Source organism: Heterodontus francisci, chromosome 9 (genome assembly GCF_036365525.1).
Source record: "Heterodontus francisci isolate sHetFra1 chromosome 9, sHetFra1.hap1, whole genome shotgun sequence".
NCBI classification, from domain to species: Eukaryota; Metazoa; Chordata; class Chondrichthyes; order Heterodontiformes; family Heterodontidae; genus Heterodontus; species Heterodontus francisci.
The window spans coordinates 70,045,717-70,117,805 of NC_090379.1; the positions used below are offsets into that span (position 1 = coordinate 70,045,717).

Sequence of the window (72,089 nt, forward strand, 5' to 3'; positions counted from 1 at the left end):
GGCTGGGTTTGCCGTTGTCGTTTCCAGTGCCGGGTGGTCCGTCTGGTTTCATTCTGTTTTGTTGACTTTGTAGCGGTTAGATACAACTGAGTGGCTTGCTAGGCTATTTCAGAGGGCATTCAAAAGTCAACCACATTGCTGTGGGTCTGGAGTCACATGTAGGCCAGACCAGGTAAGGACAGCAGATTTCCTTCCCTAAAGGACATTAGTGAACCAGATGGGTTTTTACAACAATCGACAATGGTTTCATGGCCATTAGACTAGCTTTTCATTCCAGATTTTTTTTTATTAATTGAATTCAAATTCCACTTTCTGCTGTGGTGGGATTTGAACCCATGTCCCCAGAGAAATAGCCTGGGTCTCTGGGTTACTAGTCCAGTGACAATACCACTGCGCCACCACCTCCCCATTTTCCCTCTTCCTTCCCTGCTCCTTCCTTCCCCGCTCCTTCCTTCCCCTTCCCACTTTGGTTTCCTTCTCCTCTAATCAGCCTCCTACTCCCTTCTCCTTCATCCTGTTATGCCCCAATCTCTAAACTTGCTTGACCTGCAGTCTGCACCCAGTCTTTATTGCCCCTGTGCAATACCACAGAAGATCAACTATTTTCTACATCAATTTTTTAATCACTGTAAAATTTCCTTACTCAGAGGATTATGTATATGATTAAGCTCAGGGATGTGTAGTTCTAGACAGAGCCAGTCAGAATGTGAAGCTTTCCACTTTCCCTTATCCCACAAATTAAGAATTATGGAACTAATCCTCATCTCAGCACGGTAAAGAAATACAAATATGAGGTTTGTGGAGTTTCAAAGTTTTACTAAAACTAGAAAGTAAACCAAACCTGACCAGACCTGATCATCCGTTCCAGCAGCACTATAACTGTCGGTGCTCAGCATGCAGCCTGTAAAGCTGCAATTATACTGAAGCTGCCAATCTCAGTACAGTGTCTGTGAAACACAATCTACAGTTGGCAGAGCAAAGATATTTTGCTGAGTGTAGCTTGCACTGAGGGTAGCAACAAAGAAGCATTGTGCATATGTGCTTGGAGATGTTTTAAGAGAACTCAGATAGGAGCCTCTGCTGCTTCCTCGCAGTAAAAAGGTGCTCAATGAGACAGTTTTATAATGCGGCTTTTCAACAGCAATTATCCCATACCCAGTGAGAACCCAAACTATTGTTAGCCTATTTTGTGGGAGTGGTCTCACACCACTTAGCTTTAAATTGCTCAGGTGCTAGTTTGGGACTTGACTCTAGAATTGCACTACCATTGTCAACGTGCGTGTGAAACCACTTGGCAGCGATGTGCACTTTAAAGGTATTGGCTGCATCATGCTATTTTACTCAAAACAAAATTAAATTTAAGGTCCTTTTTCGGTAAAGTAAAATTAGGTTTTTATTCAGCAGTGGTTAGATTATTACACAAAATAATTTTGAGCAAATTTGTATTATTAACTCAATCCTAGTATGCAGTCTAACTTTGAGCCTCTGTGTAATTCAAGATTATATCACACTCATGAGAAGTGCAGCAATAAAAATACAGAACCAAACTGAAGAGTTATAAAAAATTGACTTTTCCTTTAAAAAGTGGACAGTGTGCTGCAAAATGGCCACTGAAGTTTGGCTGACTTGGCCTGTATATTCAAACTGTCTCACGGTCTGTTAAGGACAAAAGGACACATTCCAGGCTAAGAGGTGTAAATTACACCCATCCTGAAACCATCAAGAGATATTCCTGAATTGAATAGTTTCTTCTGAGACAAAGAAGGTATGAAGTAGCTACATCCTAGTCCATTGTGTGGTCACAACAGGGAAGGGGCCATGCATCTCCTAACAGAGGCTAATGTGAGAGATTTTTACCTTTAAAGGTAGCTCTCTAGAGAGAGAGGAAGATTGATCACAAAAACATCTCAGAAAGGCAGTCTAGCCAGCGGCTGTGGGAAGTCCAGCAAAAAACAAGGCAGGAGCCCTGCTGTGAATTCTATCTTTCAACTTGTTGCAGCAGAGAACTGAAAGTGACCACTGCCTCCTGTCTGAATTCTTAACCACCAGAAAACTACAAACACCCAGGCCTGCAACTTAAAGAAAACTGTCCTCCGAGAAGATTCAATAGGTTTACCGTGATCCCTGAACACCTACCTCACTTCAAACCACTTATACTTTTCTCTCTATCTATTGTGTGTGTGTGTGAATGCATGCATGGGTGTGGTTGCAACCATTTCAGAAATGAATGTTGTTCAATAAATAATTCATCTTCTGTTTTAAACCTACTACCGGTCACTGTGTTTATTTGGCATATAAAACACAAGGGGTTAAAACACAAGTAACAAAAACACTCGCTGTGGTCAGTTGGGATGTGAACAGTGGAAACAAGCCATGCCATTAGCCACCTGGCCGTAACAATTAACATATGTTCAATGGGAATTCTACCAAAGTTTTGGAAATTTAGAATGATTATGCTTTAATATTATTAAATGTATAAAGTTTTGAAAGTAAGATTAAATTTTAAAGTTTAAAGATTACATTTACTTTTTCAAATATTTTTATATTTTTCCTATCCTTTCCCAATGGTCTTTCCACATTGGACATCATTGAGAGCTCTCAAAATTACTCCGAAGAAAATGTCTTTATATGGATAGAGCTATGTTTAATGAGATTGATAAATATGACATCTCAAATCCAAATGAGTGATATGACAGCTGATCAATGACACTTGGCACACCAGCTTTAGCGACCAAAGGTGGGTCTCATATACGCCTAGCAATACACCAAGGCTGTTTGGGAGGAAGGACTAGGTCTATTCTCCTCCCTTATGGCAAAGTATTTGGCATTTAGTTGAAATCTTTTCAGGACTAAAATCTGCAGTTCATCTTCTGAGGGAACCTGAATTTGTGATGCAATGTGTGGGCACTCTTGTGTTCTGCAGAAGGATGGACCTCGCTGCTCTGGTGGACAACCAGCAACACACTGAGGGATGCTATATCCAAACAGCATAGCTTAAAAAGGGGTTTTAAAAAATCTGTTTTAATAGACCAGAATATCTTTTGGGCTGTCATTATTTGATTCACAGAATTTGTTCCCTTTGTACAATTCAAAAATACATTTGTTCTGTGCAAAGACCATGGGCTGAAATTTCCTAGCCCATTGGGATTGGGCTGGGAGGCGGGAGGACTGGCAATATGGCAGGGGAAGGCGGCCCGACGTCTTCCCATTGTCATGGCATAGTCAGCGGCAGGCACCTCAGTGGCTCAGCAGCCCACCCCCCCCCCCCCCCTTCCCAGGCAGCCAATTGAGGCTTAAGGGCCAATTAAGAGCACTTCCCACCCCATGGGCAATTTGCCCACATCAGGAGGTCCTGCCGCCGTGTTTGGAGACTGCCAGATAAACCCTCACAGCCCCCTAGCAGGTTCCCGGGGTGGGGGGGAACCATGGCCCATGGAGGTGCTCCCTGACAGCAATGGTCGCCTCTGCGGTAATGGCACCGCTAGTGCACATGACCACCTCCATCACCCCAACCCTGATACCGTTCACTGGGGCCTGCTTGCCTGGCCACAGCATCGTCTCAAGACACTACCTACTCTTCAAGGGTGCCTCACCAGGGTAGGGTCAGCAGATTTAGGCAGCAGCCACCGTCCTCAATTGGACGGCAGCCATGGCGATGGCCTGGTAATTGGCCACCACCAGCAAAATGCCGCCCCATGGTCCCACCATCCGCTGAAGCGAGATCGGCTCACGCTTTCGGCCCTGATGACAGAACTTCAACCTCCACCAAGAAGTTCAGCCCCATTTTTAACACATATAAATAAGGCAAAACTACAAAAAGTAGTAGAGAATCAATTATGGAAACTATTCCTCTCCAAGCCAGAGAGTGATGTTGGATGAATTGGATTGAAATTTATATCTAAATTTTCTAATTTATCAAACAGTCAAAGCTTGGTAAAGTAGCAAAAATAAGATTGCCATTTATTTAGATATTGAATTGAATTTTCAAATTGGAATTAAGTTCATAAAGTCTTAAGGCAAACAACTCAGAAATGCAAAAGCAAAATACTGTGGATGCTGGAAATCAGCAATTCTGTTTCTATCTCAGATATGCACTCATTAACGCAATAGACCTCACCCAAGACCAGGCTTAGTTCCATCCTGTCCTTTTCCCCTGTCCCCTTCTCACTCATCCCACAAAGGCATTCAAACATCACACACAACGTCCAAGAATTTCAACTGCACCAGCCAGCGGGCTTTGGGGTGGGATGCACATAGCTCACATCTGTTCATGTGGGCACAGGCAGTCTACTAAATTCCTGCTGGGACCTCATTCAAATTATTCAGGGGTGCAGCCCGCACCATTCATTGACTTCATTGATGAGTAAGTTTGCGGACGACACAAAGGTTGGTGGAGTTGCGGATAGTGATGAGGATTGTCAGAGGATACAGCAGGATATAGATCGGTTGGAGACATGGGTGGAGAAATGGCAGATGGAGTTTAATCCGGACAAATGTGAGGTAATGCATTTTGGAAGGTCTAATGCAGGTGGGAAGTATACAGTAAATGGCAGAACCCTTAGGAGTATTGACAGGCAGAGAGATCTGGGCGTACAGGTCCACAGGTCACTGAAAGTGGCAACGCAGGTGGATAAGGTAGTCAAGAAGGCATACGGCATGCTTGCCTTCATCGGTCGGGGCATAGAGTATAAAAATTGGCAAGTCATGCTGCAGCTGTACAGAACTTTAGTTAGGCCACACTTAGAATATTGCATGCAATTCTGGTCGCCACACTACCAGAAGGACGTGGAGGCTTTGGAGAGGGTACAGAAGAGGTTTACCAGGATGTTGCTTGGTCTGGAGGGCATTAGCTATGAGGAGAGGTTGGATAAACTCGGATTGTTTTCACTGGAACGACGGAGGTGGAGGGGCGACATGATAGAGGTTTACAAAGTTATAAGTGGCATGGACAGAGTGGATAGTCAGATGCTTTTTCCCAGGGTGGAAGAGTCAGTTACTAGGGGACATAGGTTTAAGGTGAGAGGGGCAAAGTTTAGAGGGGATGTGCGAGGCAAGTTCTTTACACAGAGGGTGGCGAGTGCCTGGAACTTGTTGCCGGGGGAGGTGGTGGAAGCAAGTACCATAGAGACGTTTAAGAGGCATCTTGACAAATACATGAATAGGATGGGAATAGAGGGATATGGACCCCGGAAGTGCAGAAGATTTTTGTTTAGGCAGGCATCAAGATCAGCGCAGGCTTGGAGGGCCGAATGGCCTGTTCCTGTGCTGTATTGTTCTTTGTTGCTCATGCCTGCTGTGGGTGGTGGGGCTGGAAATCTGGTGTCTCTGACACCATTTAAAGACAGCCTGCACCTCTTAAAAGGGAGGTGGACGTTGGATACTGACAGCAGGGAAATATTTGTGAACAGAAAAGTGGCTGCTAGACTGTCACACAGGCTCCCAAGTTCTTTGATGCTGCTTTGGAGGCGTTTGTCCATGCAGTGGACAAGAGGAGGGAGATCCTGTACCCTACAGAGGGAAGAAGACCCTCCAGACAACATCTCTGCTGCCAGTGGGAAGAGATCACAGAGGAGATCACGGTCAAGAGCTTAGTTCTAAGGACGTGGCTGCAATACCACAAAATGTTCAGTGACCTCACCCAAGTTGTCAAGGTATGAACAGCGCGCTTTTAATCTGCTCACACTTCCACCACCTCCAGGCTCACTATTCACAATTCTCAATAGTCCCCTTCCCCACTTCCCTTCATTGTCCTACAATGACTGAATTACACTTCATTCCACCTGCTCCTTCTAACACTCTGAACTTTCTAGTCTCACCACTATTCCAATCCTCACTTTCCCACACCTGACACACTATTCAAGCATGACAAGCACATTCTCTCAACACTTCACAACAACGTCACTAACAAACCGTTTCTTTCTTGTAGGAGAAGTTTGTGTACAACTCCGGATACGAGGCTGCCATCAGAGGAGGCCATATCCATTTGCACACTGTCTCATCCCTCAAAGGAAACACATTTGCCATCAAGGACTGGGCGAGAATCATAACCAGGACGACTAGCAATGCTGAAGATGATGATGTGCAGGGTTTCTTTTCACCTTAAGCTCTTTTTGCCTTTCCATTTCTATCTCACTATAAACATTCTGGAAGACAAACTCCAGATGCTTCCACTCACCACTTATTTGTTTGCACTCCATTAACACCATGAGCTAAATCTTATGCCACTCTTTCAGTTCAGGTACTGAGAGATGAGGAGATAGCTCTGCCACTTCAGGAAGAGGAGGCCAGCCGTCCTGAAGCTGCATCACCACACAATTTAACCCTCACAAGCACCAGCTCAGAGATTGGCACCCCATGTGCTTAGAGGCTATGCCAGAGGACAGGCGTTCTTTAGATTCAAAAGAGAAGAAATCATTCTAAATAAGAAGGTAACTCCTTTAACGGGAATTGTTAATAATGTAGGTCAAAGAATTGGTTTTAGAGGATTGTGCAAGTGTTATGATTTTAGCTTGAAGATATTAATTCTCATACGATCAAAAAATAACTACAGGCAAGGAAGGCCATACGGCCCCTCTTCACTTACCCAACCAAAGGTCCACTCCTCCATTACCTCCACCACCTCGTCCCCTTCCCATGGCACCTGCCCCTGCAATCGCAGGAGGTGTAATATCTGCCCAATTACCTCCTCTCTCCTCACTATCCCAGGCCCCAAACACTGCTTTCAGATGAAGCAGCGATTTACTTGTACTTCTTTCAATGTAGTATGCTGTATTCGCTGCTCACAATGTGGTCTCCTCTACATTGGGCAGACCAAACGTAGACTGGGTGACCGCTTTGCGGAACACCTCCGCTCAGTCCGCAAGCAGGACCCCGAGCTTCCGGTTGCTTTCCATTTCAACACTCCCCCCTGCTCTCATGCTCACATTTCTGTCCTGGGATTGCTGCAGTGTTCCAGTGAACATCAATGCAAGCTCGAGGAACAGCATCTCATTTACCGATTAGGCACACTACAGCCTGCCAGACTGAACATTGAGTTCAATAATTTCAGAGCATGACGGGCTCCATTTTACTTTTATTTTTAGTTATTTTTTTCTTTTTTCTTTAAAAAAAATTTTTTTGTGTTTATTTTGTTTTATTTCATCTTAGTTTGTTCAGTTTGCTTACCCACTTTTTTTCATGTTTGTACTTGCGGCTGTTCAATTTTCAGTCTGTTCACACCCTATCTGTGCTAATGCTTTGTCTTTCAACACACCATTAACATATTGTTTGCCTTTGCTCCACGACCTTCTGGTCAGCTATTCTGTGACCTTGTCCTATTTACAGCTTCCCCTTTGTTATCTCTTGCCCCACCCCCGCTTTACTTACTTATAACCTTTTACATTTCTAATATTTGCTAGTTCTGAAGAAGGGTCACTGACCTGAAACGTTAACTCTGCTTCTCTCTCCACAGATGCTGCCAGACCTGCTGAGTATTTCAAGCATTTCTTGTTTTTATTAAAGAAAACCTTGAGGTCCTTCCATATACAGGCAAGCAGGAAATAGATAGCATAGTGAATACTGGCTGGTTAGAGGAGTATTGGTTCAAGGGCACTGAATCCTCACCAGAAGGAACTTTGGGGTGACCCTTGTGGTTTCCTGACAAGGAACACTGCTTTAAAATTTAAAAAAATTGTGCCCTGCACTTCATGCCCAACCATTGGGAATCTGGACTCCCACATGGTCCACACATTTGCTGGGTTGACCAGTACACCTGACCATTAGCAGTTTCCAATGAAGGAGCAGGGTGCAGGAATTCTGACATTTGGAGCCCTGGGCCTTGGCGTTTGTAGTTTTCTGGTGGTTAAGACTTCAGATTGGCGGGGGTGGTCAAGGCTCCTGCCTTGTTTTTTGCTGGACTTCCCACAGCCACTGGCTGGACTGCCTTTCTGTGATGTTCTTGTGATCGCTCTTCCTCTCTCTCTAGAGAGCTACCTTTTAAGGTAAAAATCTCTCACATTAGCATCTGTTAGGAGATGCATGGCCCCTTCCCTGTTGTGACCACACAATGGATTAGGATGTGGCTACTTCACACCTTTTTATGACTTGACTCTAGAATTATACTACCACTGTCAATGTGCGCGTGAAACCACTTGGCAGCAATGTGCACTTTAAAGGTATTGGCTGAATTGTGCTATTTTATTCAAAACAAAATTAAATTTAAGGTCCTTTTTAGGTAAAGTAAAATTAGATTTTTATTCAGCAGTGGTTAGATTATTACACAAAATAATTTTGAGCAAATTTGTACTATTAACTATTAATCCTAGTAGGCAGTCCAACTTTGAGCCTCTGTGTAATTCAAGATCATGTCACACTCAGGAGTGTAGCAATGAAAATACAGAACCAAACTGAAGAGTTATCAATGGCAATGTCTGGGGTGGATAGAGGCTTTGGGCCCTCCAACATGTGTTATCCTGGAAACTTTGACACTAGGCTGGAACCTGAGTGTAACCATGTCCTGGCCTTGTTTCTTCTTGTTCTGCCAGAGTCTTGCTGAAGTTACAGCAAAACTATTCAAGAGCAGCTGTAAATTTTCAGGACTGAGCACTTCAGCTTTTTTTGAGAAAGTATTACTGAAAAAAACACAAATTAGTCTACTTACAAAGTGATTATTTAGTAAACACATCATTTTACATATGTGACAAATCATACGCTTCACTTTGAAATGTTGCCCTTTTTTAGCATATATTTTGCAATGCATTCTAAATGGCTATAGCAGCTGCATTTTTTAAATTTATGTATGTTTTGAGAAAGAACTGATGGCAATCAGGGAAATAAAACAACTAATATAGGCAGTAAATGCTGAAACGGCTGTACCATTAGTTTGCTTGAGGTTCTGAATAAAAATCCTGAATTTAATCACATTTAATGATGTTTATTTAAGCGGAAATATTTATTAACTAAGTATTGCTGCAAAGATATTTGATAAAGAAGAAATGGTGTAAATTAGTGTCATATTTTCTTAGCTTTTATACCTTTTGGCTCTCGCTATAAAATCCTGCCCCCGAAACAGATGGTGCGAATGGCCATTTGATATCTCAAGTAAACAGCTGCTTCACCCAAGGCATGCCCAAGGCATGCAAAGATTTGTTTATTTTTCTAATTATGGTATAAGAGGGGGAAGCAAATTTAGTTACCTGTCTATCTTCAATGAGTAAGGAAAGCACTATTTATTTTCCAGTAATCAATCAAAAACACTTCATCATCCCTGTAAAAAGCTCTTCAAAATTTATATCCAAATCCTTTCAAGAGCATAACCTGCAAGTCACTGTAAGCAACACCTAGGGATGTCTCCTAGTCTCTATAAAAGTTCTGAGATATCACACGTGAACTGCCCATAACACTGAAATCATAATTGTTTCCTGGGAAATTAAAGCGAGTCAAAGACACTTCTATAACTATCTCACTAATTTTCACCACTTATCATGTCCTTATAGTCGCCTTGTTGCTTCATTCTTCAGCTTGCACTGTTCCTTTTTATCTTTCATTCTTTCCACCTTTGACCACACTTAATCATTCTTTTCCTACTCACGCTATTATTTGTTTAAAGCCAGCCAATTATCACTGTTCCTTTTACTTATACCTTCCCAGCTAATCCCTAACTTGTTATTAATTCCTCATTACGTACTCCAGCTACATTTCGTTTTTTTTAAATTTACTGTGCACGTATTCCACACTGCACTATTTATTTCCAACAGGCCTTGTAATTATTCAGTCACTTCCAGCTGACCCGAATCCAGTATACGAAAGGCAACACTCCCAATCAATGCAACTTTATGGTCAACACATAAACGCTTACTCCATAACACTCCTTTCATTGCAAAATTGCATATCCCCCAATGTACTGTGTACATCGGACAATCGTCAATTATATACAAAACTTCACTCGGATATTCCCCTTTTTCCCCACAAGAGGTGACAAGGTTGGATAACTTCAATAGAAGATATTGGAGTCCTTGTCATCTATTATCTCTATCAAGTGGATAGGCTATCACTTTTGTCCATAATTTGCCAGAATCCGCTTACTCAGAGGATTTGTATCCAGTGTTTATTTACGTTGTGCAATGAGGAGTCCCCACTATTTAGGGGATGATACTCTTTTTTTATAATTGTGGAATGATGCATGTTCTCTCAATTCTTTCCATAACAGCATCTTAAACAAGTTCCACAATGACCTACAGCCCATCATATGCACGAGCGATAAACAACAATGAAGGTTCTTGACAACTCAGACATCAAGTGTGAATTTCAACAATTCAGCACGCTTGGAAAAGAAGTCATTCAGTAAGCAATTAATTAATGCTCGTTAGCAGTTATCATTTTGGCTCTTTCGGAAGAGCTTTAGCAGGAAATAAACAAGCCATTTGCAGGTGGCGCTTTCAGCCTTGTTGCAATCAAATAGCTGAAAGAAGCTTCAGAACCTTTAGTTGTACTTCAAGTCTCTTAGGGCAAATACTGATGGGAATAGAAGCACAGAAGGGGTCTAAAAGCTTCAGGTGTTAAACGCAGTGTTTGAGATCAGCAAGGGGTAAAATTTTATGGATTCCTCCAAACAGCTTCCCACTTACAACAGTCACTCCTTATGCTTTATTGCTGTGACAGTGACAAGTATTCTCTAAACTGGACGCTCGAGTGCAAACATGATCTGCAACTTAAACCTGGCAGAGCTATTCAGAGCTGGATGCTGTTTGAACTGAGCCATGACTGCAAATCAAAAAGCAGCTTGTGAAAGTGGTAAACACAGAGGAATGAACATTCTAGATGGCTAATGCATCATTTTTGTGACACGTTGTGACTGATGAGTGTGGTTGATGTGGGTTTTTGATAAGTGCCTCATCAGTATCCTCATCATGATCACACTACTGTGCCGTGGTATGTGCCCTGACTTGATTGTAATTGCCTGAATCTGCTCCTGCTGCTAAGAAGCACAGACCAATATGCAATAAAACAGCAAGAGTTCAAGGTTAACTCTCTGAGCACTGAGGCACCATACATCACCAAAAAAGGCCTTTCTGATGTCTCACTTCAATACCAAAATAACTTGACCAAAAGCAAAGTATGTGTTGGATATGTATTTTTCTGCTTGTTATTGTAATGTTGATGCATTTGAAATGAAATGTGTTAATTAATTTTTAATTGACACTGTGACATTGGCTCCAACACTTTGTACTTAAAACTCAAAATCCATTGCTAAGCAATCCAAACTTCAAGCACTAAATAATTGTACAAAAACACAGCAAAAGAACTCCAAGGATTCCACCTCAAAAGAATTCTCATGAATGTTTTTTCTTGAAAACAAATTCAAAGTAATCAACTGTTGTAGGTCTCCTATTAAAATCTTAAACTCTGCAATTCCAAATCACAAACCTGCAAAGCTTGAGTGTTATACTGAAGGGTGTCCAATGAGACTTTTCATGCTCTTTATTCGTTGTCCATACTGTTGAAGGAGTGGATGCTATGCTGCAAACTGAAAAAGACATTAAGAACTTCGCAAGTTAAATAAAGAAAAAAATCATTTTTTTAATGTTGTAAAGGGTTTCTTCTCATGCAGTCGCAGCAATTTAAAAAAAAAAGTTCTGCTCACTAGGTGGTCTTTTTATGTTCTTGAGCGTTAACGATCAGAAAAAGCAGGCCACCATGAATGTGTCAGAATCTAATGTTCTAAAGCACGCAAAGACTATTCACTTTCTTTTGTTAATTGTTAGTTTCTGCAATGTCAGGTATTGTTCAAATCACAAATGTGGGAACATTCTTATTTGACATTTTTCCATAAATAGATGCTGACTGAGAATGACCAGTCAGTGAGGCATCTTGTCAGAAGCAGGGAGGAACTTACTGGTGAAAAACGAGGCCATGAACCCATGTCGAATAAATGACAATTAGTAGCCAGAAAACCCAAAAGAAATTGTGAATGTTAAGTGCCAAATAATTTTCTATGTAAGATGACAGTCTGATTACCTTTAAATGGACTTAAAGCTTTTATTAAAGTTCAAACATCATTTTCCTGTGCCTATTAATGAGCTTTCTAACAGAATATAAATACTTTCAGTCCATTTAAATTTCTGACCACTTTTCATAATATTTGAAAAGATCCACTGCTAAGTTACTCCTGTAAATTTGTGTGTGCATCAGTGTCTCTAAACTTGTGAACCAACTCAAATTTTGCTGTAGGATTTTAACTTAAACAAAATATAATAAAAACAGGTTTATTTTTGCTTGTCAATTCATTTTTACAAAAGGTATTTTGGAAATAAAGAGAAAAGCTTTAATTATTTACAGGATAATAATGGTAGGAGCAACAACAGTCACTGATGTGATGTTATGACAGTGATTGAGTTAATATGCATTCTCACATTTTGGAGAGTTGATTGTACATGTTAATTTTAAAGATGCAGCAGGGATATGATGAAGAAAATGACCAAAATTGGGTACAGATGGAAATCAGAGTATGAAGCGACATGCATGGAATTACCGACAGAGAAATAGAGAAAGAGGTGCGAACAGATTAAGAGTAAAAAAGGAAGGGATGACTTCAATGTGTCTGGTGCTAGTTATTGAAATACTCTTTGTAGGTACCAGTCTACTACTGGTTTCCTTTTGAAACATCAGAATACAAACAAACAGATGTTAGTTGATTTCATATACATGAAAGGAGCCTGTAAAATGAAACGATTCCATGCAGTTTCTGACAACTGGAAATACTAAACTGTAAGATAACAGTTGCAGCTGAATCACTGGTAAACTATGATAATTCCTTAGCATTCCCTTTATCCAACAGGTTTTTCTGACACAACACCTTGCACTTTGAAATTGGTATTGCTTTGGCAGCACAGATGAAAACATATTTTTATTATACTTGTTAAATTCTCACAAAATTTGAGTTGGTTCACAAGTTTAGAGACACTGATGCAAATACAGATTTACAGGAGTAACTTAGCAGTGGATCAAACATTATGAAAAGTGGTCAAAATTTAAATGAGGCAAAAGTATTTATATTCTGTTAGAAAGCTCTCTGATAAGCACAGGCTTGAACTTTAATAAAAGCTTTAAGTCTATTTAAAGGTAATCAGACAATAGTCATACATTATCAAATTATTTGGCATGTAACATTCACAATTTCTTTTTGGTTTTCTGGCTACTTATTGTCATTCATTCATTGTTGGAAAACAGAATTCTTTGACCGTCCTACTCCATTTTAAACAATATACCAACCTCAGCAGGATTTCAGACTGAAATTCCACATTTGGCAATGGAGCATTGTTTTATTGGTTCATTTCAGGTATTTTACCTCGAGACTTGATGGGCTGAACTTTACTAATCCTTCGGCGTCAGGGGTCGTGGCCACCACCCTCGACACAGAGAAGGCCCGCCGCATTTTACTGGCGGCGGCGAGGCCTCGGTGCAGCCCCGGCAGGGTCTTCATTGTTATATAAAAATGAAGTTAAAAACATGCAAATAAACCTACCTTGTCCCAGCGGCTGTCCCACGCCGATATTCCGACCAATGGCCGGAATTCCCGTGCCTTCGGAACTCTGAGGAATGAAATTATCAGGGCTGGGGCAGGGGAGGGAAGCTGGGAAAACAATTTCTATTGGCTAAGAGGATGGTGGGAAGGGGTTGAAGGGCAAAGGTAACGAGGTTGGGGGGTGGGGTAAGTTCGGGTTGGGATAAAGTTTATTTCAGTTCAAAGGCCCAAATACAAACATTTGGGGCGTGGGAAAGGGCCTCCAGCTTTTATTTAATTTTTTAAGTACAATGTCAAATAATGTGCCTTTAAAAACTCAAATGTCTTCTAAGGGCTTGAAGCCCTTTAAAAATAGCGCTGGCGCTTGTGTGGTGACACCAATGCCGTTGCCAGGGACGGAGCAGGCACCCCCTCTCTGTCATCGGGAGCGGCCACTCTGCCCCCTCCATATAAATGAGGCCCTGCGCGAAATATCTTGGGGGCTCAGCGGCAGCCGCTCCACGCGAGCGGACGTCGACTTCAAAGTGCACCGCCACGATTTGCGGCGCTATTAAAATCCAGCCCAATGATTCTAATGCAATTCTGACCAGCCTCCTATCTTCCACTCTCTGTAAACTTGAGGTCATCCAAAACTCTGCTGCCCATGTCTTAACTCGTACCAAGTCTTGTTCATCCATCACCCCGGGCTCACTGACCTGCATTGGCTCCTGATCCACCAACAACTCAATTTTAAAATTCTTTCCTTTGTTTTCAAATCCCATCATAGCCCCACCCTTTCCTATCTCTGTAATTTCCTCCAGCTCTACAATCCTCCAAGATATCTGCGTTCCCTTTAATTCTGGTCTCTTGAGCATCCCTGGTTTTAATCGCTTCACCATTGGTAACTGGCTCTTCAGCTGTCAAGCCTCTAAGCTCTGGAACTCCCTCCCTGAACCTCTCTACTTCTCTTTTCTCCTTTAAGACTCTCCTTAAAATGGGCGGCACAGTGGTGCAGTGGTTAGCACCGCAGCCTCACAGCTCCAGGGACCCGGGTTCAATTCTGGGTACTGCTTGTGCGGAGTTTGCAAGTTCTCCCTGTGACCATGTGGGTTTTCACCGGGTGTTCCGGTTTTCTCCCACCGCCAAAGACTTGCAGGTGATAGGTAAATTGGCCATTGTAAATTGCCCCTAGTGTAGGTAGGTGGTAGGGAATTTGGGATTACTGTAGTGTTAGTATAAATGGGTGGTTGTTGGTCGGCACAGACTCGAAGGGCCTGTTTCAGTGCTGCATCTCTAAATAAATAAAAACCAATCTCTTTGACCAGGCTTTTGGTCATCTGCCCTAATACTTAATGTTGCTTGGTGTCAAATTTTGTTTGATAACACACCTGTGAAGAGATTTTGGGCATTTTACTGCATTAAAGGTGCTATATAAATACAAGTTGTTGTATTGTAGTAGTGCTAATATTCTGCAACTCACTGATACATTTTTAGACATTTACTTATTTGGGCTGGAATGATTTTAATAAATCCATGTTTAGCTTACAAAGGGTACATGACATTTTGAATGTTGATGAGGATGATTAGGTGGGACTTAAATAGAATAGCCATCAAGTTGTGTAATTTTGCATGCCATATTAGTTCTAAGGCAATAGGAAATCATTGAGCACCTTCCATAGCAGTTCTCACCCTGATAGTCAAACTGATTTTATTCATTAAGCCTGGTAGGGATAGAGTGGTAAGGGCTTAGCTAACCAGAAAATACAGGTGTTGACAGCTTCCATCCAAGGGCTGATCCACAGCACACATCTGCAACAATTTTGCTTACTCATTTAGCTTGTTTATGTCCCTTTATAACTTCCTACTCCAATATACACAACTTACTGTGCCTTCTAACTTAGTGCCATCTGCAAACTTTAATCACAACTCTTTATTCCTTCATCCAAGACATATATATAGATATAGATAGATAGAGAGAGAGTAAACAGCTGAGGCCTCCAAAGAAATCCTAGGGGAACACAACTGATCACATCCCACAAATCAGAATACATTCCCTTTATCCCAACTTTTTATCTTCTTCTTCCCAACCAATCACCCATGCGTGTCACAAGGATATAGCCAATCCCATGCATTCTCCTTTTGCTAATTATCTCTTGAAACATGACCTCCTCTTAACAAATAGATGTTGATTTTCTTTGATCAGCTCATGCTTGTCCAAGCGCTCTATCACACTGTTGCTGATGATGAATTGCAATGTTTTCCCACAATAATTAAAAGGGGAACACTTAAAATGAGCACCTATTAAGATGCATACCCTGTGCTTTCACTAAACAAAAACACTGGGGCAAAACACATCAAATACATCTGCATCATACACTGTAGTGATTTTTTTTTTAAATTGCATGAATGACAGTCTGAATGAATGTCCTGACTATTCTTTTAGTATGAGGCAGATTAAGGTTGTTGTGGGTCTTGATATATGACTTGGGCCAATGCTTTATTTGGCAAGAGTATTGGCACGTGTGGAAATGTATGCTGTATATTAGAGATATATTTAAGGGTAGGCCTGTTAAGGCTTGCCTGATCACTCTTGCTGACTTTTAAAAAAATTCAATTCATGGGATGTGGGTGTCATGGGCAATGGCAGCATTTGTTGCTCATCCCTAATTGCCTTGAGGAAGGTGGTGGTGAGCTACCTTCTTGAACTGCTGCAGTCCAGCTGGTACGGGTACACCCACAGTGCTAATAGAGAGGGAGTTCCAGGATTTCGACCCAGCGAGTGAAGGAACAGTGATATATTTCCAAGTCAGGATGGTATGCGGGTTGGAGGGGTTCCCACGCATCTGTTTCTCTTGTCCTTCTCGGTGAAAGAGGTCATGGGTTTGGAAGGTGCTGTCGAAGAAGGCGCGGTGGGCTGCTGCAGTGCATCTTGTATATGGTACACACCGCTGCCACTAAACATCGGTGGTGGAGGAAGCGAATGTTTAAGGTGGTGGATTGAGTGCCGATCATGTGGGTTGCTTTGTCCTGGATGGTGACTGAGCTGTTCTCTGAGTAGGGAAGCCTTCTGTCCCATGGTTGGGTGTGTCTCCTTGTCTTTTTCTGCTTCCTTTCTCTGCTTACTTCACAGCTGTACTCCTTGGCAAGATAAGGTTGTGTAGTACACAGCAGGAGAAAATAATGTTGGAGACTTTAGCTAGTTTTACCATAGCACTCACTATAGTTGCCAATTATCATACTTTGTGTTGATAATCTGCAATTCTTCCCTTCGTTCATGATCCTCAAGCTTAACCTCAAACACTCACTCATTCTATCACCTCCACCATGCATTATTCATTATTTCTTTTGCTTAGCCATGATGTGCAATGCATTGTGGGGCGAGTTGATCAGTTCATCGGGTTCCCACACACATGGAATTATGTAATGGGTGGGGAGTGCCATTTAAAAATTAAATTTGTTACAGACTGTAAGCACACATCACCCACTGTAATATTATAAATGTGTAAATAAAAGTTGGCAAGTTTTTTAATGTTTTTTGTCACAGTTAGAGACCTCCGTGGCTGTGTTATTTCCTCCCCCATCCCCTTCCATTTTACATGCAACTTTCAAATGTGCAGTTCAGATTTTATTTTAATCTTTCATAGTTAGCGAATTTCTCTCAAGGACTGAGAAATCAAAAGAAACTTAGCCAGATCTTGTTCTGTTTCCCATTTAATTTGAGATCCCTGAAGCTGACGTTCGCCTCCACTCATGTTCGCAGTCAATACCTGTAGAGGCAGCTGCTGTTGCTGCTGCTAGTGACAGCTCCAGAATTGCTGCTGAGCCTCATCACAGAAACATTTCTCAGGGAAGGCTGGCCCATAATGTTGCTGTGTGCAGCTGCTTTTTATACCACAACACAAAAGCAAAATACTGCAGCTGCTGGAAATCTGAAACAAAAATAGAAAATGCTGGAAACACTCAGCAGTTCAGGCAGCAGCTGTGGAGAGAAGAAGAGTTAAAACGTTATCTCTGTTTTTCTCTCCACAGATGTTGCCTGTTCTGCTTAGCATTTTCAGTTTTTACTTTTTGTACCTCTCTGGTGTGCACAAGAGTCTAAATCTGTTAGTATAGTGACGTCTGTAAGGATTAAAGATGATCAAATTATCTAGCTCCAGAGAATATCTACATATTTATTTTATATACAGATGATATCCTATACATTTGTTTGATTCTGATAAAATTGATATTTTTACCATTCTTCTTTGGTTTTCCCCAGATTGCCTGCCTATTTTGTATCCAGGCAATTCTCAAGAGTGGGCTCATAATAAGAATTTGTCTGTTATTATGTTAATTATCCATAGCTACTTTACCATTATGCTGGCATGCTGCAGCGATTAAATTCATGTCTCAATCTCCATTAATAAAAATTGTTTTTGAAAGTAAGACTTTCGTTTATACAATGCCGTTCACAACCTCAGTACATCCCAAAGAGTTTCACAGCCAAAAAAGAGCATTTTTGAAATGCCCTGTTATAATGTAGGAAAAACAGCAGCCAATATGCGCACAATAAGGCCCCACAACCAGCAATGAATTATTTTATTTTGAGATACAGCACTGAAACAGGCCCTTCGGCCCACCGAGTGTGTGCCAAACAACCACCCATTTATACTAATCCTACATTAACCCCATATTCTCTACCACATCTCCACCATTCTCCTACCACCTACCTACACTAGGAGCAATTTACAATGGCCAATTTACCTATCAACCTGCAAGTCTTTGGCTGAGAGGGGAAACCGGAGCACCCGGTGGAAACCCACACGGTCACAGGGAGAACTTGCAAACTCTGCACAGGCAGTACCCAGAACTGAACCCAGGTCGCTGGAGCTATGAGGCTGCGGTGCTAGACACTGTGCTGCCCAACAAACAGATAATATGTATTAATGATGTTGGTTGAGCAATAAATATTGGCAGGTCACCAGGGAAAACTCGCATGATCTTCATCACAATAATGCCATAGGATCTTTTACATCTGAGTGAGCAGATGGAATTTTGGTTTAATGTCTCAACCAAAAGATAGCACTTCCAACAGGGCAGCACTCCCTCAATACTGCACTGAAGTGTCATCCTTGGTTTTGTACTCAAATCTCTGGAGACTTGACCTCACAACCTTAAGAGGCAGGAGTTCCACCACCCGAGTCATGGCTGACATTTTATTAGACTGACCAATCTAATGGCTCATCTACAGCTGTCTGTGCTTGCGATTTTTATGCTCATCAGTTTCATAAATTATTGATCTGAAAAGTTGGGTAGCCTCCTGTAGAGATAGAGGGATTTGGAACCTGTCTTTTCCCCTTTGTGGATATATTAAGTGTGGTGTACAATAAATCTTTAAGGCTACATCCTTTCAGGTTAAATAAATTCTGCAAGAAGCACAATGTTAAATCATGCTTGCACACCATCCACGTTTTACATGGACCTCAGCATTTCTAAAGCATCCACTTTTACTGGGAAAGATCTGTATTATTGCTCTGGTCTATACAAAAGCTGTTTTATTCATCTATATTTTCTAAACATTTTGGAGTCTCGACTAAGGGTTATTAATATGATCTGATTTTCAATGGCAGTACCTAGCCTCCAGCTAGTGTGCCATTTCTATGGTGCAACCAAACCAGTGGTACCATTCCTGTGTATGAATTATGCTAATCAGAAGTAGGTTAGTAGCAATTGATGGTCATGATTTTGTGTTTTATTACTTCTATCACTCGGGAACCAAATGCCAAGAAATTTGACTTGCTTCCAAAACTGGCGAAACATCAATGGAGCACAATGGACTGGTTTGTGCCAGCCTGAGTCCCAATCCAAATTCAGACTCGAGACTCAGTTAAATACAGCTGGTGAGCTGAGCACACTCCATGGCAGCAGTTGGGTCCTAATCAGTTGATCTTAATGTCCATTGGTAATGGGAGGCTTCCAACAGAAGTGGACAAAATACCATGGCATTTTAAGCTAAATATTAGTAAACGGTCAGACACCATTTCTAGTAACGTTTCATCCTTTGATTTGCAAGTACTCTTCCTATCCTTTCCACTTAATGGCCAAGGTGTATCCTGTAGGGCAAAAGGTGAAGGATTTCACTAAGATGAAAATCACCTGCACAAACACATTAAATGGCTAATCAGAGGAGTAGAAGTATCACCAGACACAGATAGCGAGCCGTGTATGAGGCACATCAACACTGTAGTCAGTGATATCACATTATCAATAGTAGACTTTTAATTTTTTTTCTAACTGAAAGCATTTTGAGGCTGCAGAAAGTAAACATGTGCTGGATAAACGCTTGAGATAAATGTGTTTTAGTACGCTTGTAATGCATCTTTTCCCATAAGAAGTTTTATTAACTCTGCATATTTATCAGCATTTACAGGTTTACATTTGAATCTGATCTTCCAACACGTGAGCATAATTAGAATATTCCCAACTAGTGTATGTAAAATGATGTTAGCAATTATAAAGGTGAAAAAAGGGTGAAAAAAGGCTAATACAGTCCCTACAAATGTAAATTTGTATTGAATTATTTTAAATAATAATCATTTACTCCATTAGGATTGCCATTATATTGACCTTTTGTTATTGTCCCCTGTAAGCCAATGAGATTTTCTGCTACTATTGTAACAGTAAGATGTCCCACACCACCCTCTTGCACCCTCTTGTATTTGGCCTTGATGAAATGAGCTGAATAGCTAGTGTAAATGCAATACAGGCAGCAATGAATAGTATGTACAATAGATGATACTTCAGAAGTCAATCAGATAGTCACAAAACTAAAACAGATGTGAGTGATTCAACAGCAGGAATGAACAGGATTGCAACTCTAAAGTACATTTTCTCAATAATAACCTATGTCTTCTTCTTAGGCCTCCTTGTCTCGGGAGACAATGGGTAAGCGCCTGGAGGTGGTCAGTGGTTTGTGGAGCAGCGCCTGGAGTGGCTATAAAGGCCAATACTAGAGTGACAGACTCTTCCACAGGTGCTGCAGATAAAATTGGTTGTCGGGGCTGTTACACAGTTGGCTCTCGCCTTGCGCTTTTGTCTTTTTTCCTGCCACTGCTAAGTCTCTTCGACTCGCCAACTTTAGCCCCGCCTTTATGGCTGCCTGCCAGCTCTGGCGATCGCTGGCAACTGACTCCCACGACTTGTGATCAATGTCACAGGACTTCATGTCGCGTTTGCAGACGTCTTTAAAGCGGAGACATGGACGGCCGGTGGGTCTGATACCAGTGGCGAGCTCGCTGTACGATGTGTCCTTGGGGATCCTGCTATCTTCCATGCGGCTCACACGGCCAAGCCATCTCAAGCGCCGCTGACTCAGTAGTGTGTATAAGCTGGGGATGTTGGCCGCCTCGAGGACTTCTGTGTTGGAGATACGATCCTGCCACCTGATGCCAAGGATTCTCCGGAGGCAGCAAAGATGGAATGAATTGAGGCGTCGCTCTTGGCTGACATACGCTGTCCAGGCCTCGCTGACGTAGAGCAAGGTACTGAGGAAGAATAACCCATCTATAAGAATTAAAAATGGGCATCAACATGTAATGTTGCTTTTGAGTTATGAGTATTCAGACATATTGGCCAAACCTGTGTAAAAGATCGAGGAATACTAGGTGCAAGATATGTCCAGCGCAAATCAATTTGCCATGATCTTTCACGCTGGCTTACAAAAATTGTGCTGGAAACTGGCCACATCCAAAAAACTGGCCACACCCCAGATCGAATTAATGGGCATGACGAGTTTCCGCCAATTGCCCCCTTCAAGGAAATGCTTATTAAGCTGCTTTATTTTCGGTACAAAGGCACTAGTTGGCAGCTTTCAAAAGTTTTTAAACATTAAAAAAATTTTTACCAAGAATCTTACTGGTGTACACCAATGAAATTCGTAAATGGCTCTGTATAGTATTTTTAAAAATTATTTCAAGTTATTTAAATTCAGGTTATTCAGCTGGTGGACTAGACGCTCTCATTTTAACATTCCATATACTCATGCTAGTCAATAGATTATTTTTTTTAAAATCGAGAATTGCGCTGAATGAGATCATTTGATCTAATTCCCTAAAACCAATGGCAATACTCTTTTTTGATAAATAACAGGTATTTAATTGGTAAGCAACTGGCAGTTGCAAAGACTGATAATCAATAGTTTTTTGATAAAACTAAACACCACCACAACTTGTGTTTATAAAGTGCCTTTAACATTTAAAAAAATCACATGCACAGGAACATAAACAGAGAAAAATGGGCACTAAGCCAAAGGAAGGGGTTGCTGTAAATTGATTTTAAAATGAATTAAAACCAAAGAACAATTAATAAAATATTTATTTAACATGATTAACTTTACCCACTGAGTTATCTTTCCATAACTTCGATTCAGCTTTTATTTTTAGGTTTCAGTGATCTTAAATGCCTAGATTGAAAGGAGTTACCAGACACATCTATGCAATCTGAGTATGTAATTTGTAAAAATTTACCAGCCTGAACCAGTAGGCTTCGCTGTGTTGAAGTATGTGAGATTCTCTCTCAGTCTGAGAGATTTAAGAGTTTCTTTTATTTCCCGAGAAAACTTCAAATTTCAAGATTGAATTCTCAAAGTTTTGTCAGATAAATTTCATATTTAAATTATCAACTGCTTATTTTCTATTATGAATTGTTCAATTCTAATCTCACAGCTAGACAATGACCATGCTTAAGAACGTGGTTTCTTTTGTTAATGTTTAGAATGCAAAACAAAAATTGTTTCTCAAAAAGACATCCTTTTTTAAAATGGGTGAAATGCCTGATCTCACAGGAACTCCCATCTAGTGTACAATGTCTATCAATCATTGCAGAAGGACCAGCAGGTAGAGGTTTAGAAACAGTGCTTGGGGGAGGGGTGAGGCCTGAGGAAAGAGAGGGAAAATAACAGCAGGGGGAGGGGGTGGGGTGGTGGGAGATGCAGAAAAGCAGAAAGACAAAGAAGTCAGAGAAGGAATTGTTTCACTGCTCAAAAAGCAACATGGCCACTAAACTAAGTTGCAACAATTTTTTTTGAGCAATTTTTCTGATTGATTTTCTGTTATTTGCTGGTTTGCGAATGGCATATTGGGGAAAAAACGAGCAATTTCCTTGTTCAGTTTTATGTTGGTTACTTGCTGCTAATTAGTAGTTTGTGCTAATGCCTAGAGCTTGGAATCAATTAAAGGGACATAAAAGTGAAAGGCACAGCTTTTAGAGGATGTGTGCTCCTCCTCACTCGATTTTCCTATACTTCTTTTCCCCCCAGGCTTTATTAACATCTGGAATAGATTGTGATAACTTGTAATGAATGTGAATTGCTACAGGCCTTCAAAACGGAGTTGAATATCTTCCTGTAAGTGAAAGACATCTCAAATTATGGAAGGTTGGTGGGACTAGTGTTCACAAGTTATCAGTGCCACAATGTCCTGGAACTTGATTGTCTTCAGGGGTCAGAGAAATGTCCTAGTTTTGGCCTTAAGATGTATCCTCTAGTTCTTTGACTCTCCTAGTGAGTTAATGATGTACTCATCATGTCTGGATAGGAGAGACTGAATGGGCCAGTTGGTCTTTTTCTTTACTTTTTGATATATTCATATTTACTTCACCTAGATGATTCAATAACAATTCCTTGGGAATTAGTGATGAGGGATCATCAGTTGCCATTAAGAGTGAAGAGTGAGACTAGAAGAAATGTCTTTATGCAGAGAGCTATTAGATCCTGGGATGCTTTGCGAGAAAGTCATTGAGGCAGACACCATGGCATTGGTAAGGAAAAAGTGGCTGTAAACATTTCAAATGGAGGAAGATTCAAAGCAGTGGGGAAAGAGAAGGGCAGCATATTGTTCGAGCAAAGTGCCAGGCACAGACAGGATTGGCCAATTGGCTTTTCTATGTCTCATCTTTTTTCTCGTGATCTTACAGTATAGGTTGCAAACAATATCAAACACTGCCTAAAAAAGGCAAAACCTATTACAAATGCAAAATTACATTATTAAAGTACATTAAAAAATATATTCTAAATTAAGCATATTTAGTTTGGTTTAAAGGTTATCAAAAATATGTTTTGAATCTCAATTAACCATATGTTAAATATCAAAATCTGACATGATCCAAGGCCCTGTTGTAAATATCAATTTATAGTTACAAAAACAAAATACTGAAACACAGCAGGTCAGTCAGCATCAGTAAAGAGAAATAACAGATGAACATTTCGGGTATAACTCCATGTGAGCACATTTATCACTAATCTATTAAGATTCAATTTCTTATCTAGCAACAAATTAATGTCGTAAACTATTCCAAGGCACTTCACAGAAACACTATCAAACAAAATATGACACCGAGCCACATAAGGAGATATGAGGTCAGATGAACAAAAGCCTGGTCAAAGAGGTAGGTTTTAAGGAACGTCTTAAAGGAGGCAAGAGAAGTAGAGAGGTTTAAGGAGGGAATTCCAGAGTTTAAGGTCTTGGCAGCAGAAGGCATGGCTGTCAATTGTGGAGCAATTAAAATTGGGGATGTTTAAGAGGCCAGACTTGAAGGAAAGGAGATATCTCGGACAGCTGTGGGGCTGGAGATGTCTACAGAGACAGACAGGGGCAAGGCCATGGAGGGATTTGTAAATAAGGATCAGAATTTTAAAACTGAGGCATTGTTTAACCGGAAAGCAATGCAGGTCAGTGGGCACAGGGGTGATGGGTGAATGGGACTTCGTGCAATGTAGGTCATAGGCAACAGAGTTTTGGATGACCTCAAGTTTATGGAAGATGGAAAATGGGAGGCCAGCCAGGAATGAATTGGAATAGTTAAGTCTAGAGGTAGTAAAGGCATGGATGAGGGTTTCAGCAGCAGATGAGAAGAGGCGGGGCAGAGTTGGACAAAGTTAAAGAGGTGGAAATAGGTGGTCTTCACAGGACATGGATATGTGGTTGCAAGTTCACCTTGGGCTCAAATATGACACCAAGGTGGCATATAGTCTGGTTCAGCCAGAGACAGTTACCAAGGAGAGGGATGGAGATGGTGGTTAGGGAACGGTGTTTATGGCAGGGACTAAAGACAATGGCTGGGATTTTACCGCCCCAGGGCGACAGGCTGGGAGGTGTGTGGGCTTGTAAAATGCCGGGGGCTGTGTTGGGACTGGAGGCGGGCAGCCAATTTGAATAGTCAAAGGCCCAATTAAGGGCTGTTTTCCCGGGCCGCTGGCATATTGCCCATCGCAGAGGGAGGCTGCCAACTGCATGGAAGCGGCCTCCCAATGGCATCCTGCGGGGGGTGGGGCATCGGAGCCGAAGTGCCTGAGGAGGGGGCTGTGGCCCGGAAAAGCTACCCCCGCAGCTCCAAAGATGCGTCCAGGTCTCCGCTGCGATCAGCAGGGCCTATCACCCTTGGTCATCTAACTTTTAAATTCAAATTACCTTCTTGACGGTGCCTCTCTGTTAAGGCGCCCTAATGTTCTCCAGCCTGCCTCAGCAGTGCTGCTGAGGCTCCAGAGGTGCCAGCCATCTCAGCCAGCAGCATCAGAGGCCTGTTCACCATCCTGAATTGGATGGCGGGCCCGGCAGTGACCAATTAAAAGGCCATCTCCTGGAAAACTGCCGATGCGTCCCACTGTCCATCCGCGTAGGCTTGGGACCCGCATATGGTCCTGATGCCAGGACTTTTCCCCGCCTTTTGGCTTCCCAATATTTAGTTGGAGGAAATTTCTTCTCATCCCGCATTGGACGTCAGACAAGCAGTCAATTTAGAGACAGTGGAGGGGTCATAAAAGGTTGTGATGAACTAGAGCTGGGTTTCGTTAGCATTCATGTTGAAACTGATGTATGTTAAAGGCCTGCTCGGGTCTGCAGATGCGACCCGAGCCTGACCCAGCCCAAGTCATTCCATTTTTTCCCGTGCCTGACCCGACCATCAGTTAACTTACCTTCCGTTTTTCACTTTGTTCCTTACCTGCACAAGCTTAAAATAACTGTAACAAATCCACCTTTAAAGCCCAAGAAGTAAATTGACATTAGAGTCGCTTACCTGAGGTGGTGGTAGAGTGAGTCCGATCCAGCCCGACCCAAGCCCGAATGCCGGACTCGGAAGCGCAACCCGACACATGTCGTTGGGTTAGGGTTGGGTAGCCGACCTTTAATGCATCTGTTTCTGGGCTATGTTGCCCTGGGGCAGCATGTAGATGAGAAGTAGTTATAACAATAATTCTATAAATGGGGTCCAGTACACAATAGTTCTTTAACCGTCAAAAAGAATACAGTAAAGTATATTCCTTTCAGAACCTACAACCATTTATGGGGCCACTTACCGGACAGCAGTTGCTATGGAGGGTCATTTGACTGCAATAAAAGTGTTATATATTTTAAATGTAATTGCCAAAAAAATGGTTTCTAATTTTCAATTAGATGCACTCTCGATCTTGTAAGATGTTAGTATAGAAAATTAAATTGGTAACCTGATGGGTCCAGGCACTCAGTATTTTTCTAGGGAACATTCACACACAAAAGGTTAAAGATTGCCACCAAAAACCTTTTAAATAATTAGTTCTAACCTTGTGAAGTAAGCATGAAAGTTTTTGCAATTGACCAAATTTACTGGAAACACATACTAGATTTCATTGAATGACGCTAATGCTTTTAACAATGTGCTTTAAAAGTGTGCCATTTTAGTTGGAATGTTACAAATCATTAAATACAGAATTCATTCCACAGTTCTACAGATACAAATAATTATGCTAAAAGGTCTTATCACCAAAACAGATCTTGTGATTTGCGTGATTGCAGAGGACTGAATGTTGCATACTAGCAGATCTCCTGTAGTGTTGCTCAAGCTGACTCAGGGATTCTGCTGTTGTGAGGGGATGGACGATGCTGAGGATATGGAAGATATCCCAGATATTACCAAGCCCTTGACGTCGTGATCCATGGCAGGGGGGGTTCTGAAAATAGCTCCGGATGAGCCCCGCCATGGATCTTGGCACTTGGAAGACCTGGCCCGATTCTCCCAGCGGTGGCGAGGCTCCATGGCGGCCCCCGCTGCTGGGCAACGGGACCACAATTTAAACATGCAAATGAATAAAATTAATAAATTTACATACACTTACCTCCAATCTTGAGGGCCTGCGGCAATTTCTGGCATGGCAGCCAGCACTCCCACGCCTTCAGATCACAGTCTAGGGAAACGCGCACCACACTGGTGGGGTGGGGGGAGGAGGTAAGTTTGTTACTGGAGTGGGGGTGGGAGGGGGGAAAAACAGGGTCAAATCAATGTAATGAGTGTGGGGAATGGTGGGAAGGGTTCGGGGTGGTACAGGGGGAGCTCAGATGTTATAGGTGTTTTGGGGGGGGAGGGGGGGAGAAGGGCAAATAGTTATTGTAATTGTTATTTGGGGGTGTGGGAAAGGGACGTTAGAAATTTAGTAATTTTGGGGGTTGGGGCTATAAAAATTTAAATTAGGCGGCAGGAGTGGCTGCCCTTTAAAAATGGCGCCAGTGCCTGCGCACAGGCAGCTGACACCATTGCCAGGGACGGACAGCCTGCCCCCACCCCCCACCCCCACAAGATTGGGACAGGCCGCCCAGGCTATTTAAATGAGCTGACACGCTTGAAATTGCAGCAGCTCTTTGGTGATTGAGCTCGCTGCCGCGATCGGTGGCGGACTCTTCAAATCCAGCCTTAGGTGAGAGAGGGTTTCACATCTCCAGCGAAAAGATTTAGAAACAAATTTGCAAGAGATCAGCTAAAAATCAGTGTTCTTTTTAATTCCTGGAAAATACTGTTAGCCCTAAACACTATGAATAGATAAATACATTTGTACCCTTCACCTACCACAGTTACATTTTAAAAAGCTGCATGTGAAAGATAGCAACTTACACTTCTGCCATATCTGTTTGGCACAGAGTCTTAGTCATAAGGATCATATATAAAACTTAAAGAAATTCAACTACTTAGCACCCTTCCTTTCTTTTAAAGCAAATATCTTTTTTTTCTTCTGAATTCCCTACATTCTAGAGCAGCTCCCATGGATTGGAAGGTAGCAAACATAACCTGCTATTCAAGAAAGTAGAGAGAAAAAACAGGGAACTATAGACCAGTTAAACTGAAAAAGACCTGCATTTATATAGCGCCTTTCATGTCCTCAGGACATTCTGAAGCACTTCACAGCCGATGAAATACTTCTTAAGTGTAGTTGCTCTTGTAATGTAGAAAGCACGGCAGCCAATTTGCGCACAACAAGCTCCCACAAACAGCAATGTGATATTGACCATGTTTTTGTGATGTTGATTGAGGGATAAATATTGACCAGGACACTGGGGATAATTCCCCTGTTCTTCTTCGAAATAGTGCCATGGGGCCTTTTATCTCTACGTGAGAAGGCAGACGGGGCCCCAGTTTAGCGTCTTATCCAAAAGAAAAGCCACCTCTAACAGGGCAACAATCCCTTAATACTGCACTGGAGTGTCAACCTTGATTTTGGTGTTCAAGTCCTAAAGCAGACTTGAACCCACAACCTTCTAACTCAGAAACACGAGTGCTACCAACAGATTTGTGAAAAGGAAATTATGTTTGACAAATCTGTTAAAGGTTTTTGAGGTTGTAATTAGCAGGGTAGATAAGGGGGAGCCAGTGGATGTAGTGCATTTGGATAGTCAAAAAGCATTTTATAAGGTAATTGCACAAAATTAGGAACATAGGAGAAGGAGTAGGCAATCAGCCTGTTGAGCCTGCTCCACCATCCAGTTAGATCATGGCTGAACATCTATCTCAATGCCACTTTCCCACATTATCCCCATATCTTTTGATGCCATTAGTATCTAGATATCTCTCAATTTCTGTCTTGAAAATGCTCAATAATTGAGCTTCCACAGCTGTCTGAGGTAGAGAATTCCAAAGATTCACCACCCTCTGGGTGAAGAAATTCCTCCTCATCTCAGTGTTAAAAGGCCTACTGATGAAAGGTCACTGACCTGAAACGTTAACTCTGCTTCTCTCTCCACAGATGCTGCCAGACCTGCTGAGTATTTCCAACATTTTTATTTTTTATTTTAAAAGGCCTACCCCTGGTTCTAGACTCAGCAGCCAGGGGAAACATCCTATCTACATCCACCCTGTCTCGCCCTGTAAGAATTTTATAAGTTTCAATGAGATCACCTCTCATTCTTCAAAACTCTAGAGCATACAGGCCCAGATTCCTCAATCTCTCCTCATAAGACAATCCCGCCATCCTAGGGATTAGTCTGGTTAACCTCCGTTGCACTCCCTCTATGGCAAGAGTATCTCTTTCCTTAGATGAAGAGAACAAAACTGTACACAATACTCCAGGTGCAGTCTTGCCAAGGCTCTATACAATTACAACAAGAGTTCTTTACTCCTGTATTCAAATCCCCTTGCGATGAAGGCCAACATACCATTTGCCTTCCTAATTGTTGCTGCACCTGCATGCTAGCTTTCAGTGATTCATGAACAAGGCCACCCAGGTCCCTTTAGACATCAACACTTACCAACCTCTCACCCCATTTAAGAAATACTCTCTGTTTTTTCTACCAAAGTGGATAACTTCACACTTATTCACATTATATTCCATCTCCCATGTTCTTGCCCATTCACTCAGCCTGTCCAAGTCCTTTTGAACCTCCTTGTATCCTCCTCACAACTTACATTCCCACCTAGTTTTGTCTCATCAGCAAATTTGGAAGTATTACATTTGGTCTCCACATCCAAATCATTTATATACATTGTGAACAGCTGTGGCCTTAGCACTGATCCTTGCAGTACCCCACTAGTAACCGCCTGCTATCCCGAGAATGACCCTTTATTCCTACACTCTGTTTTCTGTCTGTTAACCAATTCTCAATCCATTGCTGTATATTATCGCCAATCCCATGTGCTCTAATTTTGTTTACTGACCTGTGTGGGACCTTATCAAGTGCCTTCTGAAACTCCAAATACACCACATCCATTGGTTCTCCTTGCTACAAGTAACATCCTCAAAAAACTCCAACTGGTTTTTCAAACATGATTTCCCTTTCATAAATCCATGTTGACTTTGCCCAATCATATCATTATTTTCTAAGTGTCTATAGTTATCACATCCTTTATAATAGATTCTAATATTTTTCCTACTACTGATGTCAAACTAACAGGTCTGTAGTTTCCCGTTTTCTTGCTCCCTCCTTTCTGAAATAGTGGGGTTACATTTGCTACTTTTCCAGTCTGCAGGAACATTTCCAGAATCTACAGAATTTTGAAAGATAACCACCGATGCATCCACTACCTCCATAGCCACCTCCTTCAACACTCTGGGATTTACCAATCTTCAATCCAGTTAATTTAATTTTTCAAGTACTATCTCTTTATTAATACCAATTTCTTTTAGTTCCTCATTTTCACAAGTCCCTTGGTTCCCTAGTATTTTTCTGCATCTTCCTCCATGAAGACAGACACAAAGTAATAGTTTAGTTTCTCCGCCATTTCCCTATTCTCCATTATAAATTCTCCTCTCTGCTCGTTATGGACACACATTTGTCCTTGCTAATGGAATATAATGTAGGGATGTGTAAAGTTATCAACTTTGAAAGGAAAAATAGAAAAGCAGAATATTCTTTAAATGGTGAGAGACTGGGAAAATTGGTATGTAGAGGGACTCTAATGTCCTTGTACATGAATCACAGAAAGTTAACATGGAAGTACAGGAAGGGAGATGGTGGCATATTGGCAATGTCACTGAACAGTAACTAATGCCTTGGGGACATGGGCTCAAATCGCACCATGGCAGCTGGTGGAATTTAAATTCAATTAATAAAAATGTAATTCATTAATAAAATGCTGGAATTGAAAGCTAGCCTAAGTAATGGTGCCAGGAAACTATCATTGATCATTTAATGCCCTTTAGGGAAGGAAACCTGGTCTGGCCTACACGTGACTCCAGACTTACAGCAATGTGGTTGACTCTTAACTGTGCTCTGAAATGGCCTAGCAAGCCACTCAGTTGTCAAGGGTGAATAGGAATAGACAACAAAAGCTGGCTTTGCATTTGGATTTTTAAAAATTAAGAAAGTAAATGATATGTTGACCTCTATTACAAAGGGATTGGAGTACAAGAGTAAAGAAGTCTTACTGCAATTATACCTATACTGTGTAGTTTTGGTCTCCTTGCCGAAGGAAGGATGTATTTACCATAAAGGGAGTGCAACAAAGGTACACTAGACTGATTCTTGGGATGAAAGGATTGTCCTGAGGAGTGATTGAGTAGACTCGGCCTTTATTCCCAAGAATTTATCTCATTGATACATATAAAATCCTTATGGGGTTTGGCAGTGTAAATGTTAGGACAACATTTTCCCTGGCTGGGGAGTCTATAACTAGGCATCAGTTTCAGAATAAGGAGTCAGCCATTTAGGACTGAGTTAGGTGTTACGGACAGGTGGAAGGTGGCGTGGGTGACTTGCACTTTTCACCTCTCTACTGACTGCATACAGTGTTTTAAAAAGTGTTTTAGTCCCTCAGTGTTTAAATAGACAAACAACAGGTTTTCTCGTAGGTTAAAAAAGATAAATATGTATCTTACAATAACTGGAAAAATGTTCATGACTTTACCCACTCACGCATACACACACACATACACACACACACAAGAAAATAGAGAGAGAGTAGAATGGTAGCATGCAGTTAGAGTCCAATTTCAGTAAAAGAGTTTGTTGTTTTAAGAAAATCTTTAGAAGCTTTTCGAGAAGAAATCTTTCAATGGTGCAGGACTAAATCCTTTGGCTTGAAAAGGATGAAGTGTTGCAGCCTCCTTTGTGGTAATGCCTTAATCTGAAGTCAATGACAGAAATCCTGGTTCACTTTTGCAGATCGGGGCATTCCAAAGTCACCTTGCAATTTCTCTGCTGTAGTAAAAAAAGGTGTTATCAGCAGGGCTCCTGCTTCGCTGGAACGGTTTCACAGCAACTGTTTCACAGCTGTTCTGGCTGGAAAAGACCTTTTCTGCCTTCTCTCTCCAGAGATACCTTTTAAGGTAGAAACTTGCCAGTTTGGGGTGTTTGTCAGGTGACTAAGGGCTCTCTCCCCTGGGGTGATTCATACAGTGTTCTAGAATATGGGAACCATTGTTCCATGATAGCGTCTCAATGTGGTCCATTCGGATGAATAGATGCTACTTCACACCTATTATTTTAGTCTTGGCTGAGCAGTCTGTTTACTTCTTTAGCTTTGACTTTTTTAGCTCCATTCCTGAAGACAGGAGTTGTTTGCTTGGAATGGGCTGTTTTACATTTCAATATGTTTTCCCCAAAGCTAGTTCAGATGTGGATAATGGGTTTCGTCTTCAAACGGACAGATAGGTTTATTGACAGTGCAGGAGGGGCCACCTGACCTCTATTCCATTTTCTTGTGGTTCAGTTCAACAGCTGACTTTTATTTCATAATTCCTCCAGTTCATTTCATATTTCCTCACTGTTACCTTCGTTAGCGTGACGTAAGAAATTTCTTCACTCAAAGGGTTGTGAATCTTCAGAATTCTCTACCTGAGGGCGGTAGTTCAATCGTTGAGTATATTCAAAGCAGATTTTTAAGTACTAAGGGAATCGAGGATTATGGGAATAGTGTGGGAAGAAGGACTTAATGAAAGACAAAAATCAGCCATGATTTTATTGAATGGTGAAGCAGCCTCGGAGGGCCAAATCGCTTACTCCTGCTTCCATTTCTTATGCTGTTACATTTCTGCAACAGTACTGAATGTTACTAAAGGACTGATTAAAATTCCTGCGTTTAATTTTTTATTTATTTAGAATACCTTTCAAATTTATTAAGTCCTAAATGTCTACTTTAAATTTGAAGATGAACATAAATTATTGAATCTGGTCTATCCATATAGAATATGACAAAATATAAAGATGAAAATTTAAAAATGAAAAGTTTCATTTGCCATACGTGCAACACATATTTGATAAATAAGCGTCCATTTGAACATAGTAAACTACATTTTTCAGGAAAATCACCTCAAACTTGGGAGGTCATGTTTTACCTTGTTACAACAGAGGAAAAGGTGGGACTTACAACCATAGAATACTGTGAATGCCCAGTTTTGCTTTCCATCATTTAAAAAAAAATTTTCCCTCCTCCCAGCCCAAGAGAATTTTCTCCACAGACTGCTTATATGCAGTAAAGCTGCTGCACACTGGAAGTTAGAGTATATTGTCATGTTAAGACATCCTTTGAGCTGACTGTGATAGCTCTGAGAAGCCTCAGGTACCCAAGTCTCAAGGAAGCCTGGAAACCCAAGGCTCAAGCTTCTAAGAACAGGTAGTCAGATATTCACTTGAAAACATTATTGTAGATATTTCAAGGCAACATTTAAGTTTATCCAATCATTTTATTTTACATTTGTAATTTTATGTCTTGTTTATATTACAGACCCTATTTACTGTACAAAGATTCCCAGCTAGTTTCAGATGGCAGCCAAACTTTTGTTTTAATGTATTTTAAGCATTTGAATTGGTAACCATGGCTGACTTATTCTCAATTGGTCTTTTGTATGTAGACATAACCACACACACACACCCCTATATCCATACAGATCTCCTGGATAGATATTCAAATATAACTCATTGGTAAAAATATATATAAATAATATATATAATTAAATGTACTTACATGTGCATACCAAGATAGTACAGAGAAAATATAGCCAAGATATATATATATATATATATATATTTATTAAATTAAAAGTCCTGTTTCCCTATTTGTATCATGTGCAAAATACAACCTTGCTGATCTAGTACCTGAACTGTGTACATGGCAGGCTATTTTCTCCCCACCCATTTTTTATTGGCTGATTGGGCATAAAATAAAGTTGGCATCTATACTACTGGCAGCAGCATTAGTATCTGGCCATACAACTTTTCCAACACTGCCCCCCGCAATCTCACCCCCATCTCTGCACTCTCTGGCTAGCATCCAGGATACACCTATAGTGGTAATATTCCAACAAGGTGATCTTCTGTGATCCCAGATATTGCAGCGGGGTCAGGAGGGAGGTTACCTGCACCTGATCTACTGTACTTCTGTTAGTAGAGCAAGAACGAGGATTTCTGAGGCCACCATCACTATATTAAAAGTCATTTATGGCCTAAAAGGAGGCCATTCGACCCATTAAGCCCATGACAGCTCTCTGCAGAGCCATCTAGTCAGTCCCACTCCCCCGCTTGATCCCTGTGGCCATGCAAGTTTACAATATTGAGCATTTCTCAACGGGGAAGTTCTACATCTTCAGAAGCTGGTGTGGGGAAAAGAGGATTATTTACAAAGAAAACTTTAGCTATCGGTATGGACAGTATCAAAACTTTTATTGTACCAATGTTGCACATATATAATTAACAAGAGTAACATGAACACTGAACACCTAAAATGTGGTTTACTCATGACATTTGTTTGGTCAGCGTTTGATGCTTTTAACATTAAAAGCTGCCAAATACCAATATTTTATACAAAATTTAATACAGATACTTTCATAGCACAGATTCTGCTTCTTCTTTGGGATACCAAGCTTTACTAAGAGCACACTGTTCTGACAACTGCTCAAGAATAGTGGCTGCTTTATTTATCCAACAACTAGTATTAGGAAACAACTTTATTCTAGCCAAACTCACGTTTTCAATTCAGATTATGTGTTTCAGAAAACAGTACCATAATGTCTGGTTCAGAAATATTAAATAGCATGTTACTGACATCACTCCAGCAGGCTTTCATATTTTCTGGAAAAAAAGTAAGAAGACATTATTCACTGACTAATTTGGCTAGTTTTAAATAGTCAAGTTATAAAGCTCAGTAAAAATTGACCTCACATAGACATCTCGTCAGCTTCTATGGGCGGAGCATGGTCAATTGCTTTCTGCAGCAACACTAACTTCAGTGCACTAATCTTCTCATCAATTTCTTTCAGGCTGTAGCCCTGAAACACAAATAATTTCAAGTATTTAAATTTGCAATACACTGGGATAAACAACTGTAATTATGCTTCTCATTTAGAAGCAGCATGATGCAACGCAAACATATCAATGGAAAAACAGCAGCCACATTTAGCAGCCTTTTACATAATTTCAACTCCAAGTATTTGCTATACCATCTAGGTACCAAGCCTAACTTGATACAGCAACAAGTCAGGACATATATGCAGTAAATCACCTGGCTCATTTTAATTAGATTCTTTTGCTCACCAGCTCTGCCAAGCTAAATTTTACCTCAGTCATTTGCTGCTCCTCTGCTAATTATAGCAAGTTATGTGCACTTACACATTATAGCAAGCAAAGTTAGTATTGATCAGTAGTAGTGATACTACAGCATGTTAAAACAGCATTCCCACTGATACTTGGATTGATAGTAGAAAGGATACATTTTGTGTATTACAAAAGGGAGAGGAGGGAAGGTAGAAAATTTGTCATATGCCCCTGAAGATCCTGGATGATCTGGTGCTGACAGTAGGTAATGCCAGCAATTCGGTCAGCTCCTTTTCTAGTTCTCTAGCAAAAAAATGAGAAATGAGATGGATGTGGGAGAAGGGGAGTTGAAGAAAGAAAAAGATAAAAACAAGCAAAAAAAAAAGGACAGGAGTGAGAAAGGATTATATTAATATCACTTTTATAGTACACGGAAGATTGCAGTGTCAGCTCTACTTTCACTGTGATGTAAATGGGGATCATATTTTTCAGTTTGTTGATACAGTTAATAAATTGGGGAATGCAGAGTTCCAAATGTGCATATTCAAACCTAAGTACTAAGTTGTTCAGCGGCTTCGCTGTGAATTGTAAAGATTGGAAAGAGGGAAGAATATAGTCAGCTGTTCTTAATCATTAAATTGTTTTGGCTTTTTGTCTTTAACATTAAAAAGCTTTTTAAGACATGACTTTGTACAAGCCACCACAAGGCATTAACAGTGAATTTGTTCATTTTATAGTGATTTATGCCTAATTGGACACCCACAAAAATACCAAAAATATAGTATAAAAGCAGCCTGCAAGAATTAGATCCCTTGCTGGACCAACAGGTTTCTATGCTTTCAGATGTTGCAAACTGGGATTTAAGATACACATGAGTTGGTGTGTCAAGTCAAAAACAAGTGGCCCAGATGTTTATCCCCATTTGACTGTTCAGAGACTGAGGAAAAGGGGATGGGAGAAGAGAAGCTGACAGAGATCTCCTTGGTACCTGAATATGGAAGTACTGTAAATTTATGATTAGATGATCAAGTATGTCCTTAGATCTCAGACTGTACTGTATAAGATAATGAATATGGAAGCGAGAAAAAATACCTGCATTGTTTCATGAACTTTACGCCTTTTGCTTGGAAAATTCTGAAGGAGAGAGTTTTTTTGTTTAAGTTATGTTCCATTTCAGAAAACACACAAAATCTTACTGATAACCTGGAATTAATGAAGAAGTAGCTGCAACATCTACAGCGTACCGGTTAAACATTTTAATAGCTAAAATTCTTAACACTTACCAAATAATCATTTGTAACAACATTTTTTCAATTATAAAAGAACACAAATTATCAGTAAAATTAATATAGATCAGGGTACTGTCCATCTGCATCATACAATAAAGAGGGTTTCACAGGTAAAAGTTCCAAAGATCTCTACCATGATTATATTTCATTAGGAATGTGTAAAATGAATATAATTGTCTTGCATTTAGTGCATACCTGTAGCATGATACTTGAATAGTGTATACAGGATTCAAATAATTGTAACCTCCTCAAATAACTAATTAATGGAATATTTGAGCCAATCAAAAACCTCCTCCATTCAATAGATGGTTAGGGAAAAAGTAACAACCAGTAAGCAACCTAGTTTCAATTTATTTCAAAGCCACCATTCGCAAATCAGGAATTACAATAAAACTGACCAAATTACTTGCTTAATTTTCTCCTAGTCCTTGGAATGACTATGTTGTTTCCTCACAAATTTATTATAGGGCAAAAAGGGGGAGGAGGTCCTGAAATGTGTACAAAAGAACTTTCTTGATCAGTGTGTTTCCAACCCAACCAGAAAGGAATAGCATGCTGGATCTAGTTCTGGGAAATTAAATGAAGCATATTTCAGTGGAGAGCATTTGATTAGATTAGATTAGAGATACAGCACTGAAACAGGCCCTTCGGCCCACCGAGTCTGTGCCGAACATCAACCACCCATTTATACTAATCCATTTGGGAACAATGATCATAATATCTTCAGATTTAGAATAATTATGGAAAAGGACAAGGAACAATCAAGCATAAAGCTATTTAACAGGACAAGAACTATCTTCAGGGATATGGCCCATGTGGTCTGGAATCAAAAAATTGGAAGACAAAACAGTAATCGAACAACAGGAGGCCAAAGAGATGTCTAAGGTACAGAGTAGACACACTCCCATGAGGGAAAAAAGGGATGGTGTCCAAAGTTAGAGCTCCCTTTTGAACTAAAGATATAGAGGTTAAAATGAGACAGAAAAAGGAGATTTATGACAAATTTAAGGTTCATAATGCAGTGAAGAACTAAGCTGAATATAGAAAGTAGAGGAGATCTAAATAAGAGAGAAGAGGGGCAGAGAGAAAGCATGAGAATAGATTAGTAGCGAACATAAAAGGGAACCCAAAATATATAAATAGCAAAATTCTATAAGCTTACAATTAGATTTAAGAAATGGTGCTAATCTATTTAATTGTATGTCAATTGTTTAATTATATGCAGGTGGAGGGTACTAATTGGGGTCTTACTTTAGCACTTATAAGCAGACACTTACTGAGACTGGTGGAGGTTTTTGAGTGAGGAGCTACATGTTTGTATTCCTTTTACTCTGTACAATAAATTTGAAACTCAGTAAAGATAGGCGCCAGTATCATCCTTCCACAACAAGCGTGGAATTTAACACATGGTGCATTAGGCAATGAGGTTAATAAACCTACCACATGTTGAAAATATTCTGGTGAAAGACCTTCCAAATGAAGAATTCTATCCTCAAGCCTCTTGATCCTTCGATAAATGTCAATCGGAACTGGACCATCTACAAATAATATACACAAAAAAAAGATTTTTCATTGACTGCTAGGTATTTAATGAAACACTACAGGCAATATTTCCTTTAAAAATGTTGCATTCAATCTTCCAAGTTTGGACCAATAATGAAATTCAAAGTTCAACTCATTAAACAGCACCATGGTGAGTACCAATCCTCAACATCATCAGCCCAGGGCCACTACTAAATTAATTGCACACAAGATTACTAGTGCAAATACTTCAAGTGTACTAAATCGATTTAGATAGATATAATTACATTTATTGATATGAACTGTGTTATTCAGTACTTTATGGCAAAAGGATTAAAGGGGAATTGAGAAGGAATTTTCACCCAGAGGGTGGTGAGGGTCTGGAACTCACTGCCTGAAAGAGTGGTAGAGGCAGAAACCCTCACCACATTTCAAAAACAATACTTGAATATGCACTTGAAGTACTGGGCTACGGACCTAGAGCTGGAAAGCGGGATTATGCTGGATAGGTCTTTTGCGGCCAGCACAGATACGATGTGCCTTATATTTTCTTTGTTTCTATCAGTCACAGTAAAAACACAGTGCTATTATAATACTGCTAGGTAAGGTCTATTCTATTTAGGAGCCACAAGGTAGTTTTAATGCCAAGTTCTTTTTTGTTTGGGGTAAGAATGAACATTTATTTTCTATTAATCCCCAACTCTGCTGTCTACTATATAGTATGATACCTCAATCCTGTTGCAAGAGTCTACAAATGGGCAAGCAATCGTGCATCCTGCAGAGGGACAAGATCTGATCCCATCTTCTTTATGCATATACTAGAAAATGGTCAAATTGTCCATCTAGAGATGTCAGACTTGCCTTGCATCAAAAACTGAAAATGTCCCAAAGCTCGACTTGCCAGCATCCCAAGCAGATGTGCAGTCCATTAGCCTGGAGCTCAACTCTCCTGTATATATACTGCCCACTCCTACTGGGAAGCATCAGTCACCAGCACTGACAGTTCGTTGTGCTAGATAACCTCTTACTGATGGGACCACCATCTGACACCCAGAACTGCAGCTCTATTTCCACCAAATGGGACAGATGTGAACTCCAAGAATAACACTTTATTGATGTATTGATTGCATAAATAGTTAAGCATTCTGGATGAAATGGATCATAAGGTGGTGTTCTTCTACAATCCTTGACGTCTACTGAATAGGACATACAAGTCTCAGAAGAACTGCAAACAAGTTGTTCTTTCCCCAGATTATGTAAAACACAGCACCTGCAATGGTCATATCCTGCTTTGGCTCCAAATTAAACTTCTCAAAACCGAAAATGAAGCTAAACTTCAAGGAAAAGTGTTGAGAGCCTAATGATCAGAAGCCTGTGCAATTCTCTCAAAAGGAAATTTTTATAAGCCAATCAGCCAAGTCCGATAGATGTGCAAGCATTGCAATTAAAGATGTGCTGTGATGATGGTCAAGCATTTTGTAAAAACCTTGGGGGTTGAGCTAAGGCTGGAGTACTATGTTTGTGTAGCTGCAATCCTACAGGCTGAACAGGAGCTATCCATGATAGCACACTAACTGGCAATGTAAAAATATGCTTCCCTGAAGTTGACTGTGGCAAGCCACATCCCCAGAGATAGCTGAATGGCATGAGTCCAAGTCAGTATCTTGAGCTTTTCTTTTGAAGCAATCTATTCAGTATGCCAAGACTTAGAATGGGATATAATCTAGCTTGATTTAGTTGAGACCATTATCACTGTAAGATTTAAATGGGCTTGATAATTACAGATGATAGAAAATGGTATATTTCAAATGCCAGTAAATTTAACAAGGGTCACTCAAATAATTGCACTGGACCACTTCAAAGAAAACAGAAGAATACAGAATGAAATCACAGGTGGCAGTCTCTGTAAACATTTACTATGTCAAGAAACTGCTGTAATATTCCTCACTGGGCCTTGAATTGTGAAAACAGCCCAGACACTTGGCGAGTTGGAAAGATGAGCATCCCTGCAGATGTGGAACTAGGTCTCACCCTGCCTGGCAATCGCACAGAGAGCCATCCTAGTATGGAACAGGCTTCACGATGATGCAGTGTGCTAGAACTGCTTTAAACCTGTCATATCTCTACTTCCAGTTCTGATGAAAGGTTATCAACCTGAAAAGTTAACTCTTTTCTCTCTCCTCAGACGCTGCCAGACCTGTTGAGTATTTCCAGCATATTCTGTTTTTATTTCAGAATTCCAACATCTGCAGTATTTGGCTTTGGAGCGAAGTGGGAGGATTTGCTTCAATGAATCAGTTTTAGAACAGTCAAATTGTCATGTTTGAAAAATCTAACACCTTGTTCATATATTCAACCAAAGCCCGCTTGCCACATAAGGAAGGATAAATTTAAAAATCTGCAGCCTCAAAAGATGCAGCCAAACCAGCCAGGTGAACAAGATCCCTTGGTCTCAGGTGTTGACAGCACTCTTCTGCTATATTAAGAGTCTGAAGATGTCCCTTGACCAAGGATTGGGATTTATGACTGAATGATACAGAGGTTCAGGCTTACAAACCATCTGATGAAAAAAAATTCTAAAGAACTGAAGCCACTGAACAAGTCCCAGTGCCTAATATGGCAGGAATCACAAACTGCCATAGCTTTGGTACTGAAGGATAATCAATCAAATGAAAAGATCAGTTATTCATGTTCACCCTATTAATTAGAGGGTGAAACTATGTGCACATCTTCCACTGGAGAAGGCAAAAGGGCAAAAAAAAAACTTTAGCAAGTTTCAGGAGAAGCTGAGCAACTCCCACCCAACTCCTGACAAATATTCAAGCAGGCTCCAAGAGACTTTGGTTACCGATCACGGAGCATGGGTGAAACTAATCATACTCCCCCATGCTCACCAATTTTCTTTGAAACATAGGACTATACGTACAGAAATGACCATCCCCTTCCATTGGACTGGCCCCGACGTCTTATCCCAGTTTCTGCAATACTCATTCTTAGCCCATCACCCTCAAAATATATAATACTTTCACTGCCTCTCAATGTCTGTCAAGTATGGCAGGGCACAACTTGTGTTAACATAGGTGGCTTTCAGTGATAACAGACACGAGTCCAACATCAGGGCACTAGCAATAGGTCTCATCAAGTTGGTACTAGCGTAATGACTTGTGACATTCCTGTGATGATGACAGACTAAGTGACTTACTTTGAGATGAAGAAATCACAGCATCAGAGTACTCAGCACAGCATCAATAATCAGCCACCTAAAGATACTGAACAGCAATAGTTAAGAATGCTGGGCACATCAAAGTGCTGGTGATGCCAGAGACTGCAGTTATAATGACAGAAGACTTGGGCAGAGTCAGCAGCGTCAAATGGAACACATTTTCTCTTGCTGTACACATTTTACAGACAACAGAATTAATCCCATGTAGTGTGACTGGCAAGTTTAGGCAGATGTGCTCGCATTATGCTTGAGATAAAAATAGCCAGAATAATGGAAAATCTTGTAAGATAAAGAACTGTGAAGAAAACAGTGTAATAAATTAGCAAAAAACAATGCCATAAGGGAATCTTTAAGGACTAAGACGCATGCGGGTATCAAATATTTTTACTGGAGGACGAACAAAATAGTCCAACTTCCAAGTTGGAGCAGTTCTCTATAGACAGCTTAGGTCAAGGAAGACTCATGTTGGCAATGATGATGGAAAAAAGCAGTGGCAGTGGCAAGTGGGTGCTAAAAGTCAGGTAGTGGAGAGCAGCTAAAGCTTCAAGAAGGAAAGCAAGAGGAAGAATTTTAGAGGCTCCACAGAGTTTGCTGTCAATCATAGAAGATGCTGGTGGGATGAGGTGCAAGCAGGAAAAGGGGGAAGTTAGGGCAGTTGGAATGAAGAGGGAAAGATAGATTATTAGGGTTTGAGGCTATGAGAGTTTCAGGGTGTGTAGACTAAAACAAAACCCAACAAGGAGTGGAAAAGAAAATAAATAATTGGTAGTCATAGCACTTCATAATATCCTCAATTTTCAATGGACATTGGCTAGGATTTTTTATCGTTGCACTCTCTAGCCTGAAATTCTCTGCCCATTCACTTTTTAAATGCTGCTGATGCATCCAGGGAAATTGTACACATGCTCAGAATGCAAGACCTACCTTCAGCTAACACAGCCAAAACCCAGATTTTGAGAGACTCATTCAAACACAACTTTGCTGAAGGTATTAAGACACTATAAAGATTATTTAATAAATAACCTTAATCATGTTACTGTGAAGTATATAAAATGTAAATTGTATTTTTTTTGTACATTCGAAATTGCTGAGATGAAAACGGCAGCACTCTTTTATCCAAAAACCATTTTTATTGATTTAATTGGCTCATTTTTTTTTTAAATAGATTTTCTTGAGTATTCATTTGGAACTTGTCTTTCATAAATATTTAGTAGTCTATTTTTGCCAGCTTTCTAATGTTTTTCTTGTTTTTGAATGGTTTGTTCCCTGCTTCATTTATGAATAGCAGTAGCACTTTGGCTACTAAAGTGACAAAAAGGAAGTGCGAGCTCATTGCAAGACATTTAATAATTTAGAGACAGAAAAATAAAGATATAGAGAAATATATGATGCTACTTACCAGGAAAAACAATTGCAACTCAATGTAAAAGGAGAGGAATTTTAAAATGTATACACAAGAGTATACCAAATGCTTATACCAACAAACCGATAATGGACCAATATAGTCAAAGATTATGCAGGTTTTCTTCACAAATGCTAGAATCCTTCACCATATTTCCAATTTATCAATACAGGAAATTTTAATCACCAATTTGTGTTAGTCTTTGTCTAAAAAGTTTGAATGATCATAAATTAAATAAAACATACAACTAGCGCTAGTATAGTTACAATGCACAGGACAATATTTCATTTTTCAAATAAAGAAGCTCCAATTTCAATACATTGCAGGCTGGAACTTCTGGTAATCAACTGTATTTAAAAAAAGCTAGAATCAAATCTAACATTAATCTAATTTTAGAGTTCAGATAACAGTGCTAAACTGACCAACCAAATACTGTCCTTTTAATTTATGCCACTATAGGAATTTAATTAGATTATTTTGCAATCATTCCTTTGTATTCTTTAAATAAACCCTTTAAAGATTACAAAGTGAACTACACCTGTCGGAAGCTTCATGTGTGTTTCCATATTTTGAAGCCTTTCTTCAATAGCAGGATTACCACAGCTTTGTGTCACAGTATCAGGTTTTTGCAGAGATGCTCCCACACCCTCAGTCCTTGTCTGAGGTGCATATGTATTCACAACTCTTGAAACTGCAATAAAAATGGTTTTGAAAATATAAGTAAGTTGTACAGGATTTTTTTTGTTCTATTACTATAAAGGATGAGTTTCACAATGCAGCAACTATTTAAATAATCTGTGAGATGCACTTCAAAATGCATTCAAAACTCAACAGTAATGATCTACAGAATGCAATATTACATCATTATTTGTGAACGGATGTTCTTTTTCTGAATTGTCAGAAGCACAGCCATTACTCACACTCAAGTTACAGTCCTGTAGGCTATTGAAGGAAACATAATGCATAGTCATTGGTTCAGGAGCGTTACTACAACTTTTAGGATATTATCACACTTAAGTATCTGTAGTGTGTTTGGACCAAATGGGATACACCCTTAAATAAATGAGTGAAGAAATAAGCAAAAAGGTGTGGTTGATACTTTTAGAAGCTCTATTAATTACAGGAATTGTCTAATTCTGATATTCAAATAAAAGTAAAATCATATGCTAACCTAACATTCAGAGGGCTAAGTGCCAGATTGCAATTAACAGGATTGGATTAGCAACCCAGAAGTTGTGCATTAAAATCTCAACAAGGTAAGTTCTGAAATTGAATTCAATAAGTCTGGTAAATTGGGGGCTAGTACTGAAAAAAAAGTGACCATGAAAGTTGTCAGATTGTTGTAAAAACCCAACTTGTTCACCGATGTCCTTCAGGGAAGGAAATCTACCACTCTTATCCAGTCTGGCTTAAATGTGACTCCAGTTCCACAATGTAAATTTAACTCCATACTCTCTGAAGTGGCCCAACAAGGCACTTAATTGTAAAACAACAACAATTGGCAACTAGGGATGAGTAATAAGTGCAGACATATCAGCACTGCCCACATTCCAAGAACAAATAATTTTAAAAAAATGTATAGAGGTACAAAGCCATAGAGGAACAAAGCCATATAGTCAGCTTGGATTTAGAAGAGGTCATGCCTCACAAATCAACTGAAATTTTTTGGGCAAGTAACAAAATTAATGGGGGACGGTTCTACACGTGTTTAATTTTCTTGGATTTTAAGAAGTAATTTGAAGACAAAAGGCAGTAAGTAGAAGATCTTCCATGGGGGTAATGGCGAGTTCTACAGAGGACTTTTCTGGGTTCTCTGCAACTCTCATTATGGATAATGAATTTAAGAATTGTAATATTCTAATATTTGTCAATAATGCTATAGTATGTGGTCAAGTGACATCTACAAGGGAGGTTAATGGCATTCAAAGGAATGGTGACCAGTTAAGCAAGTGAGCTTAAAATTAGGTGAATCATGATTATAGATTTACAAATTTAAGACAATGTACTGTGCAAACATGAAATGTACACATGGAATCCTATTTTGCATTTTGTCAATGAGCAAAAATGGAAAGTCTGAAGTATTTGGGTTCCATTACTGATCATTCACGTAAATTTCCAGTCAGTGAGAAGTTATCAGCTTAACCAAGTATTAGTTGCATCAGAAGGTCATCAGACAAGTCAATTTTGTATGGATTGCTGATGAGGATATATTTGGAGTACTGTGTGCAATTTAGAGCATGCTGTCTACAGAAGATACAATAACTGGAGAGATAATCATTAAAATGGATTACTAGATTAGGGTTCCAAGTTATCAAGACAGACCCACTGGAGAAGGTTGAAACGTAATGACTTAGCTTTCTTGGATAATGCAAATACAAACTAATTTGAATTTTTAAATGCTGATGGCACATTGGAAGATTGTGGTGTTCCAGCCTCTGTCTCCCTCCTCCAGTTCTCGATTAAAATCTTGTTTTAATGACTGATTCTACAGGATGCTTTACAAATCTCCTCTAAATGGAGCTCTCTTCTCTAGAAAAGACTGAGGAGTGACTTGATAGAGGTCTTTAAAGATTATGAAAGGCTTTTATTGGGTAGACACAGAGACAAAGTTTCCTACAGTGAGGAAGTCCAAAACTAAGGGCCACAAATATTATTTAGTCACTAATAAATCCAACAGGAAATTCAGGAGAAATCTCTTTACCCAGAAAGTGCTTATAATGTGGAACACGCTACCACAAGTAGTTAAAGCTAGTATCATCGAAACATTGAAGGAGAAGCTGGATAAACAAAAAGGGAATAGAAGGTTATGCTGAGTTAGGTGAAGATAGTGGGAGGAGGATTATGTGCAGTATGAACAACAGCATGGGTCAGTTGGGGTGGATAGCCTATTACTGTGTTGTACATTCTAGGTCATTCTATGTAAGTGCACCCAGAACTAACAAACAAGTGCCAAATTTTATCAAGTTGTTTTAGCCAACTTATTACATACAAGAGAGAAGTCAATAGTGCCAACTATACTCAAAATATAATAACAGTTTCAAAATTGTAATGAAAATCTACTACTTTTGAAGATAAGTTTAGGAGTGATGTGACTACCTCACAATTTCAGCTGCAGTGATGACATATATACAGAACTTTTCACAAGGTCGAACATTCCCAGAAGTATTTTTAAGTGAACATACAATCAGTTCAACCTTGTTATGCTGATGGATCAATGAACATAAATCTCAGCTTCAATAGACTAGAAAAAATAAATAGCACTATAGAATATGAAATTGACATACCTTTTATATGACTTTTGAAACCAGGGTGTCTTGTGTAAACTGCATCTGTTCTAGCACAGCTGTTTTCTGGTTAAACATAGATTTATTTGACTGAAACTAATCATAAAGTCAATATTGTAAAAATAATTTTCAAAGTAAATGACATAGATAGAAATGTTGACTCAAAAACAAAATTCTCTTTCAAATTATTAGCAGTGTCTTAATACATGGTAATGGAAAATCAAGCAAACAGGTTAGTCTTTCCACATATATCCTATAAATTAGCATTTAATCTATTTCTGAATCTCTCTCTTTATCTTCTGTTTTCAAAAAAGTTACATCAATATAGCCTTTACTAATTGACAACTAACCTTGATTACAATTAATAACATTGCAGAATTCACGGATGTTGTTTTCATTGATCTCTGCCTGTTTTCTCTCCATGAATGCTGAAATTCTTCTTTCAATCTGTGAAATAAATATGACATGAGAAACAGTTTCAACTACTCAAGTTAAAACAAAACTATCTCCACATAATTATATCAATGGACTTTATGAAAAAATGTAATTAAATCTTACTTCATCTCTGCTTGCCTTGATCTGAACCAGTTCTGTTTCAATTTGGATATTTGGTTTGTCTTGTCCTTCAGGCTTGTTTTGTGCATCATTTAGGAACATTTTTGTTTTTAGAGTAATTGTGTTATTTGAAATTTGCTTAGGGTCATCAGTCATTGTTGAATCTGAGTAATCGTCAGGTTTTGATGGCAGCATCATCTCTCCTGTGCTTCGGTTCCCAGTTATGTCATTTCTCATCAATAATTTCAACTTTTCTGAAACACACTAACAATAAAATGTTACTAAATTATTTGAACTGAGCAGTTATAATGTAATTAATGCAAATCAGTTACAGTATAATAATCAGCTATGCATCAACTAAATTTAAGTTCTGTGTGTTCAACTGAATGTCTTGACATGTGGGAATTCCATCATAATGTAGAAGAGTCTCCATATTAAGCTATTGAGAAATACACGGAGTTCCTGTTGCTCAATATTAGACTGTAAACTTTCTTAGAAGGACACATCCAACTTACTCAACTTTAGAGTTTATGCATAAGTGGCAATGCCAAAGCTTAAGACTCCCAGGATACAGCTGCAGTTTAACCAGCCAAAGCCACACAGCTTCACAGCATAAATAACCAATATACTTTCGACTGCTTGTTCAGCAAGATCTCCCTACTCGTGAGATACTAGTTTTCAGGATTATCTGGAGCACAGTGTGAAGAATCCCAATGCAGGTAATGTTTTCTCTTCCAAGCCCCATTAGTGAGCCAGATTAGTTGCTTAAATCATTAAAAACAACCTGCACTAGTGCAGAACCATTTGGCTCAGGGACAGGAATACCAAATTTGCCACAGGGTTGACATTGTTCCATACTTCCATAACCTGGTGTGTCATCTTGGAGCCACCGCAACTCCAAGAGACCGTGCTCATTTCAACATCCTTCCAGAAGATCAGTCATTAAACAACTGCCTTGAATGGGTTTGAGCCTCTGCCAGACAGAACTGCAGAGCCACAGCATGCTGAGCAGTACAACTCAACATAAAATGTACAACTGACACCAGTAGAAGCAAGATTTTAGCATCTCTTACCTCTGGATAAGACCTGCCAGTAACCTTTGTTCTAAAACTGACTTACATTCAATGGACGTCTGTGTTCAGGGTGGTGAACAGATGAAGACAGCGCAGCTTGCAATGCACCAATCATTTATATAACTGTTGCTATCACCAGTCACTGCTCCCAGTCTCAACCCAGGAAGGTCTCTGCACTCACCCTCAGACTTTAGATTTTGCTACTGCCCATCACTAATAATTAATGCCACTCCATCTCTCCTTCACATAGGCCCTAATGTCCCACACCATCATCAACAACCCCATGCTCTGGCCTGTATCATATACATGTAAAGAACATAATTCATTTATTTCCAGGTACATCTTAATAATCAATTTTCAGAGCTTCATTATTGTGGTTTAGTAATGTAATTTGCACTGCTCAGTTTAAGTTATTTTAATAACTTCCAGGTATCCATTAGTGTATAGAACAATTTTCTTAAAATAAAAATTATATTTACACTTACCTGCAAATCAAGAATATGCTGTTGGAGCAAGCTATTAAGGTGTGCTGGGTCAAGGTGTGCTGGCAGACTTTGAAGCTTGCATAGATCAAGAGTAATGTTTAGAACATCATCTCCAACATTAAGCTATAAGAAAAAGGGCATTAAACATCAAAAAAATCACTGGCTTCCAATATCCGACTGCAATTAACTTATAAAATAGTACAATTGAGCTAGCTAATGAAAACTGATTCAATTGACATCAGCAGATTACTCCCACATATTGAAATGATCAAAGTCATTCTCCATTTCAATTTGCCAGCACTTAAAAGCATTATTAAACGCTCATGTCCCTACATTTGTCTGCAGTTATGGTACTGTATATCCAGATTGGATTCAGCTACCACTTTTGCACCCCCACCCTTAAAAAATTGCTTTGACTACAGATTTCACTAAATTTCAGTAATTTTTCTGCTGTTCTGTTTCTATGGGGAAGGGGAGATGGTGATATTATTGGTACTGCAATAGTCCATTTTGGCAGGAAGAATAAAAAAAAGCATATTATCTAAATGGTGAGAGATTGCAGAGCTCTGAGAGGCAGAGGGATCTGGGTGTCCTAGTGCATGAATTGCAAAAGGTTAGTATGCAGGTACAGCAAGTAATTAGGAAAGCTCATAGAATGTTATCATTTATCGCGAGGGGAATTGAATACAAAAGTAGGGAGGTTATGCTTCAGCTATACAGGGCATTGGTGAGACCACATCTGGAGTACTGTGTACAGTACCGGTCTCCTTATTTAACGGCGGATGTAAATGCGCTGGAAGCAATTCAGAGAAGATTTACTAGACTAATACCTGGAATGGACGGGTTGTCTTATGTGGAAAGGTTGGACAGGCTAGGATTGTATCTGCTGGAATTTAGAAGAGTAAGAGGTGACTTGATTGAAACATACAAGATCCGGAGGGGCCTTGACAGGGTGGACGTGGAAAGGATGTTTCCCCTTGTGGGAGAATCTAGAACTAGGGGCCACCCATTTAAGACAGAGGTGAGAAGAAACTTTTTTGTCTCAGAGGGTCATGAGTCTTTGGAACTCTTCCTCAAAAGGCGGTGGAAGCAGAGTCTTTAAATATTCTTAAGGTAGAGGTAGATGGATTCTTAATAAGCAAGGGGGTGAAAGGTTATCGGGGGGTGGGGGGGGTAGGTGGGAATGTGGAGTCGAGGTTACAATCCGATTAGCCATGATCTTATTGAATGGCGGAGCTGGCTCAAGGGGCCGAGTGGCCTACTCCTAATTCGTATGTTTGTATGTATGTTCGTACGTATAGGATGCCTACTGGGTGGTGAGCACTATCCCCTAACCACAGCTGATGACCCTGATGGACAAACCACACACAGATGCACAGCATGCATACAATGAAAGCCATGCTGACGCACAAAATGTGATTCAGCACCATCAGCATGCTGAAACAACACTTCCGCTGCCTGGACCGCTTTGGAGCAGCCAGTGTCAAAATTCGTTGTTGTCTTCAGCATGCTGCGCAATCTTGCAATCATGAAGGTTTAGCCCTTGCCAGCTGCTAAAGAGAAGGAGGAGGATGAGGAACTGGAGGTAACCTACTGCTCTTTCCAGGCCAGAAGAGCTTATCAGACTGCAAAATCAGTAACCACAAATCCAATTCTCCATTCACCAGCAGTCCCACACTTTACCTTTGGACACTGATCACACTGCCACCTGTCCACAATGCTAAAATATATTCCAACACAAAATAAACATTCCAAACCAAATTTATAAATCAAACCATTCCAAATTGTATACAGAACTAGTCACCCTTGTGCATTCCCTTAGTACCCATCTTAGGTGTGCCTTTGCCTGTCCTAGTGCTCCTACACAGTACTACCCCAGTGGCTGCGGCATAGCTGGTGGAAGGCTGCTGACTTTCAGTGGGGGAAGCCTGCAGATGGCCTTGGAGGGCAGCCTACACTATCTGCAGCTTGCAAATTAGAAGACAGTGTGTGACAAGGGGGCAGTTGGGATGTGAGAAGGAGGATATCATCTTTCATTTCAGCCCTGCAGCTGGCTAAAGCCTTAGTAATGGGAGCCCCAATAATGGCCAGCAGTGTCTCCTCCTTGGGGGTTAGGATATGCAAGCACACCTGGCCCCTCCAGTTGTCTGCCAATTTGTCCTGCAAAAGAAAGTGAGAGAAAGAAAGAGATATGTGTCAATGAGTCTCATGCAATCTGCTTGGCTGATGTGGCTGCCTTGGCTGAAGGCTGCACAAGTTGTGAGATGTGGGTGTGAGGCTTGCAAGAGTGCCAAGTGTCTGGGATGTAGCATAGGATATGAACATCAGATATAAGTCCTGATTGATCTGGGATGTAGCATAGGATATGAACATCAGATATAAGTCCTGATTGATAGAGGTTGTTGGCAGGTGAGTGATGGGGCTGTGGTGAATGGAGCAGTACATCAAGGCAGCACTTGACCGAGTGGCGCAGTGGTTAGCACCGCAGCCTCACAGCTCCAGCGACCCGGGTTCAATTCTGGGTACTGCCTGTGTGGAGTTTGCAAGTTCTCCCTGTGTCTGCGTGGGTTTCCTCCGGGTGCTCCGGTTTCCTCCCACATGCCAAAGACTTGCAGGTTGATAGGTAAATTGGCCATTATAAATTGCCCCTAGTATAGGTAGGTGGTAGGGAAATATAGGGACAGGTAGGGATGTGGTATATGGAATTAGTATAGGGTTAGTATAAATGGGGGGTGGATGGGCGGCACAGACTCGGTGGGCTGAAGGGCCTGTTTCAGTGCTGTATCTCTAAACTAAAAGAGTGTGGCTTCAAGGAGCCCCAAGGAATCAGGAGGAAAACTCCACATTGGCTGGAGTCATACTGAGCACAAAGGAAGATGGTTGTGGTTGTTGGAGGACAATCATCTCAGCCCCAGACCATCGCTGCAGGAGTTCCTCAGGGTAGTGTCCTAGGCCCAACCATCTTCAGCTGCTTCATCAATGCCCTTCTGTCCATCATAAGGTCAGAAGTGAGAATATGCATTGCCAACACACAGTGTTCAGTTCCAATCGGCAACCCGCAGATAATGAAGCTGTCTGTGTCCACATCCAGCAAGACCTGGACAATATTCAGGTTTGGGCTGATAAGTGGCAACTAACATTCATACCACACAAGTGCCAGGCAATGACCATCTTCAACCAGAGAATCTAACCACCTCCTGTTGACATTCAACAGCATTGTCATTGCTGAATCCCCACTATCAACATCCTGCGGGGTTACTAGTGACCAGAAACCTACCTGGACCAGCCATACAAATACTGTGGGTACAACAGCTGGTCAGAGGCTGGATATTCTGCAGCAGATGACTCACCTGCTGACTCCCCAAAGTCTTTCCACCATCTACAATGCACAGGTCAATCAAACCAGGGACCAACTCTGGTTCAATGAAGAGTATAGGAGAGAATGCAAAGAGCAGCACCAAGCATACATAAAAAGGAAGTGCCAACCTGGTGAAGCAATAACAGGACTACATGCATGCTAAACAGCAGAAGCAGCGTGCAATAGATAGAGCCAAGACAACTCAGAACAAATGGATCACACCAATGTTCTGCAGTCCTGCCACATCCAGTCGTGAATGGTGGTAGGCAATTAAACAACTAACCAGAGGAGAAGGGTCCACAAATAACCCCATCCTCAATGATGGCGAAGCCCAGCACATCAGTGCAAAAGATAAGGCTGAAAAGTTTGCAACCAACTTCAGCCAGAAGTGCCAAGTGGATGATCCAGCCTCCTCCAGAGATCCCCAATATAGCTCTAACTTGTGCTAGCCACTCATGATACTAGTCCCTGTTCAGGCATTTAACCAAACAGAACGAACAGTGCTGGCTAGACTCTGAAATCATTTAAAATGGACTGCAGCACATAGTTCATGTGCTGCCTGCGTTGCAATCAATGGGCACGGGTTAATCGCGTATCACAATCCCCATGTCCAGTGTCCCCGCCTCAGAGACTCTTACAAGCATATCTCCCAACACTTCAAGAAAAACATTTACTAACAGACCAGCTGGGTGATATTCAAGGTGTTACTGGGAGATAGTAAAAAAGGTTGCATTTATACAGTGCCTTTCACATCCACCAGATGTCATAACTAACCAACTACTGAGTATTTCCATCTTCTCCTAGACAACCTTCATAAACTTAAATTCATTCCAATCTCTGCTGCTTGCATCCAAAATTGCACCAAGTCCCATTTACACATCACCCTGTATTCGCTGCCCCACAATGGCTTCAGGTCTCAGAATGCCTCTATTTTAAAATTCTCATACCATTGTTCAAATCCTCCCCCCTCCCCATGGCCTCACCCACTCCTTACCTCGGTAACCTCCTCCAACCCCACAACCCTTGGAGACGCTTTGGTTAACTGCCCTACTGTCTCTTTCTTTGGCTTTGTCAATTTTTGTCCAATTACTCCTGAGAAGCATTTTGGGTCATTTGGCACAATATAAATGCAAGTTGTTGTTACTTCTAAGCCACTGTTGACATGAAGGCAAAGGCAGCAATTAACTTGCCACAATGAGATAAATGACCAGCCAACCTGAAAATGCTGTAAACATACAGATCTGTCAACACTGTTGCTAAGTTAATGTGTTTTGGTGGTGACGACTAAAAAATGAACACAAGAAATCCCTGTTCTTCTACAAATAACAAAGGGCACTGCATCTCTTACATCCACCTGAACAGATAAACAGGGCTGCAGCTTAACTTCTCATCCATAAAACATCATTTATTTCACGTGTCAGTTTTTGTCATCACAGTTGATCCCGAAACATTATTACAGAACAATTAATTGTTTCTAAATGCCCTTTCAGGAAATCATAAATACTGATTTGTTTGGATCTCTAAACTCACCTGACAGAGGTTTCAAAAACCAACTGTAACCTAAACAACGTTTTGCTTATGGATAAAACGTTCTTGAAAAAAATTTTACATCATACTTCAACCATATTTTGGTGAAATGTGCAAAGTAGAAATGTATTTCAAATGGCGATGAAAGACTTACAACATCCAACACCGTTTTCCTCTCCAAAGATGCTGCCTAACTTGTTTTCCAGCATTTTGTTTTTATTTCTTTTAAAATGAGACATTTTTAAAAAAAATTTATGCTAACCCAGATTGATGGTCCATTTCGCACCATCATATGCGCTACCTTTTTACGTTTTTCTTCTAAAATCAGCAACTTTGAGCGAACTTTTCTTGGAGGGTGGAGTTGGACCTGGCTGAAATTATTCTCGATATTTGGCAGTTTTGCTAACCTGAAGGCACAAGCCCTGAAATCTCATCAACTCGGCGCCTCACACTCAGCCTCAGGCAGCGGCTAAAAGCCGGGGCCGCCGTTTACTCCAGGCCCCGGCTCCGGCCCTACTTCTCATATAGTATATAAATAAGGCCTTTTCACATCAAAGAAAGCGAAATGCAATAACAGACCTGCTGATAAAACCGTTCGAGCGAGCTGAGCAGGGCGCGCAGGCCCTGGGCGATCTCCCCGTCAGCCGGTGTCGGTACCGGCTCCGCCGTCGCCATGACACCGAGGCCACAATGCGCTGCCCCAGCCAGGAACTCACACAGCACCGGCTCTGCCGGAGATCAAAAGTTAACTTCCTTCTGTGGGCGTCTCTCTACAGAAAAGAAAACATTTTTTAAAATGTTGTCTCCAACATTGGACACATTGTGGTTAATAAGTCACATAAACTTTAGTTATTTAAGTTCAACATTTAAGTCATTTGCACCTTCTATTCTGATAGAAGCTCACCGAACTGAATGTTGTTTCTCTTTCCAAAGATTTCCTTGATCTGCTGAGGGTAATATAATTATGGAGGATTTTAACCTACATATAGACTGGAAAAATCAAATGGGCAGAGGTAGCCTAGATGAGGAGTACATAGAATGTTTTTGGGATAATTTCTTGGAACACTACCTTCTGGAGCCAACCAGAGAGCAGGCTATACTAGACCTGGTATTGTGCAATGAGATAGGATTAATTAATGACCTCATAATTAAGGTGCCCCCTAGGTAGCAGCGATCATAATATGATTGAATTTTACATTCAATTTGAGGGAGAGAAGAGTGGGTCCAAGACTAGTATTTTAAACTTAAGTAAGGGAAATTATGTGGGCACGAAAGCAGAGCTAGCTAAAGTGAACTGGCAAATCAGGTTAAGGGATAGGTCAATAGAGATGCAGTGGCAGACAGTTAAGGGGATATTTCAGAATACACAGAATAGATACATTTCAATGAGAAAGAAAAATTCCAAGGATGGGACCTGCCATCCGTGGTTAACTAAAACAGTTCAAGATAGTGTCAAACTTAACGAAAAAACCTACAATTGCACAAAGATGGGAGACTGGTCAGAAGATTGGACAGAATATAAAAAAAAAACAGCAAAGAATGACTAAAAGATTGATAAGGAAGGTAAAATTAGAGTACAAGAGAAAGCTAGCTAGAAATATAAAGACAGATAGTAAGAGTTTCTGTAGATATTTAGAAAAGAAAAGAGTTAACAAAGTGAGTGTTGGTCCTATAGAAAGTGAGTCTGGGGAATTAATAATGGATAATAAGGAGATGGCAGATGAATTGAACAGATATTTTGCATTGGTCTTCACTATTGAGGATACAAGTAACATCCCAGTATTAGCTGTAAGTCAGGAAATGGAAGGGAGAGAGGAACTCAAGAAAATTACAATCACCAGGGAAGTGGTACTGAATAAATTGTTGGAGCTGGGGGCTGACATGTCCCTGGGTCCTGATGGACTTCATCCGAGGGTGTTAAAAGAAGTGGCTAGTGAGATAATTGATGTGTTAGTTTTAATTTTCTAAAATTCCCTAGATTCGGGGAAGGTTCCATTAGATTGGAAAATAGCAAATGTAACTCCTTTATGCAAAAAGGAGGGAGACAAAAAGCAGGAAACTACAGGCTAGTTAGCTTAACATCTGTCTTAGTGAAAATGTTAGAAGCTATTATTAAAGATGTTATAGCAGGGAATTTAGAAAAATGCAAGGTAATCAGGCAGAGTCAACATGATTTTGTGAAAGGGAAATCATGTTTAACCAATTTATTGGAGTTCTTTGAGGGAGTTACATGTGCTATGGATAAAGGGGAACCAGTGGATATATTGTACTTAGATTTCCAGAAGGCATTTGATAAGGTGCCACATCAAAGGTTATTGCAGAAAATAAAAGCTCATGGTATAGGGGGTAACATATTGGCATGGATAAAAGATTGGCTAGCTAACAGGAAACAGAGAGTAGGCATAAATGGGTAATTTTCTGGTTGGCAAGATGTAATGAGTGGTGTGCCACAGGGATCTGTGCTGGGGCCTCAACCTTTTACAATTTATATAAATAACTTAGATGAAGGGACTGAAGGCATCGTTGCTAAATGTGCTGATGACACAAAGGTAGGTAGGAAAGTAACTTGTGAAGAGGACATAAGGGGGCCACAAAGGGATTATAGATAGGTTAAGTGAGTGGGCAAATGGAGTATAATATGGGAAAGTATGAAATTGTCCACTTTGGCAGGAAGAATAAAAAAGAAGCATATTATCTAAATGGTGAGAGATTGCAGAGTTCTGAGATGCAGAGGGATCTTGGTGTTCTAGTGCATGAATTGCAAAAGGTTAGTATGCAGGTACAGCACGTAATTAGGAAAGCTAATAGAATGTTATCGTTTATCGTGAGGGGGAATTGAATACAAAAGTAGGGAGGTTATGCTTCAGCTATACAGGGTATTGGTGAGACCACATCTAGAGTACTGTGTATAATACTGGTCTCCTTATTTAAGGAAGGATGTAAATGCATTGGAGGCAGTACAGAGAAGGTTTACTAGACTAATACCTGGAATGGGTGGGCTGGCTTACGAGGAAAGATTGGATAGGTTCAGCTTGTATCAGCTGGAATTTAGAAGAGTAAGAGGTGACCTGACTGAAACATATAAGATTCGGAGGGGTCTTGACAGGGTGGATGTGGAAAGGATGTTTCCCCTTGTGGGAGAATCTAGAATCAGGGCTCACTGTTTAAAAATAAGGAGTCGCCCATTTAAGACAGAGATGAGGAGAAAGTTTTTCTCTCAGAGGGTCGTGAGTCTTTGGAATTTTCTTCCTCAAAAGTCAGTTGAAACAAAGTCTTTGAATATTTTTTACGGCAGAGGTAGATAGATTCTTGATAAGCAAGGGGGTGGAAGGTTATCGGGCTCAGTGAAAATGTGGAGTAATCAGTTCAGCCATGAATTTGTTGAATGGCGGAGCAGGCTTGAAGAGCTGAGTGGCCTACCCCTGCTCCTAATTCGTATGTTTGTATGTTCAGGTGGCACTAACAGGCAACATCTAAGCGTGGCCAGGAAGGATGCATTTACATCATCACGTCATTAGCATATTATACAAATACATTACATTGCTTCCCCTTTCAAATTAGTCTTTTTCTCTACAATGAACTAATAACTGGTTTCTGAAGTCTTTCTGATCTCCTTGCAGGTTTTGGTGTAGAGTCAGGTTTTGGACAGCTTGGTTTAGGTTCAGAACTTAGAGAAGTTCTTATTTTGTTCTCAAAGATTGGTACTTCAGACACTGAAGTCTGAACTGGTTCAAACTCTGACATGAGCTCGTGATCAAGCAGATTGTGCTCAGTTTTGGTTCATCCCTTGTTGGGATCATGTGATTGGAACATTTCTCACTCTACCATCAATTTCAACCAAGTATCTTTTCATTCCACACACTTCTAATACATTTCCCACACTTCTGATACATTTCCCACATCCCATTTTTGTGACTTGGGAGGGGGACTCAAAAGATGAATATGTTCACCCTGCTTGAAACTGTGTTCTTTTTGTTTTGCATCACACTGTCATTTCTGACTGAGCTGTTTGCATTCAACTTCAGCAGTCAAGTTAGGTCGGACCAAAATCAAACATGTCCTTAACCTTCCCTTCATCAAAAGCTCAGGCATGTGTATATCCTGTAGTAGAGTGTGGAATCGTTCTATACTTCAGCAGAAAATTAGCAATCGCTGTTTCATCCTGAAATTTGAACACCCATGCAACACTTGTTACTTGAGTGCATCTTTAACTATCCTCACAGATCTTTCAGCTGTTCCATTTGATGCCAGATGAATGAGGGTATGTTTGATACCATTTGCTTCATGAAGTTTTGGAATGGAGCAGATCGAAATTGAGGACCATTATCTGAGACAAGCTCATTTGACAGTCCATAACAAGCAAAAATAGACTTTAACTCGTCTATTGTCTGTTCAGCATTGGTTTATTGACTCATGTTGATATGAGATTCCTACCATTTCTTTTGTAAAATATGTTTTAAAGAACCTATAGTTGAATTCTGGACATTGATTCATCTGGAGATTGCTGAACTTTGTGTTTTTTTTTAAAAAGTAAGATTGCCAGAAGGTTTGGACTGAGAATGGAACTGTAAACAGATACTGGAAGACATCTGTTTGCAAATAATCCAGCAGGGTTGTGCTTGTGACTCTGAAAGAATGTTTGCAAAGGAATGACAGGTCAAGATTTATAGATGTCACACGACTTACTGCTGAACAGTTTTAGTTTCATTTTGAACAGTTAAAAAAGCTAGTTGGTGTTTGACCAATAACAAAAAGAAGGAACTGCTGTGTGCCTGCCAGGAGAAGACAGCTGATATCTTTCTCTCTTTGAAGAATCCCTGCATCTTTAAACAATTCCTGCATCAAGTTTTACTATTTCCTCCTGTATTTGAAGAACCCTTTACTGCTACATCACTGCTATAAGACCTAAGAAGATCCTTGTTGCTGCTTCCTGCTGTAAAGTCTGACTGGAGCTTTCTGTGTGCATCTTTTGGAAGCCTACCTAGACTAAACATCAACATCATCTGGAAAGAACTGTTCTAGGAAGATTCCATTGACTGCCGTCTATTCGCCTTTGGGACCTCGCCAAAATAAAGGACTTCCTTCCATACCTTCTTTTAAGCCTAAGTGGGTATTTTAAATTGTTCTATTTCTTTGTCACAGCTGTAAACAAAAATCCTTTTTTTTCCCAGTTAACTGGTTGTGTATGTATGTGTGTGTGCGTGAGGGCTAGGATAAATAAGAGGCTTTAATATTTTAATTTGCATGTATGTTTGCTTTATTATTGGTTAAGACTTGGTTTGTAATAAATGGATAGTTTTGTTGTTTATTAAAGAAAACTGGTTGGTGTGCTTTATTCTGGGGAAAAATAGAGTATCTGATTGACCGGTTCGGTAAGTGGAAAAAATTAACTATATGTTGTTACCTGTGGAGAAGTGGGACTGAGTTGACAGTGCATTCCGCCCGCCTCGGTAGTAACAATGTGCTTGACTTTGATCCACTTCGAGCGACTATCAATGCGTGCTATGAAATTGTCACTTTCCTTTTCACTAAAGTCTATATGAATTCTTTGAAATGGTTGGGTCAACCATGACCAAGCTTGTAAAGGAGTCTTAGGCAGTTTATTTCTACAGTTTTGGCAAATAGTACATTTACTAATGAATGATTCTAGGACACTCTCTAGACCAGCCCAAAAAACAAAACCTCTAGCTATAGATTTCAGGCTGAATTTTATGAGCCCTCAGGCATCGGGGGTCGTGGCAGGGCAGCCCATAAAATTCTTCCGGGAGAGGCCCGCCATGAACTCTGATGGCGAGAAGGCCCTGCCATATTTTAGCAGTGGCAGGGCCTTCATTTTAATATGCAAATAAGATTAAAATGAAAGAATATTTACCTATGTGGTAGTGACAGCCATCCCACGCCGATATTCCGGCCGCCAGCCGGAACTCCCATGCCTTCAGAATCTATTCGGAGTTCCGACGCGTGACACTGGTGGGAAGGGGGAGGAGTGAAAATTTCAGGGTGGTGGGGGTGGTGTGAGAGGAGAGAACTATTGTAATTGGTTGTGGGGATGATGGGAAAGGATTGAAGGGCAAAGGTAACGAGGTTCAGGGTTGGCGAATGTTTGGGGTGGGAATTAACTTTATTTTGGATGGAATAGGCCCAAAAACAAACATTGGGTGGGGGCGGGGGGTGGTGCAGGGAGAGGGGGTGAACAGGAGATTCCAGCTTTTATTTAGTTTTTCACACATATTTCCAATTAATGTCCCTTTAAAATTTCAATTGTTACTGCAGGGCTTGAATCCCTTTAAAAATGGTGCTGGTGCCTGCGCGGTGGTGCCGCACGCCATTGCCGGGGACGGAGCGGCCACCCCCTCTACGTCATCGGGGGCAGCCACTCCACCCATCCATTTAAATGAGCCCCCGTGCGATATATCGTGGGGACTCAGCAATGGTGCATTTGCACCTGAAGACCGTCGACAGCAGAGCGCACCGCTGCAATTTCCAGGGCACTCATAAATTTCAGCCCTTCCTGCTGACTATTCCTGTGTGTTCAGTATGGAGTTCTGCCAGAATCCTATCTCTTAGAGAATTAGGTACAGCCACTCTATGGCCCCACTTAATGCGGTCCTGTTCTCATGATAAATCATTGCGACAATTGTGGAATGGTTTTAATTTCTCATCTGTACACTGGTCAAATTCTGTCCATCCATTCAATGTCTGTTCATAGACTTTTTTCAATACTAAGTCTTTGGGTTTCAGCTGCAATTTTAGTTGCAGTGGTTGAAAAATCACTACTCCTATTGTGAAGATTGCATGTTCACAGCCTACTTCTGAGTCCTCAAGCGGCAAACGCGACAGTGCCTCAGCGATAGCATTCTCTTTCGAACAACAATATTCGATGTTGTAGTCGTAGTGTGAGAGAAGTACAGCCCACCGCTGCATCCTTGACACTGCTATTGTCTGTATTGTCAGAATAGCTATTAAGGGTTTATGATCTGTAACTAAAGTAAAGTTTCTACCCAAGAAAAACTGGTGAATCTTTGATTCCAAAGATGATTCAAATGTTTCCTTTTCTATCTGCACGTAGTTGCGTTCACGCTTGGTCAGGGTAATTGACGCAAATGCTATGGTCTTCTCCTGACCATCATCCATGACATGACTGATCACTGCTCCAACTCTATAGTTTGAAGCATCACATGCTACCTTCAGGTCACAATTTGTGTCGTAATGAATAAGTAATGCGTCAGTGGTCAAGCTTCTCTTACATGCATCATAAGCATCTTCTTGTACTTTAAATCATTCCCATTTCACATCTTTAACAGCTCATGTTGTGGTGCTAACACTGTTGCAAGTTCAGGCAGAAATCACAAATAGTATTTGACCATTCACAGAAAAGATCTTTTGGTTTAGGGGCACTGAACATTGCCTCTATCTTCATTTTCACTGGTTGTAGTCCTTTTTCATTGATTTTCAGGCCAAAGTACACTACCTTAGATTGCACAAAAGCACACTTGCTCTTTTTCAACTTCACATTGTGAATATTGAGCCTTTTTAACACTTCATCCAACACTTGAAGATTCTCTCCCTCTGTTGTGGTTGTGATCAACATATCATCCTGATTACAAAAGCAATGCAGCACTCCTTGCAAAATCTTATCCATTGTAGCTTGGAAGATTTTTGGAGAAGACTTCACGCAATACAGCAGTTTTGTGTAGGAGTATAACCCTATGTGTGAGTTTATCATGAGACTCTCGTTGACTCTCTCAATCCACATTGAGCTGTGCATAAGCATGGGACAAATCCAACTTTGTGAATAGCTTAGATCCCACTAACTCTGCATATAAATCTTGAGAAATTGGTAGTGGATACTGCTCATCATCCACTGTCTGGTTGATTGTGACTTTGTAGTCCCCATATAGTCTTACAGTTTTTCTGATTTGGGCACTACTATAATTGGGGTTGCCCAATCATTGTGGTCAGTTTTCACTAGCACACTGTTCCTCTTTAGCTTCTTTAGTTCCTCTTCAACCTGAGTTTTGAGAACATAAGGAGCTGGCCTCGCCTTGTAATATGCTGGTTTTGCATCAGGCCTAATTCATATGTGCACTTTCACATTGATTATGCCTTCATAGCTATCCTCGAAAATGTTCCTGTAATTATGCAATAGCTGATCAAGCTTCTTGGCCATCTCAACTTGGAAAACAAGCTTCCAGTTTAACGTCAGCTTACAAAGCCAGTCTTTCCCCGTTAACATTGGTTTGTTGACATACTTCACTACAACAATGGGTAACTTGAGGAACTTGCCCTTATATTGGACTATGCACTTCATTTGTCCGCATGTTTCTAACACCTCACCAGAGTAGGTTTTCAACTGAACGGCGCTCTCAGTTAGAGGCACATCGCTGAATTTGTTCTCATACATATCTCTACTCATTCTAGAGTAATCTGTAGCTGTATAGATGCACATGTTGATATACTGTTGATTTACAACACCATTGTACAAAAATCTGTGTCATTTGAGTGATTGCAAGTGGCATAAATGCTGTCCAGCCCTAGCTCCTTTTCACTTAGGCACTCTGGATTCACTTCAAGATTGTGAACTCCACCTTTGTGACTTTGCTGTTTTCTATTACTACTGGAATGAATTCCCTTTCCTGCTTTGGTCTTCGCTCCGCAAGCAGTTGCAATATGACCTTTCTTTTAACAATTAAAGCACTTGACATTTCTCTACTGACATGCTGGTGTCATGCGGTTGCCCTTGCAGCGATAACAAAACATTAAACCGCTATCACTAGCACTCTTCTGACTAGGTCTCCCCACTTTAGGTTTGGCATAAGCCTTCCGATAGTGGACGGAAGCTGTACTGGTCACTGGCTTAGGTTGAAATTCACGAGCATTCTTTGATGCCATCTCTATAGACAGAGCAATTTTACATGCTAGCTCAAATATAAGATTTGTGTATTTAGTAACTTTGATTGGATTCCTTAACACAAATATGTCTCATAATGCATGGTCTAAGAATGTGCAATGCAGTGATAAATTCTTCAGTGCCACAATGTACTCACCAACTATTTCAGTGCTTTTCTGATTTCTGGTCCCCAATTTATAGCTTTCCACTATCTCTAGTGGCTTAGGGTTGAAATGTTCCTCAAACTTGGTGATGATTGTTTTGAATGGCACATCTTTTGCTTATTGGGAGCAAGAGGGTTGTTAGCATGTCATACACCTTCAGGCCATTTCCATTCGCGAAATTGCTTTCTTGGCTCAACAATTGCCTTACTCTGAGTTTTGACCTCTTCACTTTCACCTTTCTTTTAATTCATTTGTGGGATGTGGACATCGCTGGCGAAGCCAGCATTTATTGCCCATCCCTAATTGTCCTTGAACTGAGTGGCTTGCTAGGCCAATTCAGAGAGCATTTTAAGAGTCAACCACATTGCTGTGGGTCTGGAGTCAATGTAGGCCAGACCAGGTAAGGACGGCAGATTTCCTTCCCTAAACGACATTAGTGAACCAGTTGGGTTTTTACAACGATCGACAATGGTTTCATGCTCACCATTAGACTAGCTTTTAATTCCAGATTTATTAATTAAATTCAAATTTCACCATCTGCCATGGTGGGATTCAAACCATGTCCCCAGAGCCTTAGCCTGGGCTCTGGATTAGAGTTCAAAAATGTTATTAGCTCTGAAAAACATTTAAATTCTTTCAATATATGAACTAAATGCACTCTCATATGTTCCGAGCATAGAACATAGAACAGTACAGCACAATACAGGCCCTTCGGCCCACGATGTTGTGCCGAACCTTTAACCTACTCTAAGATCAAACTAACTACCTACCCTTCATTCTACTATCATCCATGTACCTATCCAAGAGTCGCTTAAATGCCCCTAATGTATCTGCTTTTACCACCACCGCTGGCAGCGCATTCCACGCACCCACCACTCTCTGTGTAAAGAACCTACCTCTGACATCTCCCCGAAACCTTCCTCCAATCACCTTAAAATTATGCCCCCTGGTGATAGCCCTTTCCACCCTGGGAAAAAGTCTCTGACTATCCACTCTATCTATGCCTCTCATCATCTTGTACCCCTCTATCAAGTCACCTCTCATCCTTCTTCGCTCCAATGAGAAAAGCCCTAGCTCCCTCAATCTTTCTTCAGAAGACATGCCCTCCAGTCCAGGCAGCATCCTGGTAAATCTCCTCTGCACCCTCTCTAAAGCTTCCACATCCTTCCTATAATGAGGCGACCAGAACTGAACACAATATTCCAAGTGTGGTCGAACCAGGGCCTTATAGAGCTGCAGCATAACCTCGCGGCTCTGAAACTCAATCCCCCTGTTAATGAAAACCAACACACCATACGCCTTCTTAACAACCCTATCAACTTGGGTGGCAACTTTGAGCGATCTATGGACATGGACCCCAAGATCCCAATGTTCCTCCACACTACCAAGAATCTTGTCTTTAAGCCTGTATTCCGCATTCAAATTCGACCTTCCAAGATGAATCACTTCACACTTTTCCAGGTTGAACTCCATCTGCCACTTCTCAGCCCAGCTCTGCATCCTGTCAATGTCCCATTGCAACCTACAACAGCCTTCCACACTATCCACAACTCCAGCAACCTTCGTGTCATCGGCAAACTTGCTAACCCAGCCTTCCACTTCCTCATCCAAGTCATTTATAAAAATCACAAAGAGCAGAGGTCCCAGAACAGATCCTTGTGGAACACCACTGGTCACCGAGCTCCATGCTGAATATTTTCCATCTACTACCACCCTCTGACTTCTATGGGCCAGCCAATTTTGTATCCAGACAGCCAACTTTCCCTGAACCCCATACCTCCTTACTTTCTGAATGAGCCTACCATGGGGAACCTTATCAAACGCTTTGCTAAAATCCATACACACCACATCCACTGCTCTTCTTTCATCAATGTGTTTTGTCACATCTTCAAAGAATTCAATAAGGCTTGTGAGGCATGACCTGCCCCTCACAAAGCCATGCTGACTGTCTCTAATCAAACCATGCTTTTCCAAATAATCATAAATCCTGTCTCTCAGAATCCTCTCCAATAATTTGCCCACTACCGACGTAAGACTGACTGGTCTATAATTCCCAGGGTTATCCCTGTTCCCTTTCTTGAACAAGGGAACAACATTTGCCACCCTCCAATCATCCGGTACTACTCCAGTGGACAGTGAAAACGCAAAGATCATTGCCAAAGGCGCAGCAATCTATTCCTTCGCTTCCCGTAATATCCTTGGGTATATCCCGTCTGGCCCCGGGGACTAATCTGTCCTCATATCATTCAAAATTTCCAGCACATCCTCCCTCTGAACCTCAACCTGTTCGAGCATATCAGCCTGTTCCACGCTGTCCTCACAAACGACCAGGTCCCTCTCACTAGTGAATACTGAAGCAAAGTATTCATTTAGGACCTCCCCTACCTCCTCCGACTCCAGGCACAAGTTCCCTCCACTATCCCTGATCGGCCCTACCCTCACTCTGGCCATCCTCTTGTTCCTCACTTAAGTGTAGAACGCCTTGGGATTTTCCTTAATCCTACCCGCCAAGACTTTTTCATGTCCCCTTCTCGCTCTCCTAAGTCCATTCTTCAGTTCCTTCCTGGCTACCTTGTCACCCTCTAGAGCCCTGTCTGATCCTTGCTTCCTCAACCTTAAGTAAGCTTCCTTCTTCCTCTTGACTAGCTGTTCCACATCTCTTGTCATCCAAGGTTCCTTCACCCTACCATCCCTTCCCTGCCTCATCGGGACAAACCTATCCAGCAGTCGCAGCAAGTGCTCCCTAAACAACCTCCACATTTCTGTCGTGCATTTCCCTGAGAACATCTGTTCCCAATTTATGCTCCCCAGTTCCTGCCTAATAGCATTGCAATTCCCCCTCCCCCAATTAAATATTTTCCCATCCCATCTGCTCCTGTCCCTCTCCATGACTATAGTAAAGGTCAGGGAGTTGTGATCACTATCACCGAAATGCTCTCCCACCGAGAGATCTGCCACCTGGCCTGGTTCGTTGCCAAGCACAAAGTCCAACATAGTCTGCCCTCTAGTCGGCCTATCTACATATTGAGTCAGGAAACCTTCCTGGACACACCTGACAAAAACTGCTCCATCCAAACTATTTGCACTAAGGAGGTTCCAATCAATATTAGGGAAGTTGAAGTCACCCATGACAACAACCCTGTTACTTCTGCACCTTTCCAAAATCTGCCTCCCAATCTGTTCCTCCATGTCTCTGTTGCTATTGGGGGGTCTATAGAAAACTCCCAACAAAGTGACTGCTCCTTTCCTGTTTCTGACTTCCACCCATAATGACTCAGTGGACAAACCCTCCTCGACGACCTCCCTTTCTGCAGCTGTGATACTATCCCTGATTAACAATGCCACTCCCCCACCTCTTTTACCTCCCTCTCTATTCCTTTTGAAACATCTAAACCCCGGAACATCCAACCTCCATTCCTGCCCCTGTGATATCCACGTCTCAGTAATGGCCACAACATCGTAGCTCCAAGTACTGATTCATGCTCTAAGTTCATCACCCTTATTCCTGACACTTCTTGTGTTAAAATAGACACACTTCAACCCATCATACTGGCTGCAACTTTGCCCTGTCAACTGTCTAACCTTCCTCACAGACTCTCTGCACTCGGTATCTGCCTGTTCAACAGCTACCCCATCCGCTGATCCGTGGCTCCGGTTCCCATGTATCCAATGTATCCTGTGGGTGCAGCCATATTGTCCTGTTTTCAAATTCACAGTAACTCAGTAAACATTTTACTGTGACTGTCCACAACAGTGATACCTAAAACCTGTCTGGTCAGTGGTAGAAAATATTCTCTTACTGTCATGCTAGGCCCCCACCTGCCAAGAATCAGGCACATCAATTTTGTCATGAACATTGATTTTTAACTGTTATTGGAGTGAGGAAATGACTTGTTAAACAGATCAGCCGTGGCTGGAAAAAAACATTTGCCTACTAACAGACATTGAAGGTAAGGAAGTGCATTCCAGGACCTGCTAAGGAGGATACAATCCACAAGGGCCAGGACTGCTTAGACCAGCTGGTCACATGACTACCTGGCTGTTCTGGGGTTTTCTTTTGAACTGGCCACAGACAGTTTGAAGGCAGAAAGACTGTTTGCTCCTGGATTGAGAAGATCTCCCCTGTCTGCTCCCATCTCTTTCTCACAAGCCTCTGAATCCACTGAAGGCACATAAACCCCAAGAGAGAAAAGTCTCCTACAGCGAACAAGGTTTAAGAAGAATACTGGGCCCCAACGAAAAGCAAGATTTACCTACAAACAAGGACTTTACAGTGAGCTCGAAGAACCGTAACAAAAACTCTTCAGATATTGCCTCAAATGTTTCCACTTTATTATTTCTTCTCTTTTCTGTCTCTTTTTGCCTGTGTGTATCATGTATGCATGCTAGCGTGGGCGCGCCGTGTATCCGTAGGCACCAACCAAATTTAAGTTTAAATTTAATAAATTTCAAACTTTTCTTCTTTAAACCTAAGAAAGCCTGCTTGTGCTGGTTTCTTTGCCTTATAATTGGAGCTAAAAACAGTGTGTTTAAAAATAAAATCCTGTTATGGCAAGACCAGATGAAGGGTAGAGGGACCCCTAGACACCATTTTCAGCTGGTCGTAATACTTACCCAAATGAGCACGATGCACACCAGGACCCAGCGGCAGCCAGTCAACTGAGGAAACAGCTTGAGGCTCAGGCCTCGCACAAACCAGCCAAAATCTCTGCCATCTGAGCAGGTGGGTCATCAGAAGCTGGCTAATCTTGTTCAGGGTACTTCCTACCACAGTTTGGTGCCTATATTAACAGACCTTTATCTCATCTTCATCATCATTTTCTGTGATATATTTGGGAGGCACTAGCCGACAAGGTGGACACCAAGCGTGGCCAGTTCAAGGAAGTTTATATCATGACATCATCACGTCATTAGCATATTATACAAATACATTCCAGCATTTCCTGTTCCTATTCCAGCATTTTCTATATTGCCTTCCTCCACCAACAACTTGCATTATATAGCACCTTTAACATCGTAAAATGTCTCAAAGGTACTTTCAGAAGAACGTTATCAAACAGAATTTGACAGAAAGCCCCTAAAGGAAGCATTAGGACAACTGGCAAAAGGCTGCGTCAAAGGTTTTAAGGAGAGTCGTAAAGGAGGAGAGAGATTCAGATGCAGAAAGAGTTAGGAAGGGAATTCCAGAGCATAAGGGCTTAGACAGCTGAGGGCACAACTGTCAGTCATGGAGTGAAGCAGAGGTGGGTGGTGGGGTAAATGGACATGAGGCCAGAGTTGCAGGAACACAGATTTTGAAGAGGATTGTGGGGCTGGAGAACGTTGCAGAGATAGGGAAAAGCGTGGCTATTGAGGGTTTTGAACACAAGGATGAGAATTTTAAATTTGAGGCATTGCTGGATTGGGAACTAATGTAGATCAGGTAACACAGGGGTAATAGGTGAATGGGATGGTGCAAGTTAGGCTACAGGCAGCAGAGTTTTGGATGACTTCATGTTTGTGGAGAGTGGCAAATGGGAGGCCAGTCAGGAGAGCATTGTAATAGTCAATTCTGGAGGTAACAAAAGCATGGATGAAGCAGCAGATAGACTGAGGCAGGAGTGGTGACAGGCAATATTACAGAGTTGGAAGTAGTTGGTGTTGGTGATAGAGAGGCTATGGGGTCAATAGCTCAGAGTCAAATAGGTCACCATCTTTAAATGCTGTTCATTTTGTAAGTCCCTCTCTTCAATGAGTTGGTCAACAACTCCTAGACAGTTGATGGCTCTTCCATTGACTTTCCTTTCCAAGATCTTCCCTTTTTTGGTTGCTTCTGTCATAATATATTTCAGGAATAGTAATCGATCCTACATTCCATTGCACGTGGGGCTGCAAGACCAAGTGTAATCTTTAAGTGAATTAGGAGTTTAATTCAACCAAGCCACACAGATGTAATTCAGTCCCCATTTTAAAGTCATGTATTCTGTCCTAATATATATTCATAGAATGGTAACAACACCAAAGGAGGCTATTTGACCCATCGTGTCCATGCTAGCTCTCTGCAAGAGCAACTTCCCAGCCCTTTCCCCATAGCCCTGCAAATTCTTTCTCTTCAGCTGCTTATCCAGTTCCCTTTAGAAAGCCATGATTGAATCTGCCTTCATCATCCTCTCAGGCAGTGTATTCCAGATTCTAACCACTTGCTGCATAAAAAAGTTTTCCTTCGTGTCTTGATCTTCTGCCATACGTAATAATTTCTCTCTATCTACTCGGTCTTAAGCCCTCATAGTTATGAACACTTCTGTCCAATCTCCTCTCAACCTTCTCTTCTCTAAGGAGGACAACCCCAGCCTCTTCAATCTATCCATGTAATTGAAGTCCTACATCCCTGGAATCATACTTGTAAATCTTTTCAGCACCCTCTCTAAAGCCTTCATATCCTTCCTAAAGTGCAGTACACAGAATTGAACACAATACTCCAGCTGAGGATGAACCAGTGTTTTATAGAGGTTCTTCATGTACTCGATGCCTCTATTTATAAACCCCTGGATGCCATATGCCTTTTAAACTGCTTTCTCATCTTGCCCTGCTACCTTCAACAATTTGTGCACATATACCCCGAGGTCTCTCTGTTCCTGCACCCTGTTTAGAATTGTACTAGGCCAGAGAGAGTGCTGCTAGATTCTCAGATACAGCGCTGGAGGCCATAGTGCAGGAGGTGGAAAAGAGGAGTGAGGTCATCTTTCAGCAGGAGGCCCTACCGACATATACTGTGGAGACAGTGGGAGCAGATAGCCATGGAGATGAATGCCAGGAGTCTGGCACTGAAGATTTGGCTAAAGTGCTGGAAAAAGTTCAATGACCTCACAGAAGTAGTTAAGGTCAGTGAATGCATCTTCATATGCCATCTCCTATCAACCACACCCCCATTACTCACCCATCAATAATCTCTAGCAATCAGGACTCATAGCTAACATTCATATGCTGCACCTCAGCCTCACAGGTTTATCACTCCTGCAAGTCTCACACCTACATCTCGCAGCTTCCACATACTTCCAGCTATTCACCTCTGACAGGCACATTGCCCCAACACATTACAACACACACAGACAATCTTCCTTCTCAAAGAACAAGATGCTACATAACTGAAAGGAGCAACAAAGAACAGGCAGGGGACAGGCACTGCTCCATGTCCTCAACCCCTTGGAGGAGATGGTGCTCGGCATTATTGGTGCAGCCAGACTGTGACAACCAGTGTCGCTGAAGCCATCCAAGAGGGCACCCAGTGAGGGGTTGCACCCTCATCCTCCTCGGTACATCCTCAGCCCTTGCCAAGCACTCCAGATGGCTGGAGGGAAGCACCAGCTGGCACACTATCCCCTCCAAATATCTCTGTGTGCCACTAGCCAGTCCAGGCTACACAGTGTGGCATGCATCCTGTGGATGTCAGTGTCCAGTTCCTGCATGCACTCTAAGTGCTGCTGCATATGGTTCTCCATGAGGTTGGCCACTCTCTTCATGGTGGAGCTCATGCACTCTTAGCCCTGAGCCATTGTGGTGCACATGAGCTGGATGGAGTCCTCCATTCTCTGCCCGTGACCCGGCTTTGCCTCAGGGAACTCCAATATGTGGTAGCACATCTGCTGCTGCGGGTCTAGGTAGAGCCTCCTTTCCAGTGACTCCTGAGGCCCTGCATCTTTGCCCAGCTAAGCAGAGCTGTGTCTATCCTCCCTCCTTTGAGGGGAACTGACCACAGCTGCCTCTGCCAATCTCCTCCTGCACCCTAGTGCCATACTTCTCACTCAGTGCCACCGTATCGCAATGTGCGAGAGGACCCAATGGTGAGTGTATATGCATTTGTAAGGTGTGACTGGGCTTCTTCTGATCTTGCTGGTCATGTTGGCCTGGTGATGGAGAGGGAAAAGGTTTCCTTGGGTGGATGTCTGCACCTGTGGGAGACACAAGAAGAGACCATGAGAGTTAGAGTTGGACAGCTGAAGCCTCTGCAGTGCTGATGCCTCCCAATGCAACTCAGCATTCAGCTCTCTGACGGGCTGGACTGCAATACAACCCCTTAATGAACGCACCGCCCTCTGTAATCACCATCTCCACCATAAGCACCCATTTCGCCATGGCCAACTTCCTCATGGTCTGTGATCCTGGCTATTTCCATTGCTCTCCCTTTCAATGGTGTAACAATCTGAAGGTAGGATATCCCACCACCTGTTTGGGTCCTCTCTCAGATATTATGTGACCGTTTCTCCTGCAAGGCCAAAAGAGAGCATGATAAGACACTGTTGTCTTCTATGGCCAATGGCATTGTTTCAGTGCTGGCAGGTCCTCAGCAGCACTATGGCTCAGAGGTATTCTGAGGAGTCAGTAAGTAGCCTGTGCACAGACCCCTCCCATGCTCAAGAGCAGCATACGGCCTCAGGCTGCTCAGCTGGTGTGTCAGCTGGAGGGTGAATACACAGCAGCCTCTCTTGAGGGTTGTGGATGGCACTCACCTTGCCAGACCTCAGGAGGTCACTGAAGCACTTCCTGCACTGCACCCACACCCTCCTGACAACACTGCGGCTGCTCACCTCCTAAGCCACCTCCAGTCATACCTGCTTTGTCTGACTGGGTAGCTTTCTCCTGCCACTCTCCGGAAACAGGATGCCCTGCCGGATTTCCACTGTCTCCAAAGCAACTCCACTGAGGCATTGGTAAATCATGGGGCTGCCCTTTCATGGGTGCCTGATATGCTGTTGCTCTGCTTCTCACCACTCTCTGCCATTCCAAAGAATCCAGCATACAAATTAATGGCTGCCTGGTATCCTTTAAATTGGGCCCACCAAGTTTAACTCCCACCTCCTCACTGTGTCCGTTGCCCCTAATTGGACGTCGAATGCGCCATCGGGGCACTATTGGGCTGCCACCTTGAAAAATGCATCAGATGTCAGGTGCCAAAGTGGAGCAGGATCGGGACCCAGAAATGGTGCCAGTGTTGGGATCCCAATCCTGAAATGAAAATCCAGCCCTGGGTGTTTAAAATTGAAGTGTTCCAATCACTAGAACGAATATTCCTCACCTTGATAGATACAATGCAAATGACTGTCCATTAACATTAATAATATGGTATCACACTTGATCAACATATCAGAAGCTACTAGAACAATAATATATGACACATATAAGAGGCATGCATGTTAAATGTTCAGGTGAGCTATCCATGTAACTTACATCTGACCACACTTACAGTATAAATTCTTATGTCTGCATTTATAATGGAAATGGGGTTGGGAGGGGGCATTTTAGTCTCTGCACAAAAAATGGATGGATTTGGGTTGGGTAGGAAGTAAAAATGTAAAAACTTGCAACCCACCTTGAACCCACCTACTTCCCATTTTATTTGAGGCGAGATAGCGTGGCGGGGGTCTGGCGGTGGTGGTGGAACGGGCGACCAACACACTCCCAGGAGGCACATTCCTCATTTAAATATTTTAGTGTGGTTATGTGCCTCAGATTATCTCTTTTCCAGCTTTAACACTGGCCAGCCAGGTTTCCCAGGCCTCGGGAAACATGGCAGCTAAAGGGGACAAGAACTGTTACATAGAGCAGTTCCTTTACAGCACTGCTTGTGAGCCAGGAGATGTGGGACTGCTTCCCCCAGCAAACTAAGCAAACCTTTTAACCTCCCTAACTCCTGGACCACCCCTTCCACCCTCTGTACTCCAATGCCCTTCTGATGTCTCCATGGCCTGTGATTTCCTCCTGCCACCCACGATCTTTCTAGCCATCCACGATCCTCTGCCCTCCTCAGTCGGTCTTGCCAGCTATGCATGACCTTCTTTCCTCCTCCCCCAATCTCTCCAGCCCCTTCCACAATCTTCTCCCCTCCTCTCCTGACCTCTCCCATTCACAATTTTCTCCACTCCTCCTTCAATCTCTCTGCCCCTTCTCTACATTCTCCAGCTGCAGCTTGAAGCTGGAGGCCTACCCACTTGACAGCCAACCAGGCTCTCAATTTGACTGGCTGTAGCCAGAAGCTGGATTTCAAAAATGGTAATCAGGTCCTGCCATTAAATTCGGCAGGACCTGAGGGAAGCCTATTCTTCTAGCTTTCCCGACCGCAAAATTATAAAAATAAGGAAAGTATGTATGACTTAAAAATAGGGACAGAATATTTTCTGCCCACTCTGGTTCATTTGTTCCCCATCCTTTAACCTTCATCCTATATGACCCCAAGCTGAGCTTCTAATCCATTATCTTCTCCACAACAAAGACTGCCTACTTGCACCTGCCACCAAAACCCTCATCCATGCCTTTATCACCTTGATTCGGCTATTCCAATGCTCTGCTGCATGGCCTCCCATCTTCCATCCTCCATAAACTTAAGCTCCCATCCAAAACTCTGCTGCCCATATCCACACCAAATTTTGCTCACCCATCACTCCTGTGCTTGCTGACCTACATTAACTTCTCGTCCCCCAATACCTCAAATTCAAACTTCTTTCACACATAAGTCACAACACAGAAACAGGCCATTCAACCCAATCAGGCTGTGACAATATTTACCCTCCACACACACACAAATAGTTCTAATCATATTTGCATATCCCTCTAACCCCTTTT

The 72,089-nt window shown here is 41.4% G+C and overlaps 1 protein-coding gene across 4 annotated transcripts; it reads right to left on the reverse strand.

Annotated features, from left to right (window-relative positions):
- Positions 1-19,836: 19,836 nt before the first annotated feature.
- mbip (MAP3K12 binding inhibitory protein 1) lies at positions 19,837-53,516 on the reverse strand. Of its 4 annotated transcripts, none has more exons than XR_010975717.1 (13): positions 53,321-53,516; positions 53,019-53,209; positions 47,555-47,677; positions 46,000-46,260; positions 45,792-45,888; positions 45,442-45,507; positions 42,696-42,848; positions 37,452-37,549; positions 35,815-35,856; positions 34,351-34,457; positions 34,156-34,260; positions 25,532-25,669; positions 19,837-21,003 (listed from the first exon to the last, which is right to left on the reverse strand). XR_010975717.1 is itself a non-coding variant. In XM_068039284.1 (11 exons), the coding sequence occupies exons 2-11, from the start codon at positions 53,112-53,114 to the stop codon at positions 34,236-34,238; spliced, it is 1,068 nt and encodes a 355-aa protein (XP_067895385.1). In that variant the 5' UTR covers positions 53,115-53,209; positions 53,321-53,516; the 3' UTR covers positions 33,832-34,235. The 4 variants fall into 4 exon arrangements, 1 of the variants encoding a protein (XP_067895385.1); XR_010975715.1 differs by having other exon boundaries at positions 19,837-21,022; XR_010975716.1 differs by lacking the exon at positions 25,532-25,669 and having other exon boundaries at positions 19,838-21,022.
- Between the last annotated feature and the right edge of the window lie 18,573 nt (positions 53,517-72,089).

Bases quoted from the DNA above. Each gene is read 5' to 3' on its own strand.
- mbip (XM_068039284.1), bottom strand. From the start codon at position 53,114: ATGGCGACGGCGGAGCCGGTACCGACACCGGCTGACGGGGAGATCGCC. The intron at 45,889-45,999 runs GTAAGATTTAAT...TTTATTTCACAG, and splicing joins TCAAGGCAAGCAGAGATGAA to ATTGAAAGAAGAATTTCAGC. The intron at 45,508-45,791 runs GTTAGTTGTCAA...ATGTTTAACCAG, and splicing joins TGTTATTAATTGTAATCAAG to AAAACAGCTGTGCTAGAACA.